The sequence below is a fragment of the Onychostruthus taczanowskii genome, unplaced genomic scaffold (genome assembly GCF_017590055.1).
Source record: "Onychostruthus taczanowskii isolate IOZ18803 unplaced genomic scaffold, ASM1759005v1 scaffold55, whole genome shotgun sequence".
NCBI lineage: Eukaryota > Metazoa > Chordata > Aves > Passeriformes > Passeridae > Onychostruthus > Onychostruthus taczanowskii.
In genome coordinates, this window is record NW_024503124.1 from 4,885,574 (window position 1) to 4,954,554 (window position 68,981).

Here is a 68,981-nt window from a genome sequence, read left to right on the forward strand (position 1 = left end):
CCCATCCCATGCCGCTGCCATGATCCCGGGAAAGCTGGGCAGGGTCTGGAGGAGCCGCTCATCCCTTTGGAGAATCCCACCCTGCTTTTCCTTCCAGTTGTTGCCGCCCTGCCCGGACAACACCCGGCGCTTCCCGAGCCTCGGGTGTGTTTCCAACCCTGCCTTTTCCCTTCACATTCCAGAGCCACCTCCTTCCCGGGATTTGGCACGTCAGCGGGAAAAGCGATTCGGCGCAGCTGGGCTGGGACAGCGTTAAAAAAGCGGGAGGAAAATGGGAAAACAGGGAACAATCCAGCTGGGGGTGTTGGAAACTCTGGGATTGTGCCAGGGCTGAGTCATTCCCGGCCCTCCCAGCCCCTCCGACCGGGAATGACATTTGGGAATGGCAACAAATCCCGATTGGCTCAGCGCAAGGTGGAGCTGGAGCAGCCGGAGCCAGCCCAGCTTTAACCCCATCCTTGGTTTTTGCTGCTTGCGGGAATTTGGGAAGGACTAGAAGTCTGGATTGTGCCACAAATGTGGAAATTCCAACAGGAGGGGGAGGGAAAACAGGCAGGGAATTCTGTGGGATGAGCAAACAGCCTCCAAAGGGGGAAATCAATATTTAATAAGAGAGCCCAGTGCTCCCCTGCCTCTGCTCCAGGAAAAAAAAAAAAAAAAGGATCTATGGATACACCTTCCTTGATCCAAGCGTGGGATGTCCTACACATCCCAAAGAAAAATGGGATCACCCAAATCCTCCATCCCGGATCCCAGTGCCTTTTCCAGACCTGCCTGTCCCCATTGCTGGGATCACGAGACTGGGTCTTAAACTGCTTCCTTTGGAATTCCCCCTCTGGCACTACACGGGAATAGAGGGATCACCTTGGATCCCCTGATCTTGATTTTAGGTGGAAATTGGGAATTCTGTTCCCCAGAGCTCCTGTGGGGAGAGAAGACCTGTTTTCAATGGGGAAAAAAGTGTGAGACAGAGGGGGAAAAAAGAAGGAATCAACTCCTCATGGATCCCCTGGAATGCTTCCTTCCCGTGGTAATTCCATGTTTATTCAGGCAGCATCTGCCTATGGATACACATTATTATTATTATTATTATTATTATTATTATTATTATTATTATTATTATATGTATTTGTTGGTTGCTTGTTTATTTTTAGAAATTTATTCCTTCATTATTCCACCTGGAAAACCGATCCTGCCACCAAATGGGATGAGCTAAAAATGGGAATGCCTAGAAGAAAATCCCAACTTATGCCAAAAAAAAAAATCTCCCAAATGTCCTAAAGATGTTCCCTCTTGCCTCCAGCTTCCCACAAGGAACAGACAGAAATCCCAGAAATCCCAGAAAAACCACACAGGAATTCACCATCCTTAGCGAATTCTCCACTTTCTTTATATTTTGGAGCAGAATTTTTCCCAATTTTCCTTTCCTTAGGCAGTCCCTCTTTGGGGAGGTGAGTTGGAATTCCCTCAGGGACAGAAGGAGCTGCCAAATTCCCTGATGGCTCATCCTGGGTAACCAGGAAATTTGGGAACAAGAAGGAATTTTGCAGAGCTGCAGCATTTCCCCCGCTCTGGCTGGTCTGAGCTCCAAATCCCAGTGCAGCCCCTCCGGATGGGTTGGATTGTTTGGAGACATCCCAGCGTTTATTTGTGTGTGCACTCTCCAGGTGTCCTGGTGGCATTCCAACATTAATATCCCCAAGTCTCCCACTGGAATGAAATCAGGGAATTTAGGTTGGGATTTAATCTCCGTCCTCTCCTTCACCTTCCCCCCTTCTATTCCAGAGCTCCCCCAGAAATATTCCTTGGAGAATATCCTGGTGGGAGGAGAGATCCATCCCCATGGAAGCCTCTGATTGAATTCCTGTTTTTTCCTAAACTGGCTCCGTCTGGAGGAGAGGTTGTTCCCGCCACACATTTCCACCCTGGACCACCCAGGACAATCCAGTCAGCAATTCCAGGGCTCCGAACACAAGAAAAATTCAAGAACAATAAAAAATCCCTCAGATAACAAAGAAAGAGGGGAAAACATCCCTTGGAGTGAGGGTTTTCCCCAGGGTGATTGTCCTGTTCCCACCGGGATCTGAGGAGCTTTTCCTTCTTGATAGAAGGCTTCCAGAGGCATGATTCCCACTTTTCCAGCTGCTATCCAGCCCAGTATTCCAGCTGTGCTCCACTCCTTCCATTTCCAGGAGGAAAGGGTTTGGGAAGAGTGTTCCATTTCTATCCCAAAGAAATTTCCAAGCATGGATCTGCTGGGGGTCAGTGGGATTTCTCCTCCCTGGAACTGGGGCAACTGCTTCCAAATGGAAACTGAAATGGAATTCCTGGTTTTAAACACAAAGTGGGCTGGAAAAATGGGACAAAACTCAGGGATTGTGTCCTGACTTGGCATCCAGCAAATTCCTTGGAGCTGCTCAAAACACCCGGAGCTGCTCCCTCCCAGCTGGCAGAGACCCCATGGAGCTCTTGGAATTTTGTCTTGGATTTTATCTGCAGAGATACAGAATTCCTGGATTTGCTCCAGGTTGTATTGAACATCCCCCCTCCTCCAGCTTTAGCCTGGAAGCTGCTCCAACATCGGAAAAACGTGGACAGGATAAAGGGAGGGAAGGATCAAGAATACCAGCGTGGAATCTGGACTCCAAGGAACAAAATCCCTGCTTCCATGAAAAGGAGGGAGATGCCTGGAAGGAATGGGATAATTTGGGATGGGAACTGCTCCTTCCTTTCTTTGTTTCCATCTAGGTGGGCATTCAGCCACTCCATGAGAAAAATCATGGAATGGTTTCAGTTGGAAGGGATCTTAATTCCTGTTCTCATTCCATGGGCAGGGACACCTCCCATTATTCCAGGGTGCTTCAAGCTGCCCTTGGAGACTCCCAGGGATGGAGCAGCCACAGCTTCTCTGGGAATCTGTGCCAGGGCCTCCCCACCCTCCCAGGGAAGGATTTATTCCCAATATTCCATCTAAACCTGCTCCCCGCCAGCAGGAAGCCATTCCCCTTCTTCTGTCACTGCATCCCTTGGGAATAATCTCTCCCAGTTTCCCTCCTTGGCTCCTTCAGGTCCCGGGATGCCACAATTGGATTATCCTGCAGCTCCTCTTTGCCAGGCAAAGAGCAATTCCAATTCTCCCAGTTTTTCCTCCTGGCAGAGCTGCTCCATCCCTCTGATGATCCCAGTGCCTCCTCTGGATTTGCTCCAACACCTCCACGTCCTTCCTGTGGTGGGAGCCAGTCCTGGATGCAGAATTCCAGGTGGGACTTCCCCGGAGCCGAGGAGAAGGGATGTGAAAACCTAAACAAAGCAATTCCTTTTCCTGGCACTTGGAATTCTCTTCCCATTAAACCCCTTCTAATCCCTGCTCCTCTACCTTGCCCAAATTCCCAAAATTTCATGTAACAGGAGCTCCCCTATTCCAACAACCTTCCCAGTTCTTCCCAACCCCAGCTTCGTGTCCTTGTGATGTCTCCAGAGGGAGCCGAGTTCCTCCAATTCTTTTCCCAGCACAGGTGTCCCCCCCTCCGGCTCCATTGTCCCTCTTCCCAGTCCTGGGATTTGCCGCCGCTGACGTCACACATTCCACGCCCTTTTCCTTCTTTAACCTCTGAGTGACATTTTAAAACCAATTCCTTCATTTTCAGCAATTCCCGATTTTTTAATTGGTTTTAATTAATCGCATTGGGTATTCCCTTTGGTGGGAATTCCGCTCTCCAGGAGATCGTGGGGATTGGATTCCTATGGAAAATGGAGGATATGGATGTGTTCAACCAAAGGGGGTTGGGAGAGAAAATCCTCTTAAAGTTTGGAGCCAGGACTTGGATTTTCAATGGGAACATCCAAGAAAATTTAAGGAGTGTGGAATATTCAATAAAAAAACAAAGAAGCACCAAAAATTTCGCAAAATATTCCCACATAAGCTTGGAACATGGAGATCTTCCTAAAAGTGATGGGATGGAGCTTTCCTATCCATGAAACTCTTGGAAAGAGGGATAAATGAGGTTTTAGGTGGTTTTGGGTTTTTTTTTTTTTTTTTTTTTTTGGCCCCTGGAAAAGGTTTTTAGCTTTATTTCTGCAACTATTCCATGAATTTTACATGGCTTTGAATAAGAAGTTTTTTCCTGGGACAGAATTCCTGATTGGATATCCTACACATCCTAAGAAAGAACATTCCCATCAATTCTTTGATTATGCTGGAATTACTTTTAATATTTAAATTATATTTAAATATTTGGGGCTTTTCCCCAGTTTGGGAATATCCAGAGGAGCTTTAGTTAAAAATTCCCAGATTTTGTCCAGGAAAACTTGGTTGGATAAAAAAGGCCAGGTTGGGTTGTGGAAAGAAGTTGTTGGTTGGAAAATTGTGGGATCAGCCAGGCAGACAAACCATGATCCGTGTTTTTCCAACAGCGGAGCCGTGTCCTGGGCTGGCAGCAGGGAACTGCTTCTGTGCTGAGCTCTCTTATTCCAAGTCAAAAAATACTCCCCCCTTTCCTGGAATTCTAGATAAATCCAATTAGAAACAGCATCCAGGTGGGGTTTCTCCCTCCCAGTTTTTTTGGAAGTTGTTTTCCCACAATGCTCCGGTTTGGGAGCGTTGGCTGTGGCTCCCTGAACCTTCACTCGGATGGGAGATTCCAGAAGATATCCCAGCAGTCAGGGCTTTCCCAGGAATGCTGTGCATGAGCCGGGCTGGGAATAATCCACAGTTTTAATTGGGATTTTTGGCAGCTTTTTTATTTAGGAGGGAAGTGAAGGAGCAGAGTCCTGGTTTTAATTTCTCTGCTGGATCATGGCCATTCCCTCAAGAATTCCAAACCCACCTAACCCAAGAAATCCTCAAATGAGCAGTGGATCCATGGCTGTGCCAAGCAGGAAAAGACCCCCCAGACTCCCAGGGTTAAATCCTGAATCGGCTGCTGCCAGAGTGACGCTTCAGGAGAAACCCTGGGAATGCAGGGAGGCAACTGGGATCAGCCCAGTTGTTACCACAGAGCATCCCCGCATCAAGGTCTGGAACAGCCCATTCCAGTGGAATTGTCCCTGCCCTGCTCATGGATGAGCTTTTCCAGCCCAAACCTGGAATTCCGTGAGGAATCCTCATCCATGGAATGCCAGGACAGTGCTGCTCGGGACGGCACCGGAGCCCGGCCGAGCTTGGCTCCATCCTGGTATTCCCAGGACCTTCCCACGACCCAGCTCCTATTTCAGGGCTCTTCCATCTATTTAAAGAAAGGGAGAAATGTGCTGGAATCTTTGCGCGTGCGCGGGAGAGGCCACGCCAAATATTCCCTCTTTTTTAGAGGCTGATATCCACGGATCCCACGGCTATTTGGCTGGGATGTTTTCCTTCCCCTTTTAGCAACACGTGCCTGAAAAATCTCGGCCCGTATTAGGGCTTGGAAAACTCAGCTGCTGCCGGAGGGAATAAATCAAATTCTTGGAGGGAGAAAAAAAAAAAAAAAAAAAAAGCAGGAACACCACAAAAATAAAAGCATAAAAGCAGGAACGCAGCGTGTTTTACCCAAAACTTTGGGATGGGAGCGAGGAGCCGGCGGGAAAGGTGCTATAAATACACATTTTGCTGTCGGCTTTTCGCGGATATGAGGATGAGTGCTGTACGTATCATGCTGAAACAACTTTGCTTTTATTTCTGCTACTAACAAAAACTTGGACACGGCAGTAGGGGTGGCTGATGTGGTTGTGAGGGAACTGTTTGGTCGGGATAACGTCCAGCGAAGGCGTGATGTGGATCCTGCTGCTGATATGCCAGCTATCAGCATCTGCCGTCTGATGGGAGCGGGGACCGAGGCCCAGAGTGGGAGTGATGAAGAGGAACCAAAAGCACAGCCAAGGGACACGCACGCTCTGAAAAGGCGGGCCCGAGGAGGGGCCGTGTGAAACGCTTCCCGGGATATGGAAACTGGCTTATGGATATGCATCCATGAAGATGCAAAGCACTGAGGTAATGGGAAAGGTGTTTAAGGGGTATCCCCGAAGGTGAGGGGGTGCTCTTGGCTGAGTGCCAGGATGCACCCGGCCGTAATCTTTGCTTCACTTTGTCTCCTGTTGCCCTTTATTAAACTTTTTAAATTTTCACAGGAGAGCGAGCGTGTTTTTCACAAAGGGAAGCCGGGAAGCGCAACGAGGTGCACGCTACAGGAAGCCGCGGCCTCCGGTGATAAATAGGAAAGCCGGGAGCACAGGATGTGTTTCGGGAGAGCTCAGCGGGACAGCGGGATGTGACCGCCGGCGGTGACTCCGCTGGTCATTTGTCCATTTGTCCGGCGGGATGGCCACGCTCCGGCCGCTCCTGCTGCTGCTGCTGGCCTGGCGCTGCGGAGGGGACGACGTGGAGGTGCTGTGTGCCGACAGCGCCTGCTACACTCTGCACCGGGATGAGAGCAACTGGAAAAGCGCCCAGGAGCGCTGCGAGGACAACGGGGGCAACCTGGCTCCGGTGGGCAGCGCCGGCGAGGCCGCCCGGCTGCGGGAGCTGCTGGCCAGCGCCGCCTGGCCCGGCCCGGCCTGGCTCGGGCTCGCCCTGCCCAGGGGTCACTGCGTGCGGCCGCAGGAGCCCCTGCGAGGCTTCTCCTGGGTGGCCGGAGGCGAGCCGGGCAACTTCTCGGAGTGGGCATCCGAGCCGGCCGTCACCTGCGTGAGCGCCCGCTGTGTCGCCCTGCGGCCACCCGGCCCGCACGGCCCCGGCGGCTGGGCCGACCGCGCCTGCCGGAGCACGCTCCCGGCTTTCCTCTGCAAGTTCAGCTTCCAGGGAATGTGCGGGCTCCTGCCGCTGGCCGGCCGCGGCGCGGTCACCTACGCCACCCCGTTCGGGGTGCGCAGCGCCCGGCTGGCCGCCGCTCCCTTCGGCACGCTGGCCGAGGTGGAGTGCGACAGCGGCCGGGCCTCGGCCTTCGCCGTCTGCAAGGGGCCGCTGGCCGGGGGTGGCTTCGCCTGGCACCCGCCGGGTCCCCTGTGCCCGGTGGACTGCGGCCACCACAACGGGGGCTGCCAGCAGCGCTGCCTGGATGCGCCCGGCGAGTCCCCGCGCTGCGCCTGCCACCCCGGCTACGTGCTGGCCGCCGACATGGCCTCCTGCGTTCCCGAGGATTTCTGCCATCCCAATCCCTGCCAGGGGTCCTGCCGGGCGCTGCCCGGCGGCTTCGAGTGCGGCTGCGAGCCTGGCTACGCCCTGGCAGCCGACGGGCGCGGGTGCCGGGATGTGGATGAGTGCGAGTCGGGGCCGTGCCAGCACCAGTGCCACAACACTCCCGGCGGCTTCCAGTGCCTCTGCCGGCCCGGCTACCGCCCCGCGGGGCCCGCTGGCCACCGCTGCCACGACGTGGATGAGTGCGCCCAGCCCCACGCGTGCCCGCAGCTCTGCATCAACATTCCCGGCTCCTTTCGCTGCGCCTGCCGGCCCGGCTTCCAGCGGCAGCCGGGAGGAGAGTCCTGCCTGGATGTGGATGAATGCCTGCGGGATCCGTGTCCCGGCGCCTGCCGCAACTTTCCCGGCGGCTACGAGTGCCTGTGCCCGCCTGGCTCCCTCCGGGACGCGGATGGGCACGGCTGCAGCCCCGGAGAGGCGATCCCAAACAGTATCCCAGAGAGCTCGAGCATCCCGCAGAGCTCCAGCAGCATCCCACAGAGCTCCAGCAGCACCCCACAGAGCTCCACCGTCATCCCGCAGAGCTCCGGCATCCCACAGAGCTCCGGCATCCCGAAGAGCTCCGGCATCCCAGGCACCACGCGCATCCCATGGACCACGAGCATCCCGCGTACTCTGGGAATGCCCACGGCGGGATTAGGGGCCGGCTCGGACGACGGCCCGCGGCTGCTGCTCTATTACATCGTGGGCAGCCTGGTGGCCATCCTGCTCCTGCTGGCGTTCGCCCTGGCGCTCGTGGCTTGCAGGAAAAGGGCGGCCAAGAGGGAGAAGCCGCCGGCCAAAACCGCGGCCGATAATTATTGCTGGGTGCCCGAGCAGCCCGAGAGCCGCGGGGAGCGCAGGTAGGAGAGGGTTAAAAATCCCGATAAAAGGGTGGGAGGGAATGCTTTGTGCCCAAAGTGAGCTCCTCTGGCTGTTCCAGTGGGATTTGCAGTCCTGCTGCTCCAAGGGTTAACGACAGGGGAGAGGGGATGGGGTGGAATTTGTCTCTTCAGCTCGGCTCCAAAAGGCAAAATCGGAATTATTGGATCGTGTTCCTAAAGGGAAACTGCTCACTTGGAATTCTCCTGCAGCCCCTTGTGCACTGCCCCCTCTGGGTTTGTCTTGTTCTCCTGGAAAAGGGTTTGAAGTTGGGATGGAAAAGGGTTTGAAGTTGGGATGGAAAAGGGTTTGAAATTGGGATGTGCCTCAGCAGAGCTCGAACAGGCCCCTGCAGGCACAGCCAGGGTGGGGTTTAAGGGTTACTTTTGGGGTTTAATTACAAATCTGTCACCTGAAACCAGGGAAAACTGCTCATCATGGAGCCAAGGAATGGCATAAAGGTAGGAAAAGCTGTGTTTGGAATAACCACCTCCTCATTTCCTGAGTATCCTGCCTAAATACACTTCTAAACAGAGAAAACAATGCTCTCCTTCCCATCAGCCACATGAGAGTCTGGGCTTTTCCTGTTGGATCATTTGTTTTGAGAAGGATCCTTCCCAGCTCCAGGCTGAGCATGTTTTCCTTCTTTCCCTGTGTAAGGAACACGCTGGAATTGGAATATTTGCTGATTATTCTGAGTAAAACTCGTAACTCAAGACTCTCCAGGTCAAGTTGCTCCCCAGGTACTTCCCAAAACTCCTTGAGCCTTTTCCAGCCTTTCCAGTGGGAATTCTCCCCAAAATTCTGAGGGGCACACCCAGCAACACCTCCTCCATGGTTTATCCATGCTATGAAGGGCTGGAAAAGATCAGCCACAGGATCTGAAGGGTCCAGCAGCTTCCTGAAGTTTCTGTTGGAGTTATTTTGTCCCTGGAGCTGAATTGCTCCAGGAATGGGAATAGAACACAAAGGAGTTTGTGGTGGGCAGGGAGCTGCATCCTGTCATTCCATGTGCTGAGGAAAACCCTTTCCTGCTTTTTTCTTGTCTTGGGGCTCCATTGTGAGCTGCAAACAGGAAAATTGAGCTGATAGGAACGTTTTCTGTGTGGTGCCTGTATTGGGAGAAAGGGAGAGAATGCAGCAGCAGGATTCTTGGAAATCCTGCCGAAAATTCCCAAATCCCAAGCCAGCAGAGCATTGGAAATAGCTGGATCAATGGAGGAAATCCCATTTAATTATGCTGGATTTGGATCTGTGGGAAGTGACAGCCTTGGGGTTTTTTATGGGATATAAGGCTATAAAAATGGAAAAGGAAGGGTGAGGGTAGAAGAAGAACTGGGAAAAATCTGAGGTGTGCTGTTTATAAAAAATAAAAATCCCAATTTCTGTTACAACCTCTGTGTATTCCATTGGGGAATGATGGTTTATCTAGGAGAAGACAGGAATTTGTAGCAAGGTTTAGGTTGGATTCTCCCTAATGGAATATTTCCTGCTGTAGCATCCTCCCTCCTGGTGCAATTCCACCTGGACCCAGCCTCATGTCTCTCATTTTTCCTGCCACATCTTGATCCGTGGCCTCCTTAGGGAGTTGTCCAGGGACTGGTGAATCCCACAAGTTGGAGCAGGATAATTTGGTGCCCTGTCTTCCACAGGAGATGGGATGTTCATCCTGCTCCTTGGAGATTTTTGTCATGGATGAGTGTTTTGCTTTCTCAGAATGAAACTCTTGGATTTGCAGGATAAAGTTATCCCAACACCTTTCTCCAATGAAATTCCATGAAAACCTGAACAAAAATGTGTTTGCAGTGGGTTTTAATAAAAATATTCCTAAAAAATCCATGGTCTGTTGCTCCTAATCTTTTGTGTTCCCCACAGCGGGTGGATGGTGATCCCAAATCCTTTCCTAAGGCTTATTCCATGATCTCAGCCTTTCCCAGGATCTGTGGTCCTGGGCAGGTGCCATTCCCTTCATCCCTGCTGGGGCCATGGGGTGGGAGCATTGGGATGGGCTCTGTTGGATCCCAGTACCACAAGGAAGGTCCTGAATTCATGAGGAAGGTCCCAAACCCATGGAAAAGGTCCCAAAGCCACAAGAAAAGCCCTAAATCCATCAACAGGGTCCCAAACCCACAAGCAAGGCCCTAAACCCAGGAGGAAGGGCCCAAATCCATGAACAAGATCCTAATCCTATGACCAAGTTCCTAAAACCACGAGGAAAGACCACGAGGAAGGAGCTCAACCCACGGGCAAGGTCCTGAGACCATGACCAAATTCCTAAAACTGTGAGCAAGGCCCCAGTCTCATGACCATGTTGTCAATCCCACAACCAAGATCCTGATTCCATGGCCAAGGCCCCAATCCCACAACCAAGGTCCTGATTCCATGTCCGAGGCCCCAATCCCCCAACCAAGGTCCTGAGTCCATGGCCAAGGTCCCAATCCCACAACCAAGGTTTCAATCCCATGACCAAGGCCCTAATCCCATGACCAAGATCCCAAATCCTTGAGCAATCCCTTTGATTTCAGCACTGTTGTACGCGAGGGCTTTTTCGGGATCAAATAATAGGATAGACCTCTTTTAGATCCTATTATCCCATGATATTTCTTATTATTTTACATTCCATTGCTTTCCATTCCTTCATGGACAACTGCCAGCATTCCAACAGAGCAACCTCATCCCAAAACCCTGCAGAGAAGCCAAAAATTCCCCCCTGTTGACACAAACTCCCGGATTCGGGGGTCAGGACAAGCATTCCAAGTGCCCACTCTGAGCAGGGTGACAGGGACAGCCGGGATGAGTCAGAGCCAAAGGGAAAGGCAGGGAAAACATGATTAATGGGATTGGGGAAGAGGAAAAGCAGCCTGTCAGCAGGCAGGGCAATGCTGGCACCCTGACTCAGCCTGTGGAGCAGTGGGATAAAAGGGAATTATGAAAGCGTGATTAATCCCATTCCTCCCACCCCATCCCGATTATCTTTTAGGGACAAACGCTGTCAGTCGGGCAAGGCCAGCGAAGTGGGATCATTGTTTGGGAAGGCTCTGTTTTTTCCTGGAAAAAACCTTGACAAGGAATTTTTTATCTGGGTTTGCAGTTACTGAAAAAAAAAAAAAAATATAACAGCAGGAGCAGAAATTTATTGTTTTGGGGTTTTTTCATCTCCACCACATTCTATTTTTCTTCTTTTCCTGGAGTTTGCCAGGATGTTTTCCCCCCTCTCTTGGTAGTTTTCTCCGGAAAACATAAGCAGAAGTAAAAGGAGAAGTGGAAGAAGAATTGGAAATAGTGAAAATTGTGGCAACAACAGGTTTTCCTAAAGTCAATAAAGGTCAGAGTTATCCAGCTCCCAGGAGATTCCTGGGAATGATCCTGCTTGGATAAATTCTTTGTTCCAAGCTCCCCCATGGACACTTTCTCCTTGAGGTTCATCCCTGCTGCTGGAATTAAATTCCATGGACATTTCTTTTCAATTTTTGTGGCAGATCCAAAATGTCCAATGGGATTAAAGAAGAGTTCATTATTAATTATTAATTATTAAATTATTCTTATTCTTATTCTTCCCAACTTCCCTTTTCCCCACAGCCTCACGGGATTTATGGGAAGCACCCAGGGTTGTGAGAGGACAAAACAAACCCCAAGGGTTTAAGAAAGGACAAACAAAGTTCAATAAAGTTCACTAAAATTTAATAAAGAAACCTCCTTGCCATGATCCGAGGAAATTGGTATTTGCTGCTCATCCCAAAGGCCAGTTGCAGTGCCCGGGGCTGTTGGAATTCCATGAAAAAACAGCCTCAAATCCCCTTTTTGTGCAGTGGAGAAGCTTGGGACATTTAGGTTGCATTTTTACGTTGCTCCTGGCTCTGTTCTGGCAGCACAGGGGGATCCCCCAAGGACAAACTGATGGAATGGGATATCCATTCGGAGGTGTCTGTGGGGAATAGGAGAGATGGGGAGAATAGTAATAATACTGCTTAATAATAATAATAATACCAAATAGTAGAACTATATAAATTACATATAACTAGAGATGGAAATACATAATTATATGTTAATTTTTTATTAAAGAAGTTTTCCCTAATCAAACCTAAACCGTTTCCCTTCATCCCGTTCATTATTCCCTGGGGGCAGATCCCGATTACACCTGACTCCACCCTCCTGTCAGGGATCGCGGAGAGGGAAAAGGCCCCCCCTGGAGCCTCCTTTTCCCCAGGCTGAGCCCCTTTCCCATCTCCCTCCTGGTGCTCCAGCCCCTTCCCGGCTCCATTCCCATCTCTGGACACGGTCCAACCTCTCTTCTTTCCATTCTGGATCCAGAGCTGAACGCAGGATTTCAGCTGTGACCTCCGCAGTGCCATCCCTGTGGCAGCAGCTCAGTGACATCCCAGCGGGACGAAGATCCCAGGGGGATGATGATCCCAGCGGGATGATGATCCCAGCGGGGTGATAACTCCCAGCCGCCACCCCGAGGCCCCCTCGTGTGAAATCCCGCCGTGTTTCCCCCTTTTCCCGAGGCTCACCCTGTTTTCCCCGGCTCCCGCGGGTCCCCCGCCGCTGCCGCCCCCCCGCGCTGTCGGGCGGGCCCCGCCGGGGCGGAGCCGCCGGAGGATGCGGGAGGGGACGCGGGGCTGCGGGGCGGGGGCGGGGGCAGCGCCCGGCCGGGATTCACCGCCGCAGTCCCTCCCGGCCCCGCGGGCGCTTCCTTCCCCCGCCGGGGCCGCTATAAAGGGGGCGGCCGGGCGGAGCGGCCCATGCTCAGCTCGGGGCGCCGCCGGCCGCCCCCTCCGCGGGCCATGCGGCCGCTGCTGCCGCTGCTGCTGCCGCTGCTGCTCGGGACGGTGGCGCTGGCACAGCCTCGGGACCTGTCCCCCGCGGGCGCGCAGTGCCTGGAGCACGAGTGTTTCGCCGTGTTCTGGGCGTCCCGGTCCTTCTCGGGCGCCAGCGAGGGCTGCGAGCGGGGCGGGGGACACCTCATGACCGTGCGCTCCACCGTGGCCGAGGAGGCGATCGCGCTGCTGCTTCAGAACCGCGAGGGGCGGCTCTGGCTCGGGCTGTCGCTGTCGCCCTCCTTGTCCTGCACCGAGCCCAGCCGGCGGCTCCGCGGTTTCCGCTGGATCACCGGCGACCGCAGCACCGATTACACCAACTGGGCGCCGTCGGGGCAGCGCTGCGGCGAGCGCTGCGTGACCGTGTCCCGGGAGCTGCGCTGGGAGGAGCGGCGCTGCGAGGAGCCGGCCGACGGCTTCCTCTGCCAGTACAGCTACGGAGGCAGCTGTCCCCGCCTGGCCACCCTGCACGGCGTCCCCGTCACCTACGCCACCCCTTTCGGCGCCCGCGGAGCGGACTTCCTGGCGCTGCCTCCGGGCAGCGTGGCGTTCATCCCTGACCTCAGGCTGGAGCTGCGCTGCGGGGACGGGGACGGCGCGGGGCCGCGCTGGGGCCGCGACACGCCGGGAGCGTGGCCCTGCGAGCTGGCCGGCGGTGGCTGCGCGGGGACGTGCGCGGAGGAGCGCGGGCGGCCGCGCTGCTCCTGCCCCGAGGGCGCGGTGCTGGGCCCGGACGGGCGCGGGTGCCGCTCGCCCTGCGAGGGAGCGCAGTGCCAGCATCACTGCGTGGTGGCCGACGGCTCCTTCGTGTGCATGTGCTCCGTGGGGTACCGGCTGGCGGCCGACGGCGTCAGCTGCGAGGACATCGACGACTGCGCCAGCGAGCCCGGCCCGTGCGAGCAGAAGTGCGTGAACACCAAGGGCGGCTTCGAGTGCCAGTGTCACAGCGGCTACAGGATGGTGGACGGGCACTGCCAGCGCCTGCCGCCCTGCTGGGAGATGCCGTGCCAGCAGCGCTGCGAGGAGCTGCCCGACGGCTACCGCTGCGGCTGCCACCCCGGCTACGCCGTGCACCCGCTGGACGCCACCCGCTGCCGCCTGCACTGCAACACCTCCGAGTGCCCGGCCGTGTGCGACGCCGACGGGGCCTGCGAGTGTCCCGAGGGATTCATGCTGGACGACGAAGACCAGCTGTGCGTGGACCTGGATGAGTGCGACAGCGGTCACTGCGAGTTCAACTGCACCAACACGCCCGGTGGCTTCCAGTGCCATTGTCCCCACGGCTACCACCTCCGCGGCGTCGACTGCATCTCCATCCTGGACGGGGACGGCGAGGAAGCGTCCTCGGGGGATTTGGAGCTGGAGCCGCACACGCCAGTCCCCAGCCGGCCCCCGCCGAAAGAGGAGAAGCTGCACCCCGGGGTGCTGGTGGGCATCGCCGCGGGTGCCCTTGTGAGCCTCCTGGCCCTGCTGGCTCTGGGATTCCACCTGGCCAGGAAGCGCTGCCGCTCCCACGGCTCCATGGATTACAAGTACAGCGGCCCCCACGAGAAGGAGCTGGGACTTCAGCCCGTGCCCTCGGCGCAGAAGCCGTAGGGACAGCGGGCAGGACGGACACGGGACACTGGGAGGCCGGACTGGGTGACATTTATCCGCCCCCCCCCCCCCCCCCCCCCAAGCCCCTTCGCGCCCCGGCTGGAATTTTTGGATGATAATTCGGGAGAAGCTGTGATCACATCACTCCCAGAAATACTCGCTGCTTCCCGGCCGGCTCTGGGAAAGCTGGCGCCGGAGAGCGGGGACAGCAGAACACCCCGAGGCTGCTCCGCTCCTGCTCCGTTCCCGCTTCTTTGGCGTTCAGCTTTCCTTTTCCCGAGCCGGCGGTCGGGAAAACCGCAAGGAAAAATCCAGGAGGGGCGGCTCCGTGTGCAAGTGACTCTAAATCCGCGGGATGAGAGCACGGTGTGACCAAGGCGGGGACTTTGGAAGGACACCTCCACCCAAATCCCTCTCCCCCGGGCTGGATGGTTTTCCTGAGCTGGGAGGCTCCTGCTTTCCTTTGGGATGGGGTTTGTTTGTTTTAAGCTGAGGGGAGGAGGAGCAAAGATGTTGTGGGAAGCACTTGTCACCTTAAGCCACTGGTGACAGCAGGGTCCCGGCTCGGTGTCACCAAGGTGGGACTCAAATTCCTGAATCCCATTCCCTCTCCTTATTTTTTGCGGGATGTGGAGGTTAAACAGGGACATGAAGGCTGCCGGGGTGAATTTTGTAGGAAAGGTCTGCGGTGCTGCAGAGCCACATCCAGGTCCTTCCATGACTTTCCGCTGTTGTTGCCTTAAATTCGATTGTTGGATTTGGGATATTTTTACGACCCCTCCTACCCACAGGGATCTTCCCTGTTCCCTCGTGCAGGGCTGACTCTATCCCAAGGCAAAACATTCCCAGGGGGTGGGATCCAGCGCGCCGCTCATTCCCTGCCAGTGGCTGGGGGGGAATTCTGAGAAGGGTCTGGTTTTCCAGCTCCATCCTTCCCTGGGGAGCCAAAGGGGGCCCTGCTCCGGCTGCCGTTGGAGCAGGCACTGGCAGCTTTATGCCAGTGAAATATTATCCCGGAGCGGCGGAAGTTTTGTTCTGTTCCCCCACATTCCCCCCTCCCACCCTATGAACTTCCCAGCGCACAGCATCCCCGCTGGAATGCTAAACCTCCGCTGCAAATTCCCAGGAAAATAAAAATGAGACATCTGTAGGAATTGTGGTTTTCCTAAAAGGTCGTTGTCCTGATAACTGAGGGTGCTGTCTATGGATCCCTTGGGATGGATTAAAGTGAAACCTCACGGAGTGAGGGCGGTAAATTTGTGGATGTGCCAGGTTTATTTTAGGACAGTTTGGCTGCAGTGGGTAGGAGGGAGCTGTTGTGATCATCCATAATTATCCATGATTATCCAGAAAGAGATATCAAGATATAAAGGTGTCACTTGGGAAAATACCCAAGGAAAAGGAAGGGAAAGAAAGGATAAGGTTTGAGAGTGGAAGGACTTTGCTGAGGCATCATCCCACCTGCAGAATCTGCTTCCCAAGGATCTTTCCTTTTTATCCAGCTCAAACCCTTGCTTGTTCCTGGGTGGATCCAAGGTTTTGCCACCACATCCCCAAAATCTCCTCCTCCCCCCTAATCTCAAATTCCCACTGGGGAGTTTTATCTTATCACAAATTCCTTCCTTATGGTGTGTCGGAGTCCTGAATTCCCGGCACTCCCTGTTTTATCCTCTCCCCACCCTGGCCTGCTCCCCCCGGGCCCATTTGTAAATCCTTATTTATTTATTGGAATTTTACCATGTGTGATGGAATTGTCTCATGGAGATCCTGTGTGGACAACAATAAAGTTTTGCCAGTCTGGTTCAGAGGAACTGCTCAGGGATTGTTCTTTCTCCCCTTCCCAAAAATTCCACCAGAAATCCAGGAAAACCCAGGAGCATTCAGGGCAGCACAGGGATGAAAATGTTCCCGGCTGGTTACTTCCCCATTGGGATGAAAATGGAAGGAGTGAGCCATAAATAATGGACACCACCAACAATACCATTCCAAGGACAAAGTTAAACCCCAAATAAACTGGAAGTGGCTCACTCCATGGGACCTCCATGTGATGTTCCTCACCCCAGGGTTCCAAGCTCACCAAACTGTGGTTCTCCTGGGTTTTGGTTTTTGGTTTTTGTTTTTTTGGTTTTTTTTTTTTTTTTTTTTGGTGGAAATTTGGTCCTGGGTGTGCTAAAATCCTGGGAATTTTGGGTTCCAAGCTCACCAAACTTTGGTTCTCCTGGGTTTCGGTTTTTGGTTTGTTTTTTTTTTTGGTGGAAATTTGGTCCTGGGTGTGCTAAAATCCTGGGAATTTTGGGGAGGGAGGTGTGTATGATGGGATCTCATTCTGCTGTACATGCAGCAGAGCTGATGGGCTTTGGGATTTTTCCCGGTGTCTCCCTGTCTCTTGGGAAGAAATGGGAATTTATTATTTATTAATCAGGAGGGCCATGTGCTCCTGATTAACATTTTGGGATCCTCCCCATGCCCGGTGAAGGCTCCTGGATGCCGGAACAATGGCAATAACCACTCAATCCATGGAACTTGCTCCATCCCAGGCCAGTCTTATGGCTTTTTATTTCGGAGAGTGGCGCGGCGCAACCGGCAGTCGGACCCAGAATCGCGGGCCCTCTCCATCCGGCATCCCCTTTCACCCCGGATTTTGGGGTCCCCTAGAAGGGGGTGGTTTTGGGGAGGAGGGCCCCGGGTGCGCAGCAGGGCTGGGGGCGCAGGGGGTCCTGCTGGCAGGGCAGGGGGGGACACACGCAGCCCTTGGCGTCCCCGCGGGGCGCGGCGCAGTAATCCAGCGGCTCCTCCTCGTCCTCGCTGTCCCCTCCGTCCCCGTCGGTGGCGCGGCAGCAGCACAGGCCGGCGTCGCGGCAGCGGCGCAGCACGCCGTGGAAGGAGTTGCGGAAATTCTCGGAGAGCAATCCATAGAGGATGGGGTTGGCGCAGCTGTTGGAGTAGCTGAGCAGCAGCGAGGCGTTGTGCGCGCTGGCGTCCAGGCGGCCGGGCAGCAGCAGCTCCAGCAGCTGCACCACGTAGAAGGGCAGCCAGCACACCACGAACATGGCCACCACGGTGACCACCAGGCGCGTCAGCTTGCCCTCGGAGCGCCGCCGCTGCTGCCAGCCCACGCCCTGCGCCACCACGCGCATCTTGCCGGCCAGCAGCAGGTAGCACAGCGCCATGGCCACCACGGGCAGCACGAAGCCCAGCGCGCTGCTGTACACCACGAAGGCGGCCGCCCACGCCGGGCTGGGCCACAGCAGGTCGCAGGCCACCGCGCGGCCGTCGCGGGTGACCGCCGTGCCGGCGAACACCGGGATGGGCGAGGCCACCAGCAGCGCCAGCAGCCACACGCCGCCATTGACCAGCTTGGCGACGCGCGGGCGGCGGTAGGAGGCCGCACGCAGCGGGTGCACCACGGCGATGTAGCGGTCCAGGCTGAGCACGGTGAGGCAGAAGACGCTGCTGAACATGTTGAGGCCGTCCACGCCCAGCACGGTCCGGCAGAGCGCGCGGCCGAAGGGCCAGCGCCGCAGGGCCGCCGCCGTGGCCACGAAGGGCACGCTGAGCATGAAGAGCTCGTCGGCGATGGCCAGGTTGAGCAGGTAGATGTTGGTGGCCGTCTTCATCTTGGCGTAGCGCAGGATGACGAAGATGACCAGCGCGTTGCCCAGCAGCCCCAGCAGGCACACCAGGCCGTAGATGCACTGCAGCACCACCATGCCCGCGATCTCCGCCGCGCTCCCGCCGCGCTCCGGGGCGGCCGGGGGCCGGCTGGCCTCTCCCAGCGCCGCCGCTGCCCCTGCCGCCGTGCTGCTGTTGGGGGGCGGCTGGGAGCCGGCCCAGCTGGAGATGCTCCAGAGGGGAATTCCGGCTGCCAGGAGCTGCTCGCCGTCCGTGCTCATGGCGGGAGGTGATCCATGGACGGGAGAGCAGCGGGGATGGGGTCAACCTGCGGGCAGGGCACAGGGGTGAGGACTGCGGGGCACAGAAATCCCAGTGGCCACATTCCCCTCGGGTTGGGAACCTCCATCCACCACCCCCTGACTCCCTCCATCAAACTCCTCCCTGCCTGGACACCTCCACGTCATTCCTCAGGCCGGAGCATCCTGGTTTTGTGGGATCTCAGAGGCGGTGGGGTGGGGTGGGAATTAACCCTGCATGGGGCTCCTCAAACCAGGTGGGATGGCCTGGGAATCCCAGCCTGGCCTGGAAATCAATCCCAGCCTGGCCCAGCAATTAATCCCAACCAGGCCTGGGAATCAATCCCAACGCCGCCTGGGAATCAACGCCATCCACCTTAAGGAGCCCCCGCAAATCTCGAGGATTTCATTCACCCTGCCAAGGAGAAAGCCAGCCGGGAATATTTTACCTTTCAGTATTCCAGGGATTGAAGGAGCCTCACTACTTCCTGCCGGGGGGAAGAAGCCGCTCTGGGAAGATGCTCCGGTGGGATCCGTCGCCAACGGAAAGTCCTACTTGACCTGGATCAGATGACCGGGAAGATCCGGACCTTTTAAAGCGAAAGACAAAGCAGGGATGGACCCGCAGGATCTTCCCCCTCTCCCGCATCCCTATGCCGCAGGCATCGGCTTTCCGTGAAAAAATAAACGCGGCGCAACTTTCTGCTCCAGGATTTCCTCTGGAAAACAGCGCAGCGCCCTCCGCCCTTCTCCCGCCGGGCTGCGCTGTCCTGCGGCTCCCGGCCGGAGCATTCCCGCTCCAGCGGCTCCTTCCCGGAGCTGCGGAGGGCGGGATCCGCAGCCCGATCCCCCCCCCACCCCGAATCCCAAATCCCGAATCCCGAATTCCGCATCCCGAATCCCGCACCCCGCCCTCGCATCTCCCCGTGGCTCCGGGGAGAGGCAGGAGATGGAGAAGGAATGGTTGCCTTGGCAACGCATCCCTCATCCCGCATTCCTGCCGCGCATTCCCGCCGCGCATTCCCGCCTTCCCTGCGCTCGTTCCCAGCGCTGCAGGGCCCCCGGATTCTTCCCGCTAGAGCCCCTTCCCTGCGGCACTGCATCCCAGGATTCCGGGTTTGGAGAGGTGAGGACCAACCCGGCCTGGCCCCACATCCAAATCCACCGGGAATTCCATCCCATTTCGCAGTCTGTGCTGGAACTGAGGGTGCAAGAAATAAAAATGGGAAGAATTTTTTTTTTTTTTTTAAATTAAAAACCCCAGTCGCTGGGTTTGGGGCTTTTTTTTTGGATGGGAAGGATCCTGGGAATCTGGTCCCTGGCAGCAGCTCAGCTCAGGTGATGGAATCATAGAATAATGGAATCACAGAGTCATGGAATCAAAGGGTAATAGCGTCATGGAATAAAGGAATCACTAGAGTTGGAAAAGCCCTCTAAATTAACGGAATCCAATGTTAATCCAGCACTGATCCAGGTCCCCCAGTGTCACATCCACATGAATTTGAATCCCTCCTGGAATGAGGAGTCCACCACTGCCCTGGGAGAGAAATTTTCCAACCTAAACCTCCCCTGAGGCCATTCCCCTTTATCCCGTCTTTTGTTCCCTGGGAGCAGAGACCAGTTCCCACCTAATTCCTGTCACGGACTTGTAGGGAATGAAATTCCCCCAGATCCTTCTTTTTTCCAACATTCTCTTGTCCCTCAGCCCTTCCTTGTCTGATTTATCCCAACCCTGGCCACGAAGTGATGGAGCAAACTTGCCTCAGTCATCCCAAAATCCCAACATAAGGAATTTTTGGGAATTTGGAGCTGGCAGAATGAGCCCATTTGGGGCCCTACTGCCAGGATGGGAATAGGGATAAACATCCATATGATACTCCTGGGAATGGGCTTGGAAATCCTGGGAAAACAGGTGGATTTTCTCCTCGCTGCTTAAATCTATGACCGTGGTTAATGGTGCAGCTGGCACTGATCCCACTGGGAATATCTGGGATCCAGGGAATGCTGACACTCCATCTCCACTCCCAATTCCATGGGGTGTTGCAGTGGGATAAAGGACAATGGGATCCCTCTGTGCTGACACAGAAATTCCCGGGTGCCAGCCCAGGAGCTCCGGGCGTTCCCGTTGCAGCCGGAGACCGGAAAACATGGAATTAAACAATGGAAGCGGCCGCAGATTCCATGGGCCCCCTCCACCTCCCGGAGCAACAGGAAACCTTTAAATGCTCCTTTACTGTAAAGGAGGAAACTCCGCCATGGATTTGAGCCACACGGTGGTCCTAGAATTCCATGGAAAACTCTGGGTTGGGAGGAGAATAACCTTGGCTCCAAAGGGAAAATTTCAGGTGATTGGAGCCTCGCTGTGGGATAAGGATGCCCTGATAGGATTTCTTCCCATTTCAGGAACATCCATAAAATCCTGAGATATCTCCAGTAGGAAGTGACCTACAAAGAGCCCAGCTCCTAAAAATCCTGGGATTCTCCTCAATCCCACCCTCAGGAGATGCCCTAGATCCCAACCTTGGAGCCTCCTCTGATGCTGAGGGAAAAGAGGAATTTTCTCGGTGCATCCCAAGGAATGTGTAGATCTTGGGATCAGCAGAGCTGGGATTTTAAGATCTGGTGTTTGTAGGGAGCCTCTAAGTCAAGGAATTCCAGGGAAACCATCCTGGGGTTTAGTGGAATGTGTTTTTCCCGATGTCCAAGAGAATTGTTCAGCTCTTCTTATCCTGGAATCCAGTTAATTTTCCTCTTTATTCCCGTTATCCCTGTCCAGAGATCCCTGTCCTGCTCCCTCACTGGGGCTGGATCCCAAATCCACGCCAAGGACTTGGAAAAGTGGGAAAAGTGGAGAGGAGCCTGTGGTTCTGGGAATTAATGAACCCCTGAATGGGGTGGATTTTTCCTGGAGGAATTCCCGTTTAAAGGGTCCCGCTCCCCTTTTCCAGATTAATCCCCTATGGAATCCCTTTTCCACCCCTTGTATCTTCCCTGAGCCTCCAATAATTCGGAATAAGTGAATTCCACACAATCCCAGAATATTTGGAAGGGATCCTAAAAGACGCGGTGTTCCAGCCCCACTTCCATGGGCTGCTCCCAAATTTCCCCGCCTCCTCCCCCCAGCCTCCCTCCCCCGCCTTCCCGATTTTCCCGAGGAAAACCCGAAACGTGGAGATTTGCTGCCCTCTCCTGGGAGCCGCCAAATCCTGGGATTTGGGATGCTTGCAAATGTTCGAACCTTATGGTTTGTAATTTTTTTAAGCTTGTTAAAATATCCAAGGTATTCCCAGGAATGACAAGAACTGTGGGAAGAAGATCCTTCCCAAACTCCAGAAAAAACAATTTTGAATCTTTTTTCCCTCCTTAACCTCCAGTTTTTTGGGGAATTTTGGGAGAATCTGTATTGGGCCAAAATTTGACCTTGTCTCCCAGGAAAAAAACCTTGAAACTTCCCAAGGTTTTCCCACTCTGAACTCAGAGCTTTCTGCTCCTTCCTGGGAGAAAAAAAAAAAAAATCAGAATTTGTTTTGAGAAATAAAGGAATTCCCAAAAATTCCTGTGTAATTTATGAATATATTGGAGAAAATTTTTGGGAGAATCCTGGGATGAATGATAAGGGGGGAAAAAAAGGATTTTTCTGCTTTGGGAATTTATAAAGTTAATATCCCCCCTAAAATTTGGGAAGCCTGGAATTCTGATGATGTTTGGATCCTGCCTGCCACTTCTATGGATCCATGGCTGCTCCTCAGGGTGTTTTCGTGCTGTTTTCTCCCTGGAAAACCTGGAAAACAAGTACAGGCCTCCGTTTCCCTTTCCCTTCCCTTGTGGGAGAGGCGGCGGTGTTATCCCGGCGGGAAGTGGAGCCGGAGGTCAGAGCCTCATTCCCGATGCCAGGTGGGAGCTGGGGTGTGTTTATCCAGTCTGGGATCCACACTGGAGTTCCTTATTCCCGGCCTGGCGCTTTTCCCGGGAGCTCCTGGGCTCTGGCAGAGCTGCCACATTCCAGACCCTGCTCAATGCTCCTGTGTGTGCTTCTCCAAAAGATTCCCACTGGGATGGGGGATCGGGATGCAGGGATGGGGGACAACCGTGGTGGTGTCCCAAAGCTCGGGGATCCCGGGATTGTGGAGAGGAATAAGGAGTGGATCCGACCCCGCTTTGGGGTGGGGCCCTGACCAAGGAATGCAGGGAAACTCCAGTGGCTCTTCCTATTCCATGAATTATCCTTGTTCCTGCTCCGATCTGATCCCAATCTCCACGATCGTCAACTCCCAAGGAATTTGGGGATGATGAGGCAATTCCCTTTGGCTCTTTTCCATAAATCTGCTAAAAAAAAAAAAAATTCCTCGCAGGTTTGGAGGATTGAGAAATCCTGATTAACATTGAAATGGCACCTGGAATTTGCCTGAATCCTGCTGGATTCAACAGCAATGGATCACCTTGGATTTCTGACTTGGAACCACCAAAGGAGCTCTGGGAAGCAAATTCCATGGGAATTTGGGCTGAGTGTAAGCTGTGGTTCTCCTTGCTGGGAGCTCTGTGTCCCAAAACTGAAGGAAAGGGAAAGAACTGGAAATACAGAATAGAAGGAAAGCAGTGACATCTCCATATGAAATCCCTGAATATTCCCAAGTTTCTCTCTCTGTGGTTGTGGTGAATTTTTGGGAAGAGTAGGATGGAGCTGGGACAGAGGGATACATTATCCACCCTAAATCCAGGCTGACATCACATCCCCACTCCCTCATTCCATAATAATTTTGGAGTGCTGGATCCAGAGACTTTGCTGCTTCCTATGGGCTCCTGGAGGTTTTCCTGGCTTCCAGGCCAGAGGCACCAGGAATTTTTATGGAAAGCCGGCTGGGGATGAATGGAGTCCAGAAATAGAAAAGCTGGAGCAGCTCCAGAGGGAGGAAATCAGGGAGCCAGGAAGCTTCCTGTGCTCCCAGAGTCGGGATGGGGACACTGGGATGGGCAGGAGCACCTGGAAATCTCGGATACACCCTCACTGGGAACCTGCTCCTTCTTTTAATTCAGGCATTATTTTCTTTTCCCATTCAAATCCATGGATTCTCCCCTTTTCCAGACATTCCCACAGCCTGGATCACTCCCGAGGGGAGGAGAGATTTCCCCAGGAATCCCAGCTGCTCATCCCATGAGGAAACCCCCCCCTGCACTTCCCAAATTCTGTCACCACGACCATCTCAAACCCATCTGCAAACAGCTGGAAAAACCTCTGGAAAACATGGGAAATAGATTCCTTTTCCTGCCAGCTGCTCCTGATTGTCTCCTGACATGGTTTTCCCACTTTTTCAGGAGTGATTTTCCCTTAAATCTGGATTTTCCCACTCGGCTCTGACCCTGCACCAGCAGGGTGGGAAAGAATTCCCTGGTGCAAACTAGGCTGGAGCAGCATTCCCAAGGGAATGTCTGGGTGCTATCAATCCCTTCCCAGAATCCCTGTGTCCCTCAGGAGGTGCCCTCATGTTGAATATCCCATGGAATTCAGCCCAGGAGTGTTTTCCTCCTGTCTCCCTGTGCTCATCCTCTGCCAGAGGCTCAGGAAGGACAGCAATTCCCAAGCTTTTGATTCCACAGAATGTGGTTCCTGCAAGCCCCAAACCTCATCCTGGTGGGAAGAGGCAATGTGAGGGATGGATCCCATCCCTGTTGAGTCCTCTGTGAGCTGGTTGATCCCACAGAAAAAAAAACATGGAAAGGTGGATTTGCTGCTGGTTTTGGGGATTGGAGCAGCTGGTGGGACAAGGAGAGGGATAAACCCCAAAGGGAAGCTGGGAATATCCTGGAAGAAGCCAGAAGTTCCTGAAAAAGCAATGAATCCATCTTTTCCTCGTAGGGGATGTTCCCTGTTCCTGGAGCAGTGGGAAGGGCTGGATTTTAGGGATTGGATGATCCCAGCTCTGCCAAGGGGCCTGACTTTTCCATATATCAATTCCATGTTCAGATCCTTGTATCCCATGGCTGGGGCTGTGCTGGGAATTGCTGCCACGGATTCTTATGACAATGCAGGATCCGCTGGGGAAAATTGAGAATGCCTCCCTAAAAAGATATTAAAAAACCCTGGAATTTCTGTGACATTTCAATTTTCCCAAATGCAAGGAAGAAATGAAGGAAAAAGGAAGGAAAAATGAAGAAATTTCTCTTTTCCTCCTCTTTGCTTTCATCCTTGGGATGAATAAATAAAAACCTAGAAGCAGAGAATGGGAAGGATGATGCAAGGATCGGGATTTGGGATGGGAACCGTGATATTGCAGGAAAATGACCCGGCACAGCAGGAATTACAATAATGTCATTCCTGTTTGCTCCGGCTCCCGCTTAATCCGCCAGGAACTCTGACATTTCCCAAAGAATTCTGCACCTCGGGAAGTTCGGAAAAATGTTGCACCTTGCCAAAAGCCAGGGGATACTGGATCCCTCAGGAATAAATGGGAAGCAGGAGGTGATCTGTGACCTGTGGGTGGATGGGAGCCAGATGTGATCCCACATCTGCGGTTGGATTGGGATAATGGGAATATGGGATCCCATGGGATAGTTTGAGGTTATCCCAGTGCCAGCACCAGTACTGATCCCAACCCAGCTTTTCCAGGGGTTTGGGCAGGGTTTAGCGTGTTGGAATTAAAAACTGGGATGTGAAAGGTAAGGCAAGAGCCAGAGGTTTTCCTCTGGAATTCCAGTGCTTGTGGTGCTCCTTTTCCTCAGGGAATGTAGGGAAGGGCATCCAGGGTCTGAGCCTCACCTGTGCTGCCCCTTTTCCTTAGGGAATGTGAGCTGGGAAAGGGCAACTGGGGCTGACCCTCCCTTTTCCTCATGGAGTATGAGCTGGGAAAGGGATCCATGGGGTGCTGCCCCTTTTCCTTAGGGAATATGAGTTGGGAAAGGGATCCATGGAGTGCTGCCCCTTTTCCTCATGGAATACGAGTCGGGGAAGGGAATCCAGGGCCAGATCCAAGGCGGAGTTCCGGCAGGATCCACGGAGGGGCTCATTTGCCGGGATAATTGTATGCTTTGCCCTTAAGCGTATTGATTCGGAAAAGTTAATCAGGACCATTTGGAAGCGCTTCCATGAAAAACCAGAAAATCCCATTAAACTGATTAAAACTGAATCCATCTTAAATAACCCCCTGCTCCTTAAAAATGTTGAAACAGGGAATTGTGTTCAAATAAAATTATTTCAGTCAAACACGGCCGCCGGCAGCTCCCGCCTGCCGAGGTGTGTGCGGAATTCTGGGATATTTGGAATGCTGGGAAGGGAACGAATCTCTTTTTCTGGGCTAAATCCTTGGGAGGCAAAACTGGGGGCAGTGGGGGAGTGCTGGAGGTGTGGCCACATCTAAGGGAGGGATGGGGCACGACCTTCTCTTTTCCATGGATTTTAGGGAAAAATTCCTCATGGAAAAGGTTGGAAAACCCTTGCAGAGCTGCCCAGGTATCCCAGTTCCTGGAGGGATTTAAAACTTGGGAATGTGGTTTAGTGGTGAGGGAATGGTTGGACATTTCCAGACTTTACTGTGCTGGAATTTTGTGATTTTCCTTAAAAAATGATGCTTCACATCCGTTTGTTCCCAAAAACATCAGATTCTGTGGCTGAGGAATATTTCTGGATGTTTTGAACTGAAACCTGGGAAGCCTCTGGAAAATGATCCTTATAGAAGGGCCCAGCTTGAGATGGAATTTGGGCTCTGCTCATCCATGGCTTGGAATCCCAAAGGATTTGGGATGGATGGATGGATGGATGGATGGATGGATGGATGGATGGATGGAATGTGGGTTTTCCAACCCTGGAGGCTCCGGCCCACAGGCAGAGCTGCTCTTTCCATGTGGAAGCGCTGCAGGAGGAGACTGGGATGGAATGGGATGGCAGTGAAACCCTTGGGATGTGCCTTGGGGTTTGCCTTGTCCCGGGAGCCTCACGGCAGAGCTCCCTGATGATGTCAGCACCTGGAATGACACAATTCCTTCTGGGAAGAGGGAGGGTGCTGATCCTGTCAGTATTCCCATCCCTGCCACCCCATGGGATACACCAAAACTCCCAAACTGGCTCTTCCCAAAAAATCAGCTGCTCTTGGACAAGGCAGCTCTGGGAGTTTTGTTGAAATTCCAGCACAGACAATCCAGCAGTGGGAGCTGATTCTGAGGGATTGGGAAGGCGTTACCTGCCCGGAGCTGAGGATTATCCCTGATTTCATCACTCAGACGGAGAGCACTGGGAGATAACCAGGACTGCTCCCAGTTTGCTTCCAAATGGGTTGATTTTCCCTTTGGAGCTTCCGTGTCTCCCTCTGGATAAATCCCACGTGCTAGCCAGACTTTTTGCCTTTCCAGGGAGCAATACCCACATCTCTAGGGAATTATGGAAATAATGGGAGTGATGCTACTGGTTCCCATCCCAAACTCCATCAGGGATCAATCCTGAGGGATTCTGAACATCCCACTCTGGCTAGCCTGAGGTTTGACTCCCCTTTCCCAACGTTTTCTAAATGGAACAGGCTCTGGCACAGTGAGGTATAAAATTCCATAGGGATGGTTTGGAGCTTGGCATGGGAAGTGTGTCCTGTGCTCCATGCCCTTGGCATGGACTTTTCTTGACAAAAATCCCCTTTTTGGGTCACCAAAGGTTTTCCATAGGCAAATCCTGTTAAGAAATGCTTGGAAAACGCCTTCAGGCACAGGGTGCGATTCTGGAGTGTCCAGGAGTGGGAGTCGAGGATCCCTGTGTATCAGAATTTTCTGGGAGACCCTGCAGGTGATGGCACAGGAAAGTGGGGATGGATTGCAGGGATTGAATCCTTCGGGATGGATCCAGCAGCAGTGGGATGAGCTGGCGATGCCTTTCCCCATTCCCGCTGCTCCAGCGGATGTTTCCTTCTGAATTTTGTCCCATTCCCGGTGAGCAGGAATGGATGAGCATCCTGAATTCCCAGCCCTGACCTCCCTGGAGCTGCCAGGCTGCTTTATCTCCCGGCTGCCTCCGGATGCTCCTTGCAGCATTCCCAACAAAGGAGGTGCCAGCGGCGGCTGTTTGTCAGCGCCTTGTTCCTGACCGCGGGAATAAATCCTGGATCCCTCCTTCCCTCCCTTCCCTCCCTTCCCTCCCTTCCCAAGGCCGGCGGCCGGGTGCCAGCCGAGCCCCCCGCGCTGCTCCTAATCCAGCAGCGGGAGCATCCCTCGGCGGGAGCAGCGGGAAGCCGGGATAATGGGGAGCCCATTAGCATCTCCATGGAGCAGCGGGATGCAGGGATGCTTCCTGAATCCACATCCTGGCTTCCCTGCGCTCCCAGGTGCTGTTTGCCCACCAAGGTGCTGGCCTTGGGAGCAGCTGCGCATCCAAGGGCCAGGAAATATCCCGCTCCTCATCCTCTTCCCGCTCCGGGGGCTCTGCATCACAAGGCCCGCGGTATTTCCTTGGATAGCGGCGCTGTGTTTGTCGGGATCCCCGGGAGTTGATGAGGTGTTAATGGGAGAAGGGATTGGGATTGGCACTCGGGGGGGCACGGCTGCATCCCTGTTTCCCAGCCAACTGGGAAAAACAGTGGGAAAAGCTCCCACCCCGAGCCTAAAAGGAGTGGAGTGGAAGTTCGGGATGCAGGGATGCCTCAGGGGCCAGGGGTGGTGCCTGTGGATTGGGAATGTTGTCCTGTTAGGGGGTCTTTTGTGATGGAAGTGGAGGGGGAAAAGGGGCAGGAGTGAAAGTTGTGTGCTCCAGTGAAAGTTGGGATGCTCGCTGTGGAAATTGGGATGCTCGCCGTGAGAATTGGGATGCTCGCTGTGGAATTTGGGGTGCTCTGGCACCCTCACCCTGAAAGTTGGGATATGCCTGCACCCTCCCAGTGAAAACTGGGATAAACCCCAAAATAGGAACCAGAATCCCGCTGCTCCACCAGGTGAATCCCGGTGGATGAGGTCACTCCCAGCACATGCCCAGCTGCTATCTCTGGAGATAAGGAGCGGCCCCGCCATTCCCAAGTGGAGCCGGAATTGATGAGCTGTGTAGTGCTCCTGGGTCCTCTCCAGAGTGGATTTCATTCCTAGTGGGAGACCTCGGGAAGCCCTGTCTCCTCGGCGCAGATTGAATCAGCTGAAAAATGGGGCTGGAAAGGTTGGGAACGGAGACAGGGAGGCTGCTCCTGCAGATAAGCGGAGCCCTCAGCCCTCGATGCTTCCCGGCGGGAGGAGGGCTGGGTGGGACTGGAATCACTGCATGGCCCCAGGGAATGGCTTTTCCTTGCTGTAAAAGAGGAGGAAAACCAGGATCTCCTGCTGTGGTCCAACTGAGCCCCTTGTATTTGTACCAGCAGTGTTTCTGGGATTTTGGGATATCTCCTTTCCATGATCATTTGGGACTTTGGGAATGGAGTGAGAGGACAAGGGGAATTCGGGTTGGATATGAGGGGAAAATCCTTCCCTGGGAGGGTGATGAGGCCCTGGAACAGTTTTCCCAGAGGAGCTGTGGCTGCCCTATCCCCGGAAATGTCCAACGCCAGGTTGGATCACCCTGGGATAGTGGAAGGTGTCCCTGCCCATGGCAGGATGGAGTGGAATGAGCTTTAAGCTCCCTTCCAACCCAAATCATTCTGGAATTCCATCATCCATGACAAAAATAAAATTAAAATCTTATGGATATTCCAGGGTGTCCTGCCCCATGACTTTTCTCCCCTAGTACTGGAATTGCCCGTGGAAGCTCACGGGAGGAACAAATCCACGTGTGCGCCACGTGCCACCATTCCGGCTGCTCCCGAAATCCCTCGGCGCACACCTGGCCCAGGGAGGGGGGGGGCCTCTATCCCTGCTCCCAAAAAGCTGGAAATAGCAGCAGCTCTGTTGATTCACAACCACAGCCCTGACTTCCCCGCTCCGGATCCGAGGTGTTTCTTTTTAACAATCCTCCCTTTTTCCCGGTGAGCCGAGGGCACACGGAGCGGCCAGGGCTCCCCTGGATATTCCCGGGGGGCCACGCCAGCTCCTCTTTTCTCCCTTGGAAAAACAACCCCGGGTGCTCCGAGCATAAAAAGCCTTTGTGCGGCCGGGCCCGGATCCCTCGGGAACGGCAGCGGGATCGCACCCTGGGAAGGGAAAGGCTGGAGCCGCCCCGGGAGCCCCAGCCATCCCGCAGGGTGATGCCTCCCCGCGCCAGCCCCGGCAGGAATGTTTGCTGTCACCGCAGCCTGCGGCAGGGAAATATTTTCCAAGGAAAAAAAAGGCCTCCCAGTGTATTCCGCGCCACCAGCTCCAGCGGCCTCTGTAGCCGTCTTGTTCTGCCGCCGCCGGGACACCGAGCTGGAGGAAGAGAGGAGGCAAAGGTGGGAGAGCTTTAAAAAGCTCTGGTTAAGGTTGTTCCACCCTCTGGAAAAGGGATTGGGAAGCTGCAAAACAGCCAGAGCTGCAAAACAGCCGGAGGCTGCTTTTGGGGGAGAGGGCGGTTTTCCTTCGCCCTCCAAATCACAGCTTCATATCCCAGGAGAAGCGCTTTGGGATGTTAAGAGATAACCTGTCTTTTTCCAAGTTGAGAATGTAGGTCAGAGCCCACTCTCCTTCCCAAAATCCAGTGAGGATGCTGCTGCTGCTGCTGCAGGTTGGGCTGGAGTCTGTCCCTGCAGCTCTTTACTCTGGCACCAAAACAAAACGCACTCAGAAAACTGTGCAAAATAAGCCCAGCTCGGGAATGCAGCTGATTGGAAGTTTTTCCGACAGAAAGTGCCGTCCGATCCGCGGAAAACCGTTCCTGGGGCGGGTGTTGATTTGGGCACTCTTTCCTCTGAGGGGAAAAAAAAATCAGAGTGGGGGGTGGGGGGGGGAAATGTTTGGAGAGAGCCGGAGCTGCCGCCATCACAGAGCTTTTCCATCCCTCTGCAGAACAGCTCTCCCCTGGAAATGCACTGGGTTCAGCAGCCCAAGGGTGCTGGCTTTAGTAGCCCCAAAAATGCTGGATTTAAGAGGCCAAAAGCTCTGGATTTAGCTGGTCGAAACCACTGGATTCAGCTGGCCAAAACCACTGCATTCAGTAGCCCCAAAAACGTTGGATTTAAGAGGCCAAAAGCACTGGATTTAGCAGGCTAAAAGCATTGGATTTAGTAGCCCCAAAAATGCTGGATTTAGTAGCCAAAAACACTGGATTTAGCAGGCCAAAATCACTGGATTTAGTAGCCCAAATAATTTGATTTAGGAACCCAAAGGCGCAGGATTGAGCAGGCCAAACTCACTGGATTTAACGGTCCAAAATCACTGGATTTGACAATCCAAAGCCTCTGGATTTAGCAGGCTCAAAAGCACTAGATTTAGCAGTCCAAAATCACTGGATTTAGCAATCCAAAGGCACTGGATTTTGCAGTCCAAAACACTGGATTTTGTTGCTCGAAGGCAATGGATTCAGTAGCCAAAGGCATTGGATTTACCAACCCAAAGGCACTGGATTTAGTAACCAAAACCACTGGATTTTGAAGGCTAAAATCCCTGGATTTAATAGCCCAAACCCACTGGATTTAGTGTCCAAAGGCTCTGAATTCATCTGCCTGCCACTGGCCACCAGCACAGGGGATGAGGTCCCTGAGGGATTCTGAGTTTTCACAGTGTCTAGGGGAAAAAGGTTTTTAGGGGGAAAAATTATTGGAAATATTCTGGATCCTGGCCAGCCTGGGAGCCAGCCTGACTGGGATGAGCTGTGCCACCATCCCACTCAGGACAGGCAGCCTGAAATTCCGTTTTCCACCTTTACCAGGGTTGGGAGCAGGTGTCAAAGGCTCCTTCTCAACATGAGGTTGTTTTTCCATCAGAAAATAATTTTTTTTAGTGGAAACAAAGGATTTGCTTTGTTTATTAAGCTGATCCCACACTCAGAGCTTCCCTGGATTTTAAAGCCCGAGTTGAAATGGAATTTTTTCCCCCTGGAAAAGAGTGGAACTGAATGAAAATATCCTTGCAGGTGGCAGCGACCTGCAGGGCAGTGCTGGGATGGGTTGGCTCCGAAATTCCCACCGTGATCCAGCCAGGCCAGGCCGAGGGCGGGGGGATCCGAGTGTCCTGCTGTCACCGCGGCGCCGCCGGTGCCTCATCCCAAGGCACAGAACCGGGATTGTGCCGACCCCGAACAGATTTATGGGGTGATCCTGGCCTGCTATTAGTGGTCATGGAACCGCAGACTCCCAGACAGGGCCCGATCCCAAGCTCCCGTGGTTTTTTTGGAAGCAGAAATCTCCACTCCGGCTGTTTTGCTGCGGGCTCTGCCAGGGACACCTCATTCCCAGGAAAACGGGGTACCCTGGCAGCAGACTGCCAGGAGGGGACATGGAGGGTGACATGGAATGAGCAGTGCCTGCATCGCCGAGCTCGGAGCAGCTCCGTCGGCTATTTATACCCGGAACGCGGGAATGGAGCCGCTCGGGATAAATGGAGCTATTTTCAAGGTCTTGGCCAGGTCTAACTGGTTTAAACAAGGCCGGGAATGACTCACAGGGCTATAAATGTCCGTCAGAATCCTCGGAGAGGCTGTCTCTGATGGATCTCCTTGGAAAAGCAGCCTCCCGGAGCGCTGAGAAAGCTGGGACACGCTCCTGTCTCCCTGCTCCGGAACCCATTCCAAATCCCATCAATTCCGAATGGCCAGGACTGGTGGGACCGGGCACATCTCTGCTTTTATGGGATTTGGGAGTTGGGTCCCTTAAATCTGCTCCTTGGATGATGTGCTGGACCATCCTTGGGGTCATTCATCCCCCTGCCCTGAGCAGCAAATTCCCAGTGGGAATTGAAGCACCTCAGCTAGGTTGGAAGCTCTCCAGCAGCGCAGGGGTTTTGTTAGGAAATAACAGGGAGCTATTAAAGCCCAGGGTTTTGGGAGGAGGCTCCAGATTCCATTTTCTTCCTGTTTGTTTTCTTCTTGGGAACCCAAGGACATTTCAGTTTTCAGCAACCGATCATTAAACATAAAAAATAATTCCCGGGATGAACCCAAACCCTGGATATTTCAGTCAGGTGAAAATTCCCCTGCCTGCTGCGAGAAAATATCCACGGCAGGGTTTTCCTGGGATGTGAGGAAGACTTTCTTTCCTCTCTTTCTTGATCTGGGCATCATCCTCCCTCCTCTCATCATCCTCCCTGTGCCATGGGAGCTGGGGATGAATCCGTTAACTCCCGGTTTTCCGCAGCCAGCCGGCTCCTCCGGCCGTCATTCCAGATGCCTGCGCATCTTGTTTATCCAGCAAAACGTGCTGCTGGAAAGCCGGGAATGGGCATCACGTGGCCCACGGCAAACAGCCGGCAGATGCCCTCTGTTGATTTTGCTCCGGAGCTTTTCCAGAGGCTGCTGGGCTCTTCCAAGGGGGTTTTGCCCATTCCCGCTGTGATCCCGTCCCACCACCCCAGGATCCCCACCTCATGCTGGCATTGTCCCCAGGGAGCATGAGGAATGCTGTCCCAGGATGTTGTCATTCCCATTGGGATAACTGCTGGTGCTCCATTCTTAATAATGGGGCTTTATTCCCATTGGGCTTTTCCTGGGTTTTATTTTATTCCAGCAGCTCCTTCCCTTCATCGACACATCAGATAATTACAGAGCAGGAAGGAATGTTAAAACAGGGAGTGAAAACCCTGGGTTTTATTTTATTCCTTCCCTTCATCGACACATCGGATAATTACAGAGCAGGAAGGAATGTTAAAACAGGGAGTGAAAATGCCAGAAATAGGGATGTATCCCGACTGTCTGGATCCTCAGGAATCCTTGTGGATGAAGCCAAGTTGCCTGCCCCCGGGATTGAAGGATATCATTCCAGAGTTAAAAGGATGGATATCCTTGGGATATTAAAGACACAAAATTTTTGCACACTCCCGGCTTTTTCTTTGTTAGCATTGCTAAGGCCTTGGAAAATCTTTCCCAGAATTAAGCAGCCCCATTTAATTTGGAATCTAATTAGGAGGGACATTGGTTGAAGAGTTCCTCAAATAGTTGAGTCAATATTGGCCGGTGTAATTGTGGGAATTCCCAGTGGAATTCTGGCACCTGTTCCAGAGCTGAGGCTCCGTGGGTGGGGAAAAAGAGAGAATTTCGGTGGTCCCCGTCCGAGTCCTTCAAGTAGCTTTTCCCAACGTATGGAATTTGTGGGAACTCGGGAGTGGGATCCTGGTGTGTGTTCCCAAATTGGTGCTGGATGTGACCTTGGGATGTGCTGTTGGCTCTTCCTGGAGAGCTTTGGTGGGAATGCTCAGCTTAATTCCCTGCTTCAGGAATGTGAATCACCCTCATCCTCATCCTCCTGTGGTTTGTTCTGCTTGCTGGAATGGAAGCTTCTGGGAATGCTCTCAACTCAGCAGAGCTCTTGACCTTACAAAGATGGATCCTGCTGGAAAAATTTGGAATAAACCCAGCAAGAGGCAGCACAGTAGCAATGGGAGCTTGCCTATCCCACTCCACCTTCACCCTTCCCTCTTCCCGCCTCAATCCCATCTCCCACCTCTTCCTGAAGTACTTCCAGGCACTGATTCATCCATAATTTCCATCTCTTATCAGGGAAAGGTCTCAATAAATCCGACAAGTTGCCTTTTGTTTCCAACAATCCTCCTGAAGGGCGGCTCTTCAGGAGCCACTCTCTCACAATTTCCTGATTTCAGGGGAAAAACCCAATCCTGCCTTTCTTTCAGAGGAGCAGCACAACTGGGACAGTTCATTATCTTGGATTAATGATGATAATTATCAGGAGAAGAGGGATAATTATCCAGCTTGGAGGGAGGGCACCGGCATTGCCGCAAGGGATGGATGCAGAAAAAGCCCATCCAGGCTCTGGCCATCCCTTGGGAAGTGGGAGGTGCCTCCCAAGCCTTGGCTCCCAATGCAAATAAGAGCATCATTTCAAAATTAAATTTAAAATAAATATTAGTTAAATATTAAAGAGAAGAAATCAGGTGGAGATGGCCCGGAACTCGCTCTTTCCAACTGGGAATGTTTAAACAAGACACCACAGAAAATTTTTCTTTTTTAGCAGTCCTGGTATTCCTAAAATGTTCTTTTTATGGGAAAAATATCAATTTTCCTGCTTCTTTTCCTTAGGAGAGATTAATTTTATCCATGTGGAAGGCGAGAAGGGAGCGGGAGGTGGTTGGATGTGGGAGCGGAGCCTCCGGAGTCGATCCCACATCCAGACGCTTTTCCAGGCCCGCGTTGCTGAATACAAATGTTGGAATTGCTCCGTGTCCTCATGTTCCCGAGACAAAGGCTTTGTCTGAGGAGCAGGAGTGGGATGTGGTGGCTGTGGTTGTTCCTGTGGGCACATGGAATGGGATGGGCATCACCATTCCTGGCAGGATGTGCTCCATGGATAGAGCAGGATGGGGGAATTGTGGGACAGACAAAGGGAAAATGGGATTTAAGCGTCTGGGACAGTAGGAATGTCCTGAAGGATCAAAAATCCAAGGAATCAGGGCAGCTCCCAGTCCACACCGGATGAAAATCCTCACCTTTGGTGAGGACAAAATTCCAAGTCCTGTGGAGCCAAAGCAGGGAATCGGCGCCTGGTAAAGAGGAAAAAGCAGGAAATTGGGAAAGGCTGCCGAGCTTGGGATGGTGTCACCTCCGGTCACCCTTCACGTGGAGGTGCCAGACGTGCTGACATCTGTGCCAACATCTGCCCCAACATCTGCAGGGCCCAGGCCTGAGGGTGGGAATTGCCCAGGGAAAGGCTCATCCCGGCCTCTCTGGAATCCATCAGAACAAACCTCACGGTCCGAGGGAAAAGGGGGTGGAAAACCAGGGGCGTCTCATCCAAAACCTCTGGATCCAGCCAGGAGTGGACAGCAGGATCCTTGAGCTTGCCCGGCAGCCACATCCCAAATTTCACCCCATCCTCCCATAATTCCCCCTTCCTGAGCCTTTGGATGAGCGGAAAGCTCCTTGGAAACGCAGGGAGCGGAGATTCGGCACTCGGGGTGCACCAGCACCTCCTCCCAGCCGGGACGGGCGATCTGCGGGTGAGGCGGGCAGGGGGTGCAGGGGGGTCCCCCCGGCAGTGACCCCACGGGGGTCCCTGGCTGTCCCCCCACCCCGGGGTGTCGTTCCCCGTCCCCCCCGCACCCACAGCAGGCGACAGAGGGCGCCCCGCCACCGCGCTCGGGCCGCCCCTCCCTCTTTTTGGGGTGTCCCCCCTCTTGGGGGGGACATCTCCCTCCGGGCCGTCCCCCCAAATCCCGGCAGAAAACGCCTGGAAGGGGCGGCGTGTGGCTGGGAGGGAGGTGGGCTGCGACTATCGCCGCGGCTATCGCGATAGGAACAGGCAACGGGGTTGTTTTCCTTTGGCCGTGGATCCTGAGGGTATTTGGGAGCCCAGGGAAAGAATCCTGGAGGGGTTTTGGGGGGGGGGGGTTAAAAACTCCCGGCCATGTGGGGTAGGGGGAGCCCCTGGGGAGCGCAAGCTCAATAAATAAATAAATAAGTAATTAAATAAATAGATTAATAAATAAATTATCAAAAAACCCAAATAAATCAGGTTTGCGGTTGGCTTGGGTTTTTGGTTTCTTTTTTTTTTTTTTTTTTTTTTTTTAAATGACGGTGGGCAGATCTAGGTGGGAATTCATGGAACACTCCCCGGGAGCGGCGGGGATGCTCCCGGAGGAGCCAGGCGGGCACTGGGAAGGGGCGGTGGGAATGGGGGGAAGCCCCCCGGTGCCTCCCTGTCGCCCTTGGTCCCCCCCGTCAGGCCCGCGATGGGGGGGTGGGGGGATTTAGACCCGCGGGGGGGTGATTTTGGTCACCCGTCTTTCCTTCCTTCCTCTTCCCTTCTTTTCCTCCTTTCCTGCTTTCCCCCGTTCCCAGGCGCTCCGGCAGCGGCGCTGCCCCGACGGAGCGCACCGGGACCCGCACCGGGACCCGCACAGGGCCGGCCCCCGCGGCCCCGCCGGCGCTGCCCGCCCCTTTCCCTGCTCTCCCTGCTCCGTTCAGTCCCGGTTTTCCTGCCTGGAAGAGCCGCGTCCCGACCTGCCGGGGAGGCAGAGCCCCGTTCTCCGCGGGGAGCAAAGGTGCGTGGCGAGGGGAGCGGGGACTTGGGGGGGACACTCAGCCGCTCCAGAGGGGCTGCTCCCAGCGGGAATGCGGCGGGGGAGACGCTGCCGTCGGGGCTGTCCGGGGAGCGGGCTGGGAATGCTGTCCCCCGGGAGCGGGGTGGGGTGGCAGCCGTGTCCCCCGGGAGCGGGGTGCGGTGGCAGCCGTGTCCCCCGGGAGCGGGGTGCGGTGGCAGCCGTGTCCCCCGGGAGCGGGGTGCGGTGGCAGCCGTGTCCCCCGGGAGCGGGGTGCGGTGGCAGCCGTGTCCCCCGGAGCGGGGCTGTGGCGGAGGCGCGCAGAGGTGCGCGGGGCCGCGGAGCAGCCGCTCCCGCCTAGGTGTGAGCTGATTATTCAAATGGGCAGCCGAGGACCTGGGGATTGGAGGCTCGCCCGGCCGCTCCGTGCTATATCACTGGGGCACCCACGTCACTGCAGCACTTGTCCTCCTCTTCCTCCTCCTCCTCTTCTTCCTCCCTCCTCCCTCCTCCTCCTCCTCCTCCGGCTCCTCCATCGCCTCCGGGCGCTTCTTCGCCGCGGAGCGCTGCGAAAACCCACCCAAGGAGCGGCGGCGGAACAAACCCACCCCAGCCCCAGCGCCGCTCCATCCCCCCCTTCCTCCCTCCCTCCTCTTCCTCCTCCTCCAGAGGCTCCGGCGGAGGGGAGGGAGGGTTGGGGACTTTTTTTTTTTTTTCCCTTTTTTTTTTTTTTTTTTTTTTTTTTTTTTTTTTTTTGGGTCGCTCTCCGCCGTCGTTTGTTGTGGCTGTTAAATTTTAAACTGCCATGCACTCCACTTCCAGTATGCTGGGAGCGGTGAAAATGGAAGGCCATGAGCACACGGACTGGAGCAACTACTACGGGGAGCCCGAGGTATGGACGGAGCCGGGACCCCCAAAACCCCCCGGTGTCCCGGCCCCCGGACGGGATTAACTTTGGCACCGGCTCGGCGCTGCGGGCGGGGGTCCCGAGGTGCGGGTGGGGGTGCGGGCGACTCTTCCCTGTTTTTCCTTCCACCCCTCCAGGTATTTTTCTCCCTCCGGGCAGGGATGTCCCCTTCCCTTTCCTTTTCCCTTCCTGCAACTCCGCTTCCCGGGACGGCTCCGCCGCTCCTGCTGCCACCGCGGGTTTTTTTTTAATATAGATCCCAAAATATATTTGGGTTTCATTAAGAGGAAAAACAACCCCCCCCCCCTTCCAGACGCCCTTTCCTCCCGTGCCCTCCGCGGAGCCCCGCGGCTGCGGCGCCTCCGGCTCCGGGCTGGGCTGGGCAGGGCTGGGGCTCCCCCCCGCGCCATCCCCGTGCCCTGTGTCGCTTGTCCCCGCAGGGCTACTCCTCGGTGAGCAACATGAACGCGGGGCTGGGCATGAACAGCATGAACACCTACATGACCATGTCGGCCATGAGCAGCACGGCCAACATGACGGCGGCGGCCACCTCCATGAACATGTCCTACGCCAACACGGGCATGAGCCCCTCGCTGACGGGCATGTCCCCGGGCGCGGGGGCCATGCCGGCCATGGGCTCGGCCGGCGTGCCGGGCATGGGCGCCCACCTGAGCCCCAGCATGAGCCCCATGGGCGGCCAGGCGGGCTCCATGAACGCCCTGGCGCCCTACTCCAACATGAACTCCATGAGCCCCATCTACGGCCAGTCCAACCTGAACCGCTCGCGCGACCCCAAGACCTACCGGCGCAGCTACACGCACGCCAAGCCGCCCTACTCCTACATCTCCCTCATCACCATGGCCATCCAGCAGTCCCCCAACAAGATGCTGACCCTCAGCGAGATCTACCAGTGGATCATGGACCTGTTCCCCTTCTACCGCCAGAACCAGCAGCGCTGGCAGAACAGCATCCGCCACTCGCTGTCCTTCAACGACTGCTTCCTCAAGGTGCCGCGCTCGCCGGACAAGCCGGGCAAGGGCTCCTTCTGGACGCTGCACCCGGACTCGGGGAACATGTTCGAGAACGGCTGCTACCTGCGCCGCCAGAAGCGCTTCAAGTGCGAGAAGCAGCTGGCGGCCAAGGACGGCGCCGGCACCGGCGGCGGCAGCAAGAAAGGCCCAGGCCAAGCCCCCAGCCAGCCCCTGGGCGAGGGCAGCTCCTCGGGGGGCTCCGACGGCTCCGCCGGCGCCGAGTCCCCGGCCAGCTCCTCGCCGTGCCAGGACCACAAGCGCACCCTGGCCGACCTCAAAGGGCTGAGCCCCGGAGAGCCTTCGGCCTCGCCGGGCCAGCACCTGCTGGCGCCGCCGCACGCCGGGCTGGCCCACGAGGGCCACCTCAAGCCTGAGCACCACTACGCCTTCAACCACCCGTTCTCCATCAACAACCTGATGTCCTCCTCGGAGCAGCAGCACCACCACCCGCACCACCAGCACCACCACCCGCACAAAATGGACCTGAAGGCCTACGAGCAGGTGATGCACTACTCGGGCTACGCCTCGCCCGTGCCCGCGGGCCTGGCCATGGCGCCCGTAACGAACAAAAGCGCCCTGGAGGCCTCGCCTTTGGCCGGAGAGACTTCCTACTACCAAGGCGTGTATTCCCGGCCCATCATGAACTCCTCCTAAGCAGGAAAACGCTCCTGGAAAAAAGGGGAAACCCCTCCTCCCCCATACCCCTCGCAGTGGACTCTGAGCACGGTACATATCCGGTATATATATATATATATACATATATATTTTATTTTTTTTTTCTGTTGGCTCCAGATGTTTGCATCCATTCGGGAATCTGCAGCCTTGTGGCCCCTTCCCAAATCCATCCGGGGGGGGGCTCCGTGTGGGGTGGTTTGGTCTGGCGGGGGGGGCATGGGGGGGGGGGGGGGGTTCTCCTGGACTTGTTTTGATTTTTTTTTCGTTGTTGTCGTCGCCACGAGGTCTAAATATATCTATTTTTTTGTGTGCGAGTGAGGGGGGAGAAAAATAACCCCCAACCGAGGCAGAACCAAGCCCTCCTTCCTTGTGAATATTCCTAGTTCGGAAACCGAGAACCAAAAGTCTTGTAACATTGTAAAAAAAAAAAAAAAAAAAAAAAAAGAAAAAGAAAAAGGAAAAAAAGTGTGGGGAGGGGGGAAATGGGGGGAAAAAAAGAAAAAAATACAAAAAAAAAAAAATTAAAAGGCAGGATAGATTGTTGTAATTGAAGCAAATGCTTGATGTTCCCGGGAGAGTAAACTACTTGGATCTGATTAATTTATCGTTTCTGTATGCTTTATTTATGGCTTCGAGCTGTGTATTCTGGTAGCGAGCGGCCGCAGCTGCCGCAGAACTCCATTAAAGTCGTATTGGCGGTGCTTTTCCCCCTGCATCTCTGTTCCGCCGCCGCCGCCCGACGGGACGCCCGCCGTTCCCGGCTGGCATCGCCCTGTCCCTGCCGGCTTTCCCGGGATCTCCGCGGGCCAGCCGGCCCCGGCTGCGGCCGCTTCAAACCCGGCTGGGATCGCTCCATGCCCGGCTGGGATCCCTCCAATCCCCCGCCGGAATCCCTCCAGCCCCCGCTGGAATCTCCGATGTCTCTGCCGCCATCCCTTCCGGAACCCCTCCATCCCTTCCAGGATCCCCCCATCCCCGCAGGATCCCACTATTCCTTCCAGGATCCCGCTATCCCCTCCACGAAGCCTCCATGCCCGCGGGATCCCCGCCAGGATCTCACTATTCCCACCCATCCCACCCCGACATCGCGGCCAGGGAAAATCCGCAGCCCCCGCTCAAGGTGGGAACAGGGACCCCTTTCCCAAAGCTCCGCGATCCTGGAAAAATCATCCCAGCTGCGTTAACCGGGAGGGATTCGGGACTCGCAGGGGCAGCGCATCCCTGACTTTGCCGGGACAGCATCCCGATTTTTCCGCGGGCGGTGGGAAAGGCGCAGAGCTTTTTATTTTCAACACCTCCCGCATCCTCTCCTTCCATTCCCTTTTCCCCCTCTTCCCAACCACTTGTTGTTTTTCCCACGCGGCGCCGGCCACGCCGCGATGTTGCTTTCCCAACTAACACCCAAATCCTTCTTAAAATTCCGCATTGTCCGCGGCGAGAGAAAAAGGGAGAAAGGGAACGAGCGGGGAGGAGCGGGAGGGGGGGAGCAGGGGGAAAGAGGAGAAGGGGAAAAAAAAAAAAAAAAAAAAAAAAAAAAAAAACCTTCCCCAAAAAACAAAACGGGGCTGAAATGTGTCGGGATCTCTCCAAGGACACACACGATGGCAAGCGGGGCGTGCAATGGGTGGCATTAGCACATAAAAGGCTCCCGCGGCCAGCGGGCACGGGCGCGGGGGTGTCGCCGCTTTGGGGACAAGGACACCCCCCCGCCCCCGCTCCCGGCCTCGGGCCCGGCCCCGCTCGGCTCCGCTCCCTTCTCGCTCCCTCCGCGGAGCTTTCGCCTCTTTTTTCTTCCTTTCTCCCTCTATTTTCTTCCTTTCTCCCCTTTTCTTCCTCCCCCCGTTTTCTTCTTTCTCTCCCCTCCTTTCTTCCTTCTCCCCTCGCCTTTTTCTTCTTTCCCCCCTTTATTTTTTCTCCCCTTTTCGGTTTTTTCTCCCCCCTCCCCCTTTTTTTCCCCCTTTCCCCCTCTTTTTTTTCTTCACTCCTTGCATTTTTCTCCCGTTTTACCATTTCCCCCTTTCATTTTTTCCCTCGTTCCTTTCATTTTCCTCTCTTTCTGTTCATTCTCTCTCTCATTCTATTTCCTCCTTTATTTCTTCTCCCTCCTTTTGCTTTCCTCTCTCTTTCCCCCCTTCCTTCCTTTTATTTTCCTCCGCCTTTTACCGCCTCTTGTTTTCTCCTTTTATTTTTCTCCCCTTTTCATTCTCCCTTCACCTTTTCTCCCTTTTATTTTTCTCTCTCCTTTCTTCCCTTCCTTTTCTTTATTCTCCCTCCTTTTTTCTCAATTCTCATTTTTTCTCTCTGATTTTTCCTCCCTCGTTCCCCTCCCCCTTCCATTTCTTCTCCCTCCTTTTTTCTCCCTCCTTTCTCCCCACTTTCACTTTTTCTCTCTCCTTTCTCCTCCCTCTTTTACTCCACGCTTCCATTTTTTTCTCCTTCCTTTCTTCACTTCTTTTTTTTCCTCCTTCCTTTCTTCTCTTCTTTTTTTCTTCTGCCTCTTTTCCCTCCCTCTTTCCTCCCCACTTTAATTTCTTCTCCCTCCTTTTTTCTCCCTCCCTTTTCCTCCCTCTTTTCCTCCCTTCTATTCTTTCTTCTCACTCTTTTCTCCTCCCTCTTTCTTCCCCAATTTCATTTCTTCTCCTTTTTTTCCTCCTTTTCTTTTTCTCCCCTCCTTTTCTTTCTTCTCGCTCCTCTTTCCTCCCCACTTTCTTTTCTTCTCCCTGTTTCCCCACCCTCTTCCCTCCCCACTTTTCTCCCCTCTTTTTTCCTCATTTTCCATTCCCCTTCCTCCTCCCCGCTTCACCTTTTGTGTCAGAAACGCCTCAAAAAAAAAAAAAAAAAAAAGAGAAATAACGCAAAAATCCTCCGGCTGGGCGCTGTTTCTTCCCTTTCCCTCCTCCCCTTGGCATTTTCCCCTCTCTCCACACAATCCCAACCTCGCAGCGAGCGCATTCTGCTCCTGCCTGGTTAAGCAACCGTGAGCTGTGAATAAACAAAGTCAGTAAACAAAAAAAAAAAAAAAGAAAAAAAAAAAAAAGGACGAGGAGCAGGAGCGGGGGGGTGGGGGTGGCTGGAGCTCCAAATTCCAGGAGGGTAAACTTTCCCCACCACGTCAGAGTTCAGCAAATTTACACAGATCTTATATTGCGGCCCCTTTCCCGGCGCCCCCCCCGCGCCGTTCGGAGCCGCGGCGCTGGAAGTGAATTTTATAAAGCTGATCGATATCTTGGTAAAATATTCATTTTTAAACGGGCGCCCGGCGAAATCTTTGCTTTGTGCTAAAGTCAACAGTGGCACAGTTGGAGCTCCAATAAATGCCGGGATGCTCCCAGCTCCCGCACAGCCGGGCCGGCGGCCGGGGCGCAGGTAGGGGACACCCTCCGCTCCTTCTCCCGCTTTTCCTGCCCTTCCCTTCCCGCTTCCCTCTTCATTCCCAGCCCTTCTTCCTCAGCCTTCTCCCCCTCAGCTCGCCCCAGAGCTGCCGGGGCCGAGGGAAGCGGCGCGGAGGCCGCGGGGGGATGGATTCAGGGTGGATTCAGGGATACGCCGAGCCCGCGCGTTTTTTGGGATCCCGTCTCCCGATCTTGGAGCGCAGGAGGAGTTTTGGGGCGTGGGGGCCACCTCGAGGCTCCGATTCTGCCCGGTTTAGCCCCAAACCGTGGGACAGGGACTGGACGTGCTGGCACGGCTCCCTCCCTCTTGCCGCTCCTTCCCAAATTCCCGAGCTTCCTTGAAATTTTTCAGTTCCATTTTAATTGTAGCGGGTTTTCTCTATTTCCCCCTATTTTTTTTTCTCCCAATCTTTTGTTCCGGGAGGGGGTTTCTCCCAGGAATCACCACTCCCGGTGACATTCCCACGGCTCCCGCTTTCCTGCACCCGCGTGGGCCAAAATATACGGGATCCAAACATTCCCGCGGATGCGTTTTCCTGGAAAACCGGGGATTTCAGCGGCCCTTCCCGAGGTTCGGGGACACGGGGGTGGGGGGGTGACAGCTCGGAGAAGGTGGCCGTGTCCTCATGTCCCTCTCCGTGTCCCCTCACCGCGACAGGTGACACGGCTAATGAGCTCCCGCTAATTAACGCTGACAGCTCCAATTAGCGCTCCGCGCCCGCCCGTCCCCCCCGCGGGGGCAGCGCCCATCCCGCCGCCCTCTCGCTCCTGCCCTGCCACTCCCGGCCGCTTTTCCCTCTTTTCCCGAGCATTCCCAGCTCCCCGCGGTCGCCGGGATCGCTGCGCCCCGGCTCCGTTTTCCCGGCAATTCCCGTCAAATCCCGGGTTCGGGTTTTTTTTGGGATGCGGTTGGGGAATGCCGAGCAGGAGCGGGCAGGGCCTGAGCTCCCAAATCAGCCCAGCTCCAGCCGCTTCTCTTCCCTCCGTTATCCAAAATTTTTCTTTTAATTTTCCATGACTTGTCCCTCCAGGAAAAGCGACTTTTCCCTTTTTTTTTTTTCCTTTTAATGATCCCGGCCCTTAATGACATTCAGGGATGGCTCCAAGGACATCAAAGCACAAAGAGGACGGGGAAGCCCCAGTGGGATCCCAAATTCTCCCCCAAACCTTTCCCCCAGGATAACGCTGGAAGAGCCGGCCCTGCCTTCCCTGCCCGCAGCATCCAGCGCATTTCTGGATGATCCCAAGGAAAAAAAAAAAAAAAACCCAAAAAAACCAAACCAAAACCCAGGACAACTGGGGGCTGAGGATGGGACTAATTATTAATGGGGCTAAAAAGAGCTGGAACACCCAAGTAGGGCTTATCCCGTCTCCCGGGAAACTGATGGAGCCTTCTTTTCCGAGCTGTAATTCTGCTCTGACTCAAGGCAATTCCCACTATTTCTCCCAGAAATTGTCCTAATCCTAGATTATTTTTGGAAAATCCGCTTCGGTTAATCCAAAACCCCACAAAACCCAGGTAGGGAAGATGCTGGAAAAGGGAAGGAGGTGGGGAAAAAGAGCTTGGAAGTTTATTCCCAGTGCTCGGGAATAGGAGAGGAAATATTAAAGGGTGAAGAGGAATCCGCCGGCTCCGGATTTCTGGGAATGTTAAACCCGGGATTGCGGAGCCGCTGGATGAGGGAAGAGCAAAAGGAACTGGCGGGGATTTTTTTTTTTTTTTTTTTTGGGTGCTGTTTCCATATCGACCCGGCTGGAGGCAAGGAAAGGTGGGAGAGGTGGATTTGGGAGCAGTTTGGTTTCTTGGAATAAAACAAAATAAATAAATAAAATTAAATTAAAGGGAACAAAAGGCAATAAAAGGGAATAAAATAAAACAAAAAAATTTCCAAAAATCCAAAAATGAAAAAAAAGATAAAAACAAAAGGAAAAGAAAAAATAAAAATAGGGGAAAGAGACATAAGAAAAAGGAATAGGAAAATAAGGGGGGAAAGGACAAAAAACCCCAGAGATAAACAAAAGAAAATTTCAAAAAGGAAATAAAGAAGAAAAATCAAAAGAAGCAAAAAATATACACAGGAAAAAATGGGGAAAGGAGGGAAAAAGTAGAAAAAAATATCCCCCAATTGGTTGTTTTTCCCTGAAATATTCTGAAAGCAGCACTCCCGTCCCAGGGTATCCAGAGGCTCTGTAACACTGGGAAAATCCCAGGATCGGCTGTTTTCTGCCCCCGCAGGGATGGATCCCAGAGGGACAGGACCGGGAAGAGGGAACGGGAGAACGGGAAAAGCTGCCCCGAGCCCGGGACCGGATTTCTTTGGGAAAAGATGGATGGAGGGATGCGGGGAGGGATGCAGGGATGGATGGAGGGATGAAAGATCCCTTCGGGCTGCTCTATTTGCATGGATAGATGGAAGTGGAATTCCAGGGAAAAGAAAGGAAAAATGTAGGGTGGGGGGAAGGAAAGGAAATGGAAAAGTGTTCAAAACTCGGGAATGAGGTGGAGGTGGCTGCAGGGGGAACAGACTACTCCAGATGGATTTTCCCCTTCCTTTTTCCTTTCCTTTTTCCTTTCCTTTTCCCATTCCTTTTTCCTCACTCTTCCTTTCTTCCCCCTTTTCCTTTCTTTCCCTTTCACTTATTTTCCCCTTCCCTTTTTTCTTTCCCATTTCCTTCCCTTGCTTTTCCCTTTCCCCTCTTTTTTCCATTCCCCTTTTCCCTTTCTTTTTTCCTTCCCCTTTCCCCCTTTCCCTCCTTTTCCCCCATTTCCCCTCCCTTTCCTCTTTCATTCTTTCCCCCTTTTCTCTCCTTTTCCCACTTCATTCCAGCAGCTTCCCCTCCTCACAACCCACCTCATTCCCACTCCACCCTCTCCACTTCCCCTGGAGCCCTTTTCCAAGGAAAATGTGGGAAAGGCAGGGATCATCTGGGATGAGGCTGTGCTTTGCCTCCCACCAAACTGGAATTCCTGACACTCCACTGATTCCTGCATCCAGATCCCGGGAAAGGCCGGGCAAGGAGCTCTTCCTTGGGAAGGAGCACTTTTCCACAGGGTTTTCCCCCCACCAGCATTACAAGGAATGCTCTTATCGCTGTTGGAAAACAGCTGGAATGGAAAGGTGGGGATTTGATTCCTGCCCTGTTTCCCAAGGCAGCAATACTGAGGGATTTGGGAGCCCTTGGAATGCTTTGCTTATCCCTGCTCTGCGCTCCCTGCTCCCACTCTCCCTGCCCTCTCCTTTATTTATTCAGCTAATGGATACGGAGTCGGTGGCAGCGGGAGTTGGGATAAATCGGGATTCATCCGTGTCCTCATCCTTATTAAAGGCCAAGATTCCCATCTCCGATTGCCTCTTTGTGTCTGTCCTCGGCAGTGATACCTGGGTCACGCTCCAGTAATTCCCGACAGGAATGGGGACATGGCCTGGATATGGATCCCGGCTGGGATATGGATCCTGCCGGCCCTCACGGAAACAGCGGTAAAATCACAACAGCACCTCGGGAATGCTGAATTTCCCAGAAATTTGAGGGATGCATGGGGTGGGGGAGGTTCCCGAGGTTGAGCGCAGGAAAGGCTTTGGAGAGGAGGAAAAATTCCGGCAGGAAAAATCCCATAAAAGTGAGTGAGGGTTAAACCCCTTCCAAAGCTTTCCTGAAATGCCCCACCTTGGAGCTCCAGGATCCACAGTGGGAGGAAAACAGGGAAGGGATGGAAGTTTAGATGCACAAATTCATTTTGGAATCACTCCTGGGAATGGAGGGGGGGAACAAATCCAGCAGCCCTGGGTGGAAAAAGGGGACAGAAGGTGGGAATTGCTTCCAAAGGGGCTTTTTCAGGAGTTTCTGTCCCCTTGGGTCCGATTGGAGCCATCGTTCCCAAACCCATAAAATCCCTGCAGATGTCAAGCTGATGGCAGGGTGGTTTTTTTGGGAGCATCCAGAGGAAATCTCCAGTTTGGGAAGTCACCGGTTCATCCCTGCTTTTCCCTTTGTTTTGTCTGCTTCTACACCCTCTTCCCCATAAATTCCCAATGTGGATTTTTAGGGGGAGAAGGAAAAAGAACAGAAAGGGCCTTTTCCATAAGGAAAGGCAAAAATCCACTGCCTGACCAGGAGAGGAAAGATCCTCTAAAGAATAAATCCAGCAGGAAGCCGGTGCTGGAGCAGGGCTCCTTTTCCCAGCACAAGGATGTGAGCAGAAGGAAAAGGAGGAGCAGGAGGAGGAGGAGAAGGAATTCATCACTTGGGATGATGGGAGCTGCTGAAATGGGATCGGGCTTTCCACAGGAATAAAAGCCCCGGAATGGGGTGGATCTCCTGAAGTGCCTCTTAACCTTTTCCCTATCCTGCTCCTAACGGGAAAATAAATCCTACCTGGAGTTCTCCTCGCGAGGGGGAAAAAAAGAAAGGAGTGTTATCCAGCTTTCCAAGGTGCTGGGATTCATGGAAAAGGAGGAGATGTGGGAGAAGGGAGAAGTGGACAGGACAGGGAGCTTGCTCCAAGCTCTGGATCATCCCATGGATAAGGCAGGAATTTCAGCTGGTTTTAAGGCAGGAATATTCTTCATCCAGCTGAAATTTGGGATATTTGGGATCAGGAATAGCTCCTGGTGGATGAGGAGAGGGAGAACCACCTGGATGTGCAAGAGGCTGATCCCAGGGGATCATACACAGGAATGAGCAAGGGGGCTGGAACAAGGAAACGTTTGGGAATCAGTGGGGTTTGGGATGCACCAGCGTTTGGAATGGGGCAGGATTTAGGATGTAGCAGGGTTTAGGGTGTTGTAGGGTTTGGGATACAGATTTGGGAAGCAGCAGGATTTGGGATAGATTGAGGTTTGGGATATGGCAGGGATTAGGATAAGGCAGGGTCTGGGATAAGGCAGGATTTGGGATATTTGCAGATTAGAGATTCAGCACAGTCTGGGATTCAGCAAGATTTGGGATATGGCAGGATTTGGGATACAGAAAGTCCTGAGACTCCAAACACCCCAGAATTCAGGTTGTCCCTGTGGGAGGCAGGGCCCTGTCCCAGGCTCTGCTCCTGGATCCAAAGGGGACCAGGAGCCGTATCCATGTTCCGGCAGGGAGCCCAGGCAGATCCGGCATATTTTTCCCAGTTACTCATTAACTGCAGTTCCTTTGACAGGATCAATATTCCAAGCAAACACTTGAGCAGCCCCACTCCGCTTCCCTCTGCTTTCCTCGGCAAAATGATTTATTCCCGAAAATGCAGCTGCCTGGAAAAGCGGCTCCGGGGAAAGGGGAGGGGGCTTTATCGGTGGGATATGCAAAGCACATTTATTCTGGCTTTTATCTCTCCCATTCCATGTTGATCCCATCCATACAGATGGATTTGGGGCAGGTAGATAATGAAAAGTCAAGTGGAAAATTTACACAAAGGCGCTCCCGGCTCCTGCTTTTCCAGCGGCGCTGGAATTGTTTTATTCCTTCATTCCTTGAAGCGGGATTTCAAAGCTTTCAAACATTTTATGTCTAACACAAATTCGTTTAATTCCCACCTGGAATTTTTTCCAGCGTTAATTTCCTCGTTAATTACCGAGGATATTTGGATTAAACACAATCCAGCTCCTTCTCGCACTGATCCATCTCCGTCTCCTTTGTGGCGTGCCCAAAGTCCTACCGGGAGCTTCCCGTGCCACCAAAACCTCCTTCCCTGTAAGTGGCTTTTCCTTGGGCCAGGCACTTAATGGAGGGCATGGGATGGGAGAGCACAGCTTGGAACAAAAAAAAAAATCCGGAAAAAACCGGGAGAACCGTTATTAATAAACATCTCCTGGCCATTTGGAGGCTGCTCCAGCTTAAAGCAATTAATTCAGGATCCGGACATAAACTCTCCAGCTCTTTGACAGCTTGGAGCTGGAATAAAAATGCCAGTTCTCCAGGGAAAAGCCAGGATAGTTGGCTCTTTTCCGGACTGTTTGCTCATAGGCCCAGGGAGCAATCTTCCTGCGGAATGAAATGCAAGGACACAAACAACGTTCCAGGGAGAGAATGGGAGATGGGAATGAACAGTTTGAACTATTTGCTCAGCAGAAGGGCGTCCACAATGCCGGGCCCATGGATTTTCCATGGATCACCCGGCTCCCCAATCCCTTTTGTTGTGGAGCCCCGGCCTCCGGCCAGATAAGGGCACAGCTGCAGCCCTTCCCTGATTCCCTGATTCCCTTATCCCACTGATCCAGGAAAAGCTGCCTCCGCTGGCATTCCCGAGCCAAGATCCGGGCCCTGGCCCATGGCTTTGCCGTGGATCCTGAATCCCTTTTGTTGTGAAACCCCTTCCTCCAGCCAGGTAAAAGCACAGCCCTTCCCTGATTCCATGGATCCAGCAAAAGCTGCCTCCGCTGGCATTTCCACACCCTTCGGCTGGCATCTTTGGGAATGGCCAGGAAACGCTTTTGGGACAAGGAAAGATTTTAGGGGCAGGGAAACCCTTTGGGGGCAAGGAAAACTCTTGGAGCAAAGGAAAAGAAACCCTCTTGGATAAGGGGAAAACACTCTTGGAAAAAGGGAAACCTCTTGGGGCAAGGAAACATTTTAGGGAAAGGAAGCACTTTTGGGCAAGGAAAACCTCTTGGATAAAGGGAAAATCCTCTTGGATAAAGGAAAACCTCTTGGAGCAAGGAAACCCTTTTAGGCAAGAAATTCTGTCCTCATTCCAAGCAAACTGCAGGAATGCCACATTCTAAGGGATATTTCCAGCCTGGGCTGGAGATGAAGAGCTGCCAAATGCAGAATTCCATATTTATTTAGGGCACAACGAGCCTGGAATGTGAAAATCCTAAATATGCATCATCCTTCCTGGGTGATCTAACTGGGAGCCAGATGTGAAATACTGGGAATATCCTTGCTGGGTACCCCTGCATCCAGGCATTCATTCCCTGAAAATCCAGGGAAATTTCTTCCTCTTCTAGTCCAGGCCACCTCTGCTCTTGCTCCGGGTGGGGAAATGCTGGAATTCTAAATTAATCAGGAGCAAGGCCAGCAGGGATGATCCATCCTTTGCTGTTCCCACTTTTTGTCCTGCTGGTTCTGGGAGCTCAAAATAGCCCTGGACTGTTGGAAAGAATCCTGAAAGGATTTTAGGAGTGAAAAGGGAAAAGGTTGTGGATTCAGCAATCCCAGAGCTGCGTTGCTGTCCCAAAAATCCATTGAATCATTGCATTTTTTGTGGTTTTTTCCCCCTTCCTCCCACTTTTTCCTGCAGGGTGGTCAGACTGGAGGCTCCTGTTGTTCCTGGGCTGCCCACAGCTCATCCCACAGCTCATCCCACGTATGTCTGAAATCCTGGAGCACCTGGATAGTCCCTGATACTCTGATACTCCATTCCTGGGATGGCCCATCCCAAAATCCCCCAGGAAGAGGGCTGGGCTCATTGATTCTATGAATTGCCATGGAATATCCCGGGCTGGAAGGGATGAGGCTCCCCAAGCCTATCCCAATTCCCATTTTAAAGGTGGATCCAACTGGATTTCCATTCCTAGGATTGTTCACCCCAAAATCCCTTAGGAAAGGGGTTTTATGCCTTTACCATGGTTGGGCTCCTTAATTCCATGATTTCCCAAGGAATATCCCAAGTTGGAAGGGATGAGGCTCACCAAGCCTGTCCCTATTCCCATTTTGAAGGCAGATCCAGCTGGAATTCCTTTCCTGTGCTCCACCAGCTCCAACCTCATCCCAAAGCAGGATGGGTTAATTAATGAGACGTTAAAGAGGTGGAATGACACTTCCAAGAGCTCATTCCTGAGCCACTCTGCCGGAGACAAAGAGAAGGTGCCGGTGGTGCCGGGTAATTTGCGCGGCGTTCCCGGGGAATAAATTTAGGGAAGCAAATATCGTTATGCGGGATTTAAATTAAAGTTGACACTAATGTAAATACGGCCAAGCAACTCCGTGTTTAAAAACTGGGATGAGGCTCCCGCTTTTTAATCAGCTCCTCTTAACTCCGCTGGCATTTCAAATCCAGCGGTTAAATTGGATACAAAGCCAGGAGAAGGAGCTGCCGGAGGGAGCGGCTCCTTCCTGCAGGATGCACGGGCTCAAGGGGTGGGATAACATAGGGAGATGTGGCCAGGAAGCACCTGGAGATGATCCAACATTCCCATGTCCTATGGAGATTCCCAGCCTTCTGATCCCTCTGCTCCGGATCCAACAGCACTTGGATCCTCTGGAACCCACTGACATTTGTTTCTTCCCACCTGTGTCCAGATCATCCCAACATCCAAACCCCAGAGCCAGAGACAACATTCCTGGTTCTGGGGGGTTCTCCTAGCTTCCCACCACACTGCTTCCAGCCTGAATCATGGAATGATTTAAGTTGGAAGTGACCCTAAAGCTCCTCTTTTTCCAATCCCCATCAAAGTTAGATCACGTTACTGGGGGACAAAAATCAGGGAATAAAAGCAGCAAAGCAGAGAGGAAGGAGCGTTCCCGCCTCAGCTACTTCAAAGCTGGGTGATCCTGAGCTCTGGAATAACAATGGGAGCTCTATAACCTGGCAGGACCCGGAGTCATTCCTGTTCCAGGAACAATGGATTTGGCACTGGAATTCTGCTGCCTTCCTTTCCAAGGGAATAAAGTGCCCTGGGCAGCGGTGCCAGCACCGGTTCTCTGCCACGAGATAAGGCCTTGGAATGAGGGATTGTTTCAGCACCATTCCAGGACCATCCCAAAATTTTCCAGGTCCTGCTGGACAGACTTGGGACCCCTCATCCCCTCTTTGCACTTCCAATATCCATGGTTGTTTTGGGAGTCAAATCCCACCTGAGGTGGGATAAAAATCCAGCCCAATTCCATGTTTTGTCTGTGCTGAAAATGCTCAGCTCCAACCCCAAAATTATTTTGGGAATGGTGGGAATAATAATAAAAATAACAGAAATATCCATGGAATATCAAGGCTAATATTAATAAAAATATTTTAAAATGTAATAAATCCTTTCCTTGTAATTTTTGGACAGCTTGCATGGAATTCCTGGTATCCCAAGCTTCTTGGACAACTGGGGCTCCCTGGATCCAGCCTGAGACATAGAGGGTGCAGAGGCAATTCCTATGGGGAACTGCCAAACACTAGAGGTGATGGGATTGGTGTTATCCCAGGAAGATTCCTACCCAGAAGAGATGATTCCCACAAGGCATCTCCCACTCCTGGCCTCATACCAAGATTCCAGAATTTCGCCTGCTGCCCTGGCAGAGGATTTCATATTCCTAATCCCAAATTATGGTTTGGGATGTCAAACAGAGTCATACATCCCAATTATTTACCCCCTGGATATCCCTGGGGTTTTAGGAGAGTCCAGTTCAGGGGAAAATGCTGGGAAAACTCCCTCAAAAGTGCAGACAAAAACCTGGGGTGATGTGATCCCATTTTTTTCTGGGAAGGAAGGGGTGTCCCAGGAGCAGGATTTTCCTGGCAGCCATCCCCCAGCACTGGGGCTGTGTTCACAAACCCCCCCCCTTCCCGAGGAGTTAAGGAGCTTCCAGACACCCATTGTCTTGGAAAATCTGATGGAAAGCAGAGGGCTCCAAGGGCTGGAGGGGAGGGGCTGCCCCGGCCGCCTGGAAATGGGGATGGATGGGGCTCTTGGATAGGTGAGACCTTTGGAGTGGGATAATGGATGGAGGGGAGCAGCCGAGTGGCCCTGACATCCCATTCTTTAGTGGCTCGTCTCCGCTGGGAGACGCCGGGAAGGGATTTGATGGAGGAGCAGGGAAGAGAGTTGATGGAGAGCAAGGAGGGGATTTGATGGAGAGTAGAGGAGCTGACAGAGAGGTGGAGAAGTTGATGGGATCTATCCTGATTTTCTCCCCAGGCATGGCTCTCACGTGATGGGAAAACAGGGAAGAGGTTGTCTGTGGATGTTAGCTGAGCCAATTTTAATTCCACAGTTTTCCCGGTTTTTAGGGAGAATTGATCCTGCAGGCTGGATGGATCCCATGGTCAGAGGGGCAGCAACTGGGGAGGGTAAAAATCCCCTGATTTAGAGGCTGGAGCAAATTCCAAATTGCCCAACTGGGCACTCCGCAGACCCTGTGGAAAATATTTGGAAGGGGAAACCCAGGTGGAGACACTGCTGCTCTCGCAAATTCCTTCTGCTGGGAAAACTAGGAGCCCCTGGCATGGCAGCCTCCAGTGGGTAGGGTGGGTTTGGACACCTTGAGACAGCCAGGAATGTTTTCCATGTCCTGGAGTGCCTTTGGAATCCCTAGATCACCCCTGGGTGAGGCAGAGATAAGGAAGAGGGTAGAAGTTGGCTGGAATTGGCTGGATGCACCACCCCAAATCCTGGCTGCTGTTTCCGGTGACCCGGGAGTAGCTCCAGCCAGGTATGCTGGCAATGTTTAACAACCCATCCGTCTTTCCCTGCTCCCGCTCCCAGATCCCTTTGTTTGAGCCACGGGGCCCTCCAGTCTCACCGTTGTCCTGCTTATCTCTGGGATTAATCTCCCAGGAATCCCGGTATTAATGTTAAACCTGGTTTTACCATTCCCAGTCCACTGGATCCGCATTGGTGGGACTCATCCTGTCATCCCAACCCCAAAATCCTGACTACCTCCCACTCATCTTCCCAAAGTTTTGTTTGGGAGTGGTATCCCACCAGTTTTTTGGGGATGCTGGATGCCCAGCACCATCTCCCCAGCACAGTGTGGGAGCGGGAGCAGCATGGAATATTCCCAGTGGGAATGGGAAGGGTGAAGGGGCTGAGGCCAGTGCGGCCGAGACACGGGGAGGGAGCTGGGAGCAGGTGGATGTCGGGAAGGCAGGTCGGGCTCAGAATTGCTGGTGGAGAGCTGTGCACACAGCCCTTATCTCATCCAGCCGTGTTTGCCCAGCAGGAACAGGGAGCTGGCTGATCCCGCGGGAAGGGAGCACAGCAGGAGTCCCAGCTCCTGGCCTTCCACCACAGAGGGGCTCTGAGCTGTTCCCTTGGCTTTTGAACAAAATCTTGGAGTCTCCTGGTGCTTAAACACCCTGGATGGACCTGCTCTCCATGACTCCAACCATATTCATGTCTTGGTCACATCCATAATCCAGCCACATCCACACCTTGGTCACATCCATATCTCCAACCACATCCACGTCTCCAACCACATCCACGCCTTGGTCACATTCATAATCCAACCACATCCATGGCTTTGGTCACATCCACACTTTGGTCACATCCATAAGCCAACCAGATCAATACAGTGGTCACATCCACGTCTTGGTCCCATTCATAATCCAACCACATCCATGCCTTGATCCCATCCATGCCTTGGTCACATCCATGCCTTGATCACATCCATAATCCAACTACATCCATGCCTTGGTTACATCCATGCCTTGATCACATCCATAATCCAACCACATCCATGACTTGGTCCCATCCAGACCTTGGTCCCAAGCATCACCTCCAGGTTGCACCAGCTCCACATCCTCCGAGACTCTGGAATATCCCATCTGGAAGGGATCTGCCATGAATATGTCGGTGCTATGCATCAGGATGATCCATGACTTCCTTAGTTTCCTGGGAGTGAGCCCAGCCTGTCCTTGTGGGATCTGGTGGGATGATGGTGAGGGGACAGAAGGAGGGTGGGAATAAGCTCTGGATCTGTGGGATGCAGGGACAACTGCCACTGGAGTTACCAGGATGAGAGCAGGAAGGAGCTTTATTTGGGAAAAATCAGGTTCTGTGCCACTCACTTGCTGCTCCCTCCCAGTTATAGGGACAACCTTGGGAATGTTCAGCTCTGACTAATAATGGAAAATAATCCTCGAGCTGCTGGTGGCTCTTTCCAGCCTCTCCTCCATGGGACAAGGATGTTTTTCCATCACATTAATGGAATGGAGATGCCTGGAATATGCAGCCACATCCCAGCCATCCCAGCCCTCCAGAGCATCCCCTGGAATTCCGTATTTCCCCACAGAAGACTCATTATCCCATTAACATTGGAGTGGCTCTGGGTCACCGTGAATGTCACCAGGAAGGGGCTGATTGATGCCCTGCTACCATGGGGTTATCCTGAAGGAACTTCCCAGGTCATTCCCAGCAGGTTGGATGTGATCCAAGGGGCAAATTCAAGATCCTCATCCCCCTTCCCTGGAATACCTGGCCTGGAATAACCCTGTATTCCAGCAAATATCTGTCTGATTCCAGCTCCAGGAATGAGCTTTTCCAGCCCTCCCAGACGGAGCTGTTATAGGAGTGACCAGGCTTTTCCGTGGAAACCCATTTTCCATGCCCACAGCCCTCTCCCTGAAGCATTCCCTTCCATGGTCATCCATCCAGGGAGTCCTGACTATCCTGTCAGTGTGCAGAGCTTGGAAAGAGCCCCTTGGAAAAAGCAGGATTTCCACCCCACAGCTGGAAAAGCGGCCCCTTCCCTTTCCCTGCCTAATTCCGGGCGGAAACCCAGCCTAGGCTGGCAAGGGACAGAGGCTTCCCTGTTTGGATTCGGGATGGGGATTTCTGTGGCTGAAAGTGGCTTTGTGATTTTTCCAGGAACGCTTCCTCCCTGGCTCCGGCGTGGGATGCACACCGCAAACGGGCTGTGGAGGGGAAGGAGCAGGGAAAATATTTAAACAAGGATTTGGGAATGAGCTTGGATCACTCACTGCAACAGCAGTTTCCGAGGCCGGTGTTAAAATGTGCTTTTCCCTCGGAGCCTCTGGAGTTTTTTAAGGACTAGGATTGGAGTTTTGTGGCTGGAAAAGGCCATAATTAATCATTTGTGTTCCCAGTGTGGATGTGCTTCCAGCAGGTCCTGTTTATTTATCCCATTTATCCCATTTATCTTCTCCCCGCTGGATCAAAGAGCCTTTTAGCACCCTGGAGTTTTCCTCCCAGGAAGCTGATCCCAAGCTCATTTATCCATGATCCTGGGCAGCCCTGTTCCTGCTTCCAGCACACTCCAGCTTCAGGTTCAGTGTGTTAAATTCGTGGATATCCCCCAGGGCAGAGACACATCCAGCTCCCAGCTAAAGCCTGTGGAAAGCAAGGAAAATCTTCCCTCTGGGGATTATAACTGGGAAGCTGCACCCTTTACCTGGAAGCTGCAGCCAGGTGAGAATTGGGATATTTCCTCAGGAAGCAAATTATGAGATAAGAGGGAATGGCCTCTGGGGAAGTTCAGTTGGATATCAGGAATTTCTTTATGGAAAGGCTTGGAGTGAGACACAGGTGGAGTCCCCATCCCTGGGAGTGCCCAAGGAACAGCTGGAATTGTCACTCAATGCTCAGAAAAAGTGGGAAATGGACAAAGGTTGGATTTGATGATCTCCCAGATCTTTTCCAGCTGGAATATTCCCATAATTCCATAGGGACTGAGCAGAGCAAGGGCTTCATGCCTCATTCTGCTGGAGGCTGAGGGGACAAATCCAGAGGTTCCTTCCCACCTCCTGAGGCCTCTTCCCACCTCCACAGCACTGGGATTTGGCAGAAAGGAGGGGAAATCCCACTTCCCACCTTCCTGGTGGCAAATCCCAGAGAATCCCACCCTCCAAAGGGACCGGGCCTCCTTTCCCAGCTGGAATCCTGAGGGAGCTTGGGTCTGCTCCCAGGTGGGAAGGAGTAGCAGTGGGCTTTGGAATTGGGCTCTGCTTCCCATATCCTGGCTCCCAAACCCCTGTGTTTCCCTGGCTGCTTTTCCAAAGTTTCAAGGAGCCAATAATCCTGAGGGATTTGAGCTGGAGGTGCAGGAGCTGCAGCTCCCAGAGCATTTCAGCCATGACGTGAGCACGGAGGCATTTCCTAGGCCTGGAGAGCCCTTGGAAGTCTGGCCTGGGGGTGGATCCGTGTTCTCCAAGGCCTGGAATCCTGGCTCTCTGGCTCTGGAGTGGTTTAAGTGGAATTCTTGGTCAGAGTTGCAAAAGAGCGGAGCCTCCCTGGGTGTTCCGGCAGGTGAGGGGATCAAAGCTCTGCGTGGCCTTGGAGCTCCAATGTTTCCCTGGATTTTAGGAATTCTGCTTTGGATTTGCTCCCAGTTCATAACCTGATCCTTGAATTCCACCCAAGCCAGGATATTCCAGCCTGAGGTTCCTGGGGGGATGCTGCAGCTCCAGGGATTGCTGAGAACTTGTCCAGGCACATCCCAGTTGAGCTGAGAGCCGGTGGGGGAGAATTCCAGGTTTCCTGGCTCCTTCAGTGACCTTGGGAGCTTTATCTCCGTGAGTCACCCAGGCAAATCCTGGACATTGAAGGGAGTTTCCTTTTGGATCTGAAAAATCGGGAGCCAGCCCCACATTCCTTTGTGGTTTTGGGGTGTGCCAGGATCAGGAGGGATCCAGGGGCAGAATTGCCTGGGAAAAAGTGGCCTCAAAACTCTTCCCAGAGGCTGCAATCCCTGAATAATTTTCCAAGGGTTGCCCCCCAGGCATTCCAGAGGGAGCAGTGTCAATCCATGGACCCACTGAGTTTTCCCATCCAGCTTCCAGAGGCAGCAACACGGTGGCCAAAAAATTGAGGAATTGTTTAATTCCTCCTTAAATGTGGGACTTGGGATTTCCACCTGCACTGGGAGTCTGGATGGAAATTCTCCAGCTGGGAATATGGGAGAAATCCAGCTGGATTTCCATCCCTGGGTGCTATAAATGGGGGGATCCAGCTGGGTTTCTATCCCTGGATGCCATAAATGTGGGAACAGGGCCTTGGGAAGTCCCTGGCACAGCTCCACCTCCATCCCTGTCCTGGCAGCTCCGTGGAGAAGCTGTCAGGATTTGATGGAGTCAAGGAAAAGTTCAGGAACCTTGGAGTTTGACTGTGCCTCAGAGCTCCAGGAGCACAAATCACATTCCCAACAGTTTTATGGGAATCCTGCTGTCCTCTGGGGGGGGCTTCTGCTCCAAAATGATTTTATGGGTGAATTCCAAGGAACTGGAGCTGTGTTCAGTGCCCAGGGAGAGTTTTCCCTCCCTGTGCCTTCCTTCTCATGGCCTTCCTTCAGAGAGGATTCTGCTCCAAGCTGGTGGGAAACATTTCATTGGAGAATTCCAAGGCAATGGAGCCATTGTTGGTGCCCAGGGAGAGCTTCCCCCCTTTCCTTCTCCCTCTTTCCCACATCCCCTGGAAAAAACAAGGCCTTCGTTTGGGAGGATTTTCCTCCAAAATTATTTTAAGGGAGAATTCCAAGGATGTGGAGCCATTTTGGAGCTCTCCCTCCCGGTGCCCTTGGAACAACCAGGCCCTGGGAAAAGCAATGGAAAGGCAGAAATTTGGGAAGGGATGGTGAAGCAGGAGAGGAGCAGGACCAGCTGCATTCCTGTCCCAGCGCCCCCCATTTCCTAGAAATCCAAAAGCTCGGGGGGATATCCCAAAGGATTTTTACCCCCAAAAGAATGAGGCTGGAGCAGAGGGTTGGATGCGCTGCAGGAAAACTCCTGGATGGGCACAGGGGTGCACGGAACGGCCCAGGAAGCGAACCCCAAGGGAAAGGCCAGCTCCAGGCAGGCTGCTCCTCAGTACCTGGCTCCAGGCGCCGCTGGCAAATCTGGGATATCAAAGGCCTGTCAGCCTCGGGAACGGGACAAAGGCCGGCGCATTAATGATTAACTCCGCTAAAAGCTGCGGCTTTTTCATTCCCAAGGCGCCGGGAAGCTCCGGGCCCATGTGACAATCCCGGGCATTTTGTGGCAGATTGGGAAAAGCTCGTGAGCAAACACAGGTGCTCCGGAGTCAGGGACAACCACAAACAGCCGCAGCTATTCCAGCCGAAATTAACTCCTGTGTTTGCCTCCCGTTTTTCCTGCCGGGAGATTTTCCCTGCCTTTTTTTTTTTTTTTAAATTTTTTTTTTTTTTTTTATTTGAGGCTTTCAGTGGTCAGCGAGAGAGAAGAAAAGGAGTGGAAAAAAGGGAAAACTCCCCCAAAGGCTCCTCACGTGGAAAAAGCTGAGGGAAGTTATTAAACAGGGAAATAAAACACACACCTGTTTTTTAGGGAATTTATTGGGAAATCCCAAGCAAACACGCATGGGGTGTTGTGGGATAACCCTGGAGCAGTGGGAGGGGAGGGAAAAGGGGAATTTGGGGATGTCTCCCCTCCGAATCCGGGTGTGACCTCGCTGTGGCTCAGCCCGAAGGTCCCTCTAGTGGCTTTCTTTGCTTCCATGAGGAATTGCCGGGTTTTTATTCCCCGTTCCAAGATTTATCCCGGCTCCCAGACACTGTAGCGAGCAAACAGCAGAAAATTTGGACCGAGTCCCAGAAAGGAACTTTGAGATGGGAGAAGGGGTGCAAAAATCCCGTGAGCAGCCTTGGGAATGGACAGCAGCGCTGGGATGGGGAATGGGAATGCTGCCTCTTCTCCCGGCTGGAAGGAGGAGGGGAGCAGCATCCCGCTTTTCCAAGGGAGGGATTTGCAGCCTTGCAGCGCCGGGTGATCCAGGCTGGAATAATTCTGTGGATTCTGCTGCAGGAAGGGCTTGGCTCCAGCAGGTTTATCCCTGTGGAGTAAATGTGGATTTGCACCTCAAAAATCGGGATAACTCCCCCAAAGGGAGGAGGATTCCAGTCTGCACCATCCAAGGGTTTTTTGGGATGAGGCTAGCCTTTGGTGCAAAAAGGGTGTGGTTTTGGGATAAGGGATGGAGGGATGGGATACAGGGAATGGCTTCCTACTGCCAGGGATAGATGGGATATTGGGAATTAATTCCTTGCTGTGAGGGTGGGGAGGTCCTGGCACAGTTTTTCCAGAAAAGCTGTGGCTGCCCCATCCCTGGAAATGTCCAAATCCAGGTTGGATGGGGCTTGGAACAGCCTGGGATAGCTGAAGGGAAATGATCCACAAGCTTCCTTGCATCCCAGTCCATGATGGAATTCCGTGATCCATTGCCTCGGTGACCTCAGCACAAAGTGGATTTAAGGAAAAATCACTCTGATCCAGCTGCTGCATCATCCAGAAAATCCGGGAAAATCCACCAACCTGCCCCGGTGAAAGGAGCAAGAGGAAAGTTGGGACAGGGAGCAGAATTCCACAAGGAGAATTGGGAAGCAGCATCCAGACTTTATCCCAAGGACAACGGCTGCAGATGGGGACATTAAAAGGGGACATTAAATTCCATGTGTTCCGTGGGATTATCCTGGAAGCGATCCCAATTTATTTTGCCAAATTGAACTCCAGCCAATTCCTCTCCCAGGCGATGATGGATAAATATCATTAAATTGGGAAAGATGGAAGCTAGTGATGCCCTTGGATCAGTGGGAACAAACACTCGGGAAGCGAAGGACAAAACCAGGAAACTGGGATGCAAATCATCCAAATGAGGCAGATTAAACATGAGGGAAAATGGAATGGAGGCTGGGAAAAGTGGGAAAACTGTCGGGATGTCTTTGGAATTTGTTTTCCAGTGAAAAAAAGGGGAAAAATTACAGAAATGGGTTGGGAAAACTTCTGGGGGGATTTCTTGAAGAGGGAAATATTGTTCAGCTTGGGAATGTTGTTTCTATTGGATCTTGGCATTTTAGGGATTGCAGTTTTTGGGATTGAGGCCAGAATTCATGGGAATTAGAATCTAAGTCTCACAACAGGGTGGGGAAATCCCAAGCACTTCCCATTATCCAATGTGGATTACCATCCTGGAACATCCACCTGTTTCTGGTTTTGGAAAAGCCAAATCCCCGGACTGATCCATAGCAGGTGGAATTTAACCCTTCCTTTGCCTCCTTTCCAAATAAAAGATTTTAGTCTCCCATTTTTTTTTTCCTAGTTTGGAATTTTTTCCTATATAAATTCCCAGAATAGTTGGGGTGGGAAGAGACCTTAAGGACAATCCCGTTCCCACTCCCTGACATGGATAAGGACAACTTCCACCATTCCTAAGCCCCATCCAACCTGGATTTACTCCTTGGCTGAATATTTCCCATTGATCTGCTGCTTTTGGTTTCCAGGGAGGGAAAAGATGGAAAACTGGGATCTGGGATATGCTGGGCTGCTCTAGGACAGGGACATCCCTTGGAATTGGGAAAGAGGGAGCAGATCCAGCTTTTCTGCACTGGAAATATTCCCTCTCCCTTTCTGCATTCCCAGTGATTTCAGACCCTCCAAGACACCAAGGGATCTTTATCACAGCATCCATAGGGAAATTCCAGGGGTTTTGGGGATTTGATCCCATTTCTCCTGTGGGATAGGGATGACTCCTGGCAAAGCTGGATTCCCAAGCCCAGCGTGGAAAAGCAGAGGGTTTGGGCTGTATCCAGGTGTATTTTTCCTGAAAAAAAAAAAAAAAAAAAAAAAGGGAAGTGATCCTGTTGGAATCAGGATAAAGATTTATTAGGGAGAAAGTAAATGAAGGGATGGAAAGAATTCCTTTATTGCCCAGATCCCGACTGGGTATGTGATCAGTGACCTGGAATACGCTCAAATCCAGGATAAATTAGAGCTGGATGGAATTCCAGCCCCACACCTCCCTTCTCCTGCCTTTTGGGCAGCAGAGGGAGCAGCCAATTCCCGGCTTTCTCCACTTCCTGCTTTTCTGGGAAGTCAACAGCCCTGGAAAGGCTTGGAATTCAGGAACTCCTGCTGGTTTAACTGAGGTCACTGGCAGAAAAATGGGATAGGGAATTCAGGATTTGGGAAGGAGTTGCTGTGCCAGGCTCATCCCAAGGTGGATCCTTTACCTTTTTCCAAGGTTTTTCCAGGTAGAAGAGACAAAAATATCCCAAATATCTCCTAGAGCCCACAGAAGGGTCCCAAACCTGGACAGATCCAATACCCCCCCATTCCTGATGGATTTGCCCCTTGGACACTCCCAAAATCCCGCTGGCTGCACCTCTGGAACAGCTCTGAAAAGCCTGGGAATTCATATCAGCTCCAGGTTTTCACCCCCTGGGGGTTCATCCGTCCCTGGCTCCCTTTCCCCTTTATCTCCAAATTCCCTTTGTCCACCTAGATATGCCCCTGGATTGTCCATTGTATTCCAAACCAAATGGGATCCAAGGAAAGGTCCTTTCAGATAAAAACAAGGAATTAGCACCTCAGGATTTATTGTTGGAGGTGGAATTCCTGCTAGGAGGTGATTTCCAAGGAAATTTGCATTTGGAGACGCCAACAATTGAGCAGCAAATTTTCTTGGAATTGAGGGTTTAGATTTGGAAAATTGTGGAGTTTTAAAGGGAGAAAAGTTGGAAAAAACTCCCCCAAAATTTTTAAATCCCAGATTTTATTGGATTCCTGGCAAGGTGGGAAGAGGGAAGAGGGAATATTCTGCTGTGTTTTGCCTCTCCCTTCCAGGTTTATCCCTGTCAGTGGGAAGCGATTCCTGCAAATCTCCAGGAAGGGCCATGGATCTTCATTCCCAGGCTCATTTCCATGAAATAAATGTCACCATAAAAAACCGGGATCTCGGGAGAAGGCGGAAAACATATGGAGCTGTGCCAAGGAGGGCTCATTAATGTCCCACTTCCCAGCTGGAGTCCATAAAGGCTCCATTTCCCAGGATAATCGAGCTCCAAGGGCATCAGGAAGGCTCCATGGGGGAGCCATAAAGCCTTGGAATTGCACATGAACACTGTGGAATCCCGAGAGTGAGACAGGGCTCTGCTCATCCCAGGAATGCTTCCCAGAAAATCTGGGAGCAGCCGGTGTTGGAGGCATGGAAAGGGCTCCAGGAGGAAGCACTGAGCTTTTCCCAGTTATCCTTGGAATGCTGGGATGGGTGGCATGGGCATGAGGGGCTGGAATTCCATTGGGAAACAGCTCCTGATGCAGTTTTTAATTCCACTTCTCCCTCTCTGCATTCCCAGTTACTCCAGAGGGTTTTCCTTGGGATCCTCCTATGGTGGACACCAAAGGAAGTGGATCCTGCTCCAGCCATATCCAGGGTGAAAATTCCAGGGGTTTTATGGGTTTGATCCCATTTTTTCTGTGGGACCAGGTTGACTCCTGGCAAAGCAAATGCTTTGGGATGTATCCAGGAGGACTTTTTCCAAAAAAAAAAAGGACAGGAGGGGGGAAAAATAAGGAAGTTCAGCCTGTGAGGTGGGATGCACATGGAATATCAAACTCATCCCACGCCCTCACATTCCTACTCCTACCTCCTCACATTCCCACTTCCAGCCCCTCACATTTCCACTTCCCAGCCCCTCTCCCTTCTGCTCCCAACCTTCCATCCTGGGCCTTTCCGTGCCGCCTGTTCCCTTTTTCCCGTCTTGTTTGCTTTTCCCACCACCGGCCCCTCTCCCTTCCCACCCTGGCATTTATTGGATTTCTCCCTCTTTTCTTTTTTCTCCCTTTCCTTCACCCTTTTCCAAGCAGGAAAAAAAACTCCCGGGAGTTGCTGGGGCCTGGATGAACTTTTGACCCTCCTGGGTGTGGATTTTGGAAGGAATTTTCGCTGGGGTTGTGTCCCTGCTCCGACACCTGGATCCCAAATTTCCCCCTCCTGGGATACTGGGCTCCAAGTCACATTCCAATGGGAAGAGAACAAGGAATCTACTTGGAGATTCCTGGGAATTATGAATTTTTGGGGGTCTGGGAGTAAATGAAAAGCAAAATGGAGCAGGTGGGGATGTTCTGGAATATTGGGAATGCTCCTGATTTTCAGACTTATTTCAAAACACAGTACACAATATCCCAGTTTTTCCAAATCCCACAATTTTTCAGCCAGGAAATATTTTAAAAGCATTTTTTAAATCCCAAATCCACAAAAATCAATTAAAATTTCCACCCCAATTAACTCCAAATTAAACAAAAAATGTCCCTTTTTAAGTTTTCACAGGGAAAAAATTCCAAAATTCCCAAATCCTTACAGGCACCAGATTTGACTCCAAAAAATGAGTGGGAGACAGGATTTTAAAGACACCTGGAGTTTCTGTGGGATCTGGGAATTCTCCCTGGATCCTGGCTAGCTCGGCATGGAAATATCCCTGAAAATTGCTTCTCACAAATCCCCAGGAATGCTGTTCCCGAGTATTTAGGCCCAGCTGGAAATATCCAAATATAGCCCTGGCTTTTTGGGATGGGTTTCATGAAGTAAAGAGCAATTCAGGGTCATTCCCAAGGGTTTTTAGAGAGAGATTTTGGGAAGAGGAATTGCCAGGGAGTTGTTTCTCCAGAAGAAAATTCAGGAGGCGGCTCTGTGGGATTCTCTGATCCTCCCCCATCCCAGAAAAGGTGGGCAAAGGTGGATTTTTTTTTTTTTTTCCTGGAATAGGAAGAAACACTGGGACATGGTGCTGTTTTCCTGGATTTTCCCAGTCCTGGCTCACACCTGCCACCATTCCCACCTTCCCAAGGGTGTTTTTCCTACTGAACAAACAGCTGGATTTAACCCTGGAGTGGTTTTTTTGGGGGGATATCGAACCCTCTGGGAATTCCCACCTCAACGCCATTCCCGCTCTGCCCGAGCTCTTCAGGGAGGCCTTGGAAAAAGGGGGAATGAAATTCCATCCATTGAGCCAACCCTGCTCCTCCTGACACCCTCTGGATCCCCATCCCGCTCCATAAAGGACTTTCTATCCACAGCAACCGGGAAGCAGGAATGTTGTCCATGGTTTATGGCAGCTCCCGGGATAGGGAGCAGCTGCCCCCGGCCGGCTTGATTGGAAAAGAAGGAATGAGCCATAAATTAGGGAAAGTGGGAAGGAAAAAAGCAGGACCCTCTGGGACTCTCGTGGCTGTAGGGTCAGAATCAAAGGAAGGCTTGATTTGATCCCATAATTTCCACCGACTCCCGGTTTTTTATGGGAGCAAGGACAAGGCCGGGCGAATTCCAGTGGCCATAATTCCCAGAGAAATACTGTACTTACATCAGAAAAAAGCTGGATAAACTCCCGAGGTGCTCCGGGTCCTCCTGCTCTTGGAAAATGTGGATTTGGGAGTTTGGGGGATGTCAGATGCCTGCGGTTTTGTGGGAACAGGGAATTAAGGTGTGTTTCCCATTGGTTCTGAGTGGGATGGGAATTCCAAAGCCACGATCCCAGGGATGCCAGGGAGACCCTGCCGGCCCAAAGTGAGTACTCAAAGCCAGGAGAGAAAACCATTGGGAATGAGGGGTTGGAAAATTCTTACAGTCTCAGATTCCCAAAGGCAACATTGGCCACGCTTCTCCCGAAAACTCCAAAGAAAATTCCATTGGTACACATTAAAGGGACAGTGGCAGTGATGTAGATTCCTGGGATTTGTGGTGTTGATGTTCATTCCCATTGCTGGGAATGATGTTTTAGGAATAATTCTCCTCCTCCGACCTTGATCTATGTATCCATGGGGAGATAAGATGGAGTTATCCCAGAATCCCATATCATCCTGCTCCCAACATTTATGTGATACCTCAGCTTGGGATGTGGTTTTCCATGATTTAGGGGCTGGATTCTCCCACATCCAGAGGCAGATCCAACCTCTCCTTCCCCTCATCTCCCCCATGCACCAGGAATTCCTTCCTTAAGGGAGATGATCCTGGGAAATCTCCCTTTATATTGGATGATGAGCCTGGCATTTTGGGAATGGGAAGAACAGCGCTGCTGTGGAAACACCAGGGAAACATCAGGAAAAACCCTATCCCTAAGGAACATCCTAATTGTCCTTGCTCCCAAGCAGTCAATAGCATCCAGCAGGCTGATCCCGAGTTTCTGGGAGCACTTGGAATGCGCTGTTTTCCCCAGGATCAAGGAATTAAGGTTGGGGTTATTTGTATTGATTCCAGAGCCTCCAGCTCTGTCAGTCACGCTCGGATTTGTGGAGCACAAATTCCTCCTTTAAATGTCACCGTGCCTCATTCCCACTTCCATCAATAATTCCGGAGCCGGGATTTGTTTATTAACCCCCAGAGTTCCCTTCCCACTTTGCTCCTCCTTCCCACAGAAAAAAAGGGGGAATTGGAGTTCATTTCAGGAGGGAAAACCCTCTGGCAAAATTTTTGGGCCCTCTAGCGGTTCATGGGAATTTGGGATGGAGTTTTGGGATGCAGTTTCTTCCTGGCAATGTTTGGATGGAATTTTGGGAAGCAGTTTCCTCTCAGCAGTGTTTGGGTACTGGGAATTTTGGTGGAATTTTGGTATGCAGGTTCCTCTCAGCAGTGTTTGGGTACTGGGAATTTTGGTGGAATTTTGGTATGCAGGTTCCTCTCAGCAATGTTTTGTTAATGGGATTTGGGCTGGAATTTTGGGCTGCCGTTTTCCTCCTGGTAGTGTTTGGATCATGGGAATTTGGGCTGGAATTCTGGGCTGTTGTTTCCTCCAGGTTGTATTTGGATAATGGGGATGCAGAGGAAGATTCCAGCTGAGACAGCTTCATCGGGAGCCTGCTGCGCCCGGGGATTCCCTGGAAAATCAGGAGAGGTGGGGTTGCTACGTCATGCCGGGGCTGCCTCCCAAGGTTCGGGATAAGGGCAGTATTTATGGAAGTTCTTTGGGATCCCTGGGCAAACAGCAAACATTCCCTGAGTCCTGGGCGGGCGCTTCCTTAAGCTCTGGCTCTATTTGGCCACGGGCCGTTTGTAAACTTGCTGATGATATCAGGGAGCCATTTTCCAAACAAAGTCCCGCTCCTGCCACCTCGAAATTCGGGAATATTGACACTGCGCCGGGCGCACGCTCCACAAACATTCCCGCCAAGGCCGCGGCCAAATCCAGCGGCGTTGTTTGGAAAACCTTTCCCACTCATCAGCCTCTCCTCACACGCTGGCACTGTTCAATTACCATCACTTCCAGAGCCTTAGGAAAACACCCCGTGTCCATGTAAATAGAGAGATCCGAAAACTCCCCGGAATGTTGGCTTTTCCAGACTGGAGGTGATGTTTTCCTTCGCTCCAATTTGTTCGGGAAACTAATCAGGCTGGGATAAAGCCGTCGGCAAATATGGCAGAGATTGACAGGCACATGTCAGAGTTTACACAGCCTGGCCAAGTGTACAGATCCTGCGGGATCGTGCGCCGGGAATGCTGTGCTGGGCACCAGGAGCAGCTGACACGGCCTGGAATGCAAAGGCTTCCCAGGGAGGGGGGAAAGCTGAGGATGAGGATGCTCTGCAGCATCCCAGATTTTACTGAGGGGATGGGATAGGGACCGGGGTGTTCCAGCCCTGGGATGTGCCAGCCCTGGGATGCTCCTGGTTTTGAATGCTCCAGTGCTGGCATTCCCATCCCAGTCCGGAATGCAGAGGCTTCCCAGGGACTGGGGGGGAAAGCTGAGAATGAGGATGCTCTGCTGCTTCCCTGATTTCGTTGAGGCATCAGGGACTGGGATGCTCCTGGATTTGGATGGTCCAGCCCTGGAATGCTCCTGGACTTGGATGTCCTGCCCTGGGATTCTCATCACAGTCTGGAATGTGGCAGCTTCCCAGGAAGGGTGGAGGAAATGGAGTTATTCCAGTGCAAACAGCAGGGATTGGCTTGGGATAGGGATGTTGTGCTCATAGGAGGTTTCACTGAGGGATCAAGGACTTAGATGCTCCCAGACTGGGATGTTCCAGCCCTGGGATGCTCCTGGATTTGGACACTTTGGCTCTGGGATGCTCCTGGACTTGGATGCTCCAGCCCTGGAGTGCTCACCACAGCCTGGAATGCAGAGGCTTCCCCGAGGAGTGGAGTGAAAGAGGAATGATTTCAGTGATTCCAGTCTTGGCTAAATCCAGATGGCATGGGGATGCTCTGCTGCATCCCTGGCTCTCCCAAGGGATCTGGGACACAGCACTGGGCTGCTCCCACTGGGAAGCTCAATCCCTGGGATGCTCCTGCAGCAGCTCCAGCAACCACCTGAACTTCCCTTCTGCATCCCAGTTAGAGTAATTTCCTTTTCCAGGAGGGAAATGAAGCTCTTTTCTCCCAGGATTTGTCCCTGTGGGAGTGGACACGGAGCTGCTCCAGGAACACCTCCAGGACAAGGGCATGGCAGGAAGAAACTCAGGAAAAGCTTTGAGGCAAAGCTTGGGAAAAGGTTTTGCCACAAAACTCGTCCTGCTGGAGCAAGGTCCAAAGGCTGGGTTCCCTTTGGTTCTCCACTGCTCAATCCCACTTTTGTTGACTCCCACTCCAGAGCTGGAGCCGGCCCTGCTAGCACCTGGATCCCAAAATCCTGACTCCAGGAGGAGCAAATAAATCCCTGACATTTCACTACATCATATCCCGAAAGAAAGGATTTAATGGACTTCCCTGCCTTCCCTTAACCAAGGGAAGTATCCCAGAGCCTGGATGTTTGCCTGGAGGGCATGGAGAAGGAGCCAACTTGGAATGTGTGCTGGGGGCAGCTGGAAAAAAACCCGGGCTGGAAGCCCACAGCTCAAATCCTCATATTTCAGCCTTTCAGGATCTTGGGATTGGAGCCGCTGCTGTGATGCCCATTCCAAGCCTTGGGACATGGGATTTATGGTTGCTGTGGGAATTCCTGATGGAAAAGTGTGAATTTCTTGGAGCAATGGGTGGTGTAATGCCGCCCCCATCTCAGGGATGTGGACCTCCTCTCCTGCACTTTTCCCAGGTGCTTTTTTTGGTTTTTTTTTTTTTTTTTTTTTTGGATACCATTGCTCCAGGGTGCTGAGCTGGAAGTTTAGTATCCTGGCTGATCCTAAAAGCCATGGATGGGTTTTCCCATCCGGCTTTGCCTCTGGATTTCCAATATAAAATCTTCTGTGACAGACACAGAGAGATAAGGAGATACTAAAGGAAAAGTCCTGCCTTTCCCTATCCTTCTGCTCCAGTAGGCTGCTCCAACCTTTCCAAAGGGGCAAAGCAGCCTCTGGAAGGACTTTTAAGGGAATGAATGGGTAAATCCAGGAACTGCAGCTCCATATGTGCCAGTGGTTATGGAGATTTATTTGGAATCACATTGAAAATCAGGGAGACACCTTTGGGGATGGTGGGGATCCAACAGGAATGGGGGAGTCCTGGAAGGGATAGAGGGATCCTGGTGGGAATGGTGGGGTTCTGGAAGGCATGAAAGGATCCTGGTGGGAATGGTGGGGTCCTGGAAGGGATGGTGGGCATATGGCAGGGGCAACGGTGTCTCAGCAGGGATGGGAATATTCCAGTGGGAATAGAGGGATTCTGGCAGAGAAACTGGGATGCCAGAGGTGGTGACAGAAATCCCAGCCAGAGCTGGAGGCTGCAGCCAAGGGCACCTTGTCCAAGGGGAAAAGCAGCCTCTGGATAAATCCAGCGGGTCGGGGCTTTCAGGAGCCTTGTTCGGGATCACGGCGGCATCAATCACTGTCGGCTGCTCCCGGCTGGAGCGGCGGGAGCGGCGCTTTGTCCGGGCCCCGCTCCCGCCGGGATTCAATTAGTCATGGTCAGGGGGTGCCATTCTTGTCCCGCCATTCCCGATTGTTCCCAAAGCAAACAGCGCCGGGATGGGCTCTGTGATCCTGCCGTGCCCTCGGCCGGGACACAAAGGGAAGCGCTCCCCGCCCGCCCTTTGGAGCTTGTTTGCCAACTCCGCGCTGGGATGCAAAAATCCCGGGATTTTTCACCCCCTTGCAGCTCCCGTAATTTTTTATTTTAAACCTAACCATCGATCCCTGGAATGCCTCAAATCCGTGTCCGCTTGGAATATAATAATGATGGACAGCCCGGCAATTAGCCGGGAACAACCGCGCTGCCACCGCCGCGGTGTCATTTACATCCCTGGAAAATTGTCACTCCCGGCTGGAATAGCCTCGGGAGCCATCTGGCCACCGGGCAAGCCGCGCCTC

General features: G+C 53.0%; 4 protein-coding genes and 1 long non-coding RNA gene across 6 annotated transcripts; 3 read left to right on the forward strand and 2 right to left on the reverse strand.

Moving 5' to 3' along the window:
- Positions 1-5,477: 5,477 nt before the first annotated feature.
- CD93 (CD93 molecule) lies at positions 5,478-9,869 on the forward strand. Of its 2 annotated transcripts, none has more exons than XM_041417237.1 (2): positions 5,478-5,968; positions 6,106-9,869. In XM_041417237.1, the coding sequence occupies exon 2, from the start codon at positions 6,296-6,298 to the stop codon at positions 8,015-8,017; it is 1,722 nt and encodes a 573-aa protein (XP_041273171.1). In that variant the 5' UTR covers positions 5,478-5,968; positions 6,106-6,295; the 3' UTR covers positions 8,018-9,869. The 2 variants fall into 2 exon arrangements, with proteins under 2 accessions (XP_041273171.1, XP_041273174.1); XM_041417240.1 differs by having other exon boundaries at positions 5,478-5,621.
- A 1,822-nt stretch (positions 9,870-11,691) lies between these two features.
- LOC121342644 lies at positions 11,692-12,539 on the reverse strand. The gene is made up of 2 exons (XR_005953589.1): positions 12,318-12,539; positions 11,692-11,957 (listed from the first exon to the last, which is right to left on the reverse strand). It is a non-coding gene; the product is annotated as an uncharacterized LOC121342644 (long non-coding RNA).
- A 110-nt stretch (positions 12,540-12,649) lies between these two features.
- Positions 12,650-16,255, forward strand: THBD (thrombomodulin). Its single transcript, XM_041417211.1, has one exon. The coding sequence runs from the start codon at positions 12,778-12,780 to the stop codon at positions 14,446-14,448; it is 1,671 nt and encodes a 556-aa protein (XP_041273145.1). The 5' UTR covers positions 12,650-12,777; the 3' UTR covers positions 14,449-16,255.
- Positions 16,256-16,975: 720 nt separating this feature from the next.
- Positions 16,976-19,486, reverse strand: SSTR4 (somatostatin receptor 4). The gene is made up of 2 exons (XM_041417207.1): positions 18,809-19,486; positions 16,976-18,388 (listed from the first exon to the last, which is right to left on the reverse strand). Exon 2 carries the CDS (start codon positions 18,339-18,341, stop codon positions 17,100-17,102), a length of 1,242 nt encoding a protein of 413 aa, XP_041273141.1. The 5' UTR covers positions 18,342-18,388; positions 18,809-19,486; the 3' UTR covers positions 16,976-17,099.
- A 17,684-nt stretch (positions 19,487-37,170) lies between these two features.
- On the forward strand, positions 37,171-38,957 carry FOXA2 (forkhead box A2). The gene is made up of 2 exons (XM_041417236.1): positions 37,171-37,257; positions 37,713-38,957. Exons 1-2 carry the CDS (start codon positions 37,171-37,173, stop codon positions 38,955-38,957), a joined length of 1,332 nt encoding a protein of 443 aa, XP_041273170.1.
- Positions 38,958-68,981: the final 30,024 nt, after the last annotated feature.

Excerpts from the sequence above, each read along its gene's own strand:
- CD93 (XM_041417237.1), top strand. The coding sequence starts at position 6,296 with ATGGCCACGCTCCGGCCGCTCCTGCTGCTGCTGCTGGCCTGGCGCTGC.
- THBD (XM_041417211.1), top strand. The coding sequence starts at position 12,778 with ATGCTCAGCTCGGGGCGCCGCCGGCCGCCCCCTCCGCGGGCCATGCGG.
- SSTR4 (XM_041417207.1), bottom strand. The coding sequence starts at position 18,341 with ATGAGCACGGACGGCGAGCAGCTCCTGGCAGCCGGAATTCCCCTCTGG.
- FOXA2 (XM_041417236.1), top strand. The coding sequence starts at position 37,171 with ATGCACTCCACTTCCAGTATGCTGGGAGCGGTGAAAATGGAAGGCCAT. Across the intron at positions 37,258-37,712 it reads ACTACTACGGGGAGCCCGAG|GGCTACTCCTCGGTGAGCAA; the intron begins GTATGGACGGAG and ends TTGTCCCCGCAG.